Source organism: Micromys minutus, assembly GCF_963924665.1.
Source record: "Micromys minutus genome assembly, chromosome: 30".
Lineage (NCBI taxonomy): Eukaryota > Metazoa > Chordata > Mammalia > Rodentia > Muridae > Micromys > Micromys minutus.
Window position 1 is genome coordinate 28,198,683 of NC_137965.1, and position 54,468 is coordinate 28,253,150.

General features: G+C 35.4%; 1 protein-coding gene across 1 annotated transcript; it reads left to right on the forward strand.

Moving 5' to 3' along the window:
- Window positions 1-10,752: 10,752 nt before the first annotated feature.
- Window positions 10,753-39,828, forward strand: LOC308439598 (vomeronasal type-2 receptor 116-like; the record flags this gene model as incomplete). The annotated part of the gene is given in 7 exon segments (XM_080941476.1): window positions 10,753-10,970; window positions 29,520-29,814; window positions 30,146-30,937; window positions 31,637-31,852; window positions 35,109-35,232; window positions 38,896-39,806; window positions 39,808-39,828. Coding segments are annotated over 7 exon segments (2,577 nt in total).
- Window positions 39,829-54,468: the final 14,640 nt, after the last annotated feature.

Sequence of the window (54,468 nt, forward strand, 5' to 3'; positions counted from 1 at the left end):
ACTGTCTTCTAAAAGAATTTGGCAGAGCATTACAAATACAAAGGTGGATGCTCACAGTCAACCATTAAAATGAGAATGGGGTCCTTAAAGGAGGAGTTAGAGAAAGAATTGAAGGATTTGAATGGGTTTATCACTCCATAAGAACAATAATCCCAACAAATCAGAGCTCCCTGGGATGAAACCACTATCCAAAGAGTACAGATGGACGAACCCATGGTTCCAGCTGCTCATGTAGCAGAGGATGGCCTTGTTGGGCATCAATGGAAAAGAAGCCTTTGGTACTTCCAAGGCCAGATGCTCCGGTGTATGGGGATGTCAGGACTGGGTGATAGGAGTGGGTGGGTGTGTGATTGAACACACTAATAGAAGCAGGGGGAGGGTAGATAGGATTGGATGTATAGAAAGGAAACTGGGAAAGGGGTTTTAACATTTGAAATGTAAATAAAATATATTCAATAAAAGAAGAAAAAAAAAGTAAATAGTTTCCAAATTTTAATTTATTATAAAGTGGATGTTATTCTATTGAATAATCCCAATACTAATACATTAAAAAAAATACTAAGTGAAGTAAAGTAACTTGGTTCCTGAAAAAAATACATAGAGGAAATTTACATAACTATTTAGGATGTAAGATAGGTCTCAAAAATTCAGTAATATAAAGTAAAGATTAGACAAGATCATTTATAAACTGTTAATTATTTTAGAAATTTAAAGGGAGATAATAATTGGCTTTGGTTCCTCATTGTATTAAATTCAGTAGTGTTATTGATGGCTCTCATGAGGATATCTTTACACATTAAAGCTGATAATGCATTTAAATTCTTGGGTTCTTTGTATACATTGGATATTAGACCTCTATCAAATGTGGGCTTGGTTAAGACCTTTTCCCACTCTGTTGGCTGCGGTTTGGTTTTCTTGACAGTGTCCATAGCCTTACAGAAACTTTGTAATCTCATTAAGTCCCATTTCTCAAGACACCATTGAATCAAGCAATTCTATTAGAAAATGGGGTACAAAGCTAAAGAAAAATTTCTCAATTGAGGAATATCGAATGGCCAAGAAGCATCTAAGGAAGTGCTCTACATCCCTAGTCATCAGGAAAATATAAATCAAACAAACCTGAGATTCCACCTCATACCAGTCAGAATGGCTAAAACCAAAAACTCAGATGTCAGCAGATGTTGGCAAGGATGTAGAGAAAGAGGAGCACTCCTCTGTCGCTACTGTCTCCAACCAGCAGAAAAGAAGCAATGATACAGTGTTCTTTTCAAAGCGGTTTATTCAGAAACTTTACAGCATGCCAGTGAAAATCTTTCTGTCCCTTGTCTGTCTCTCTTTCTCTCTCTCTTCTAGTTTCTCTCTCAGTTTCTCTTTCTCTCTCTCTTTCTCCTCTCCCCACCCCCAAGCACGGTCCTATTATCCTCCCTCATCTCCACCTCTTCAGTCCATGTTGCGTGGCTGCATTTCATAGGTCTGCGTCATCTGGCCTGATCTCGCATCATGGGTGCACCTGCAAAGCTCACACGGTGGGAGTGACTAATCTCAGGTGGCAGGACGAAGTCAGGTGCTAGTCACTAGACTAGGCTGGAGTTCCAAGCATCATCTTGGGACTGCTGCCACACCCACTCTCTACACTCCTCCACTGTTGGTGGGCCTGTAACCTGGTACAACCACTGTGGAAATCAGTCTAGTGGTTCCTCAGAAAATTTGACATAGTCCTACCTGAAGACCCAGCTATTCCACTTCTGGGCATATACCCCAGATATGCTCCAGCATACAATAAAGGGACATGTGTCACAATGTTCATAGAAGCCCTATTTATAATAACTAGAAGCTGGAAAGAATCCAGATGTTTTTCAGTAGATGAATGGGTACAAAAATTGTGGTATAATTACCCAATGGAGTACTACTCAGCTTTCAGAAACAATGACTTTATGAAATTCCTAAGAAAATGAATGCATCTAGATTATATCATCCTGAGTACGGCAACCCAGTCACAAAAGAACAGGCATAATATGCAGTCACTGATAATTGGATACTAACCCCAGAAAGCTCTGAACACCCCAGAAACAACTCACAGGCCATATGAAACTCAAGAAAACAAAGGCCAAAAAGGAAAGCCTCAGTTCTTCTTAGGAAAAAAAAAGTATAGCACCCTCTCAGAGTGTGGTACACCTGGACCCTAAATCATTAGTAATCCAAGAGTTAAGAATATAGCCTGTGGCAATGTTTGGTATTCAAAGATGCTTAATCTATACAGACCATGAAAACTGACTGTTTTCATGTTACATTCTGTCCAACATGTACTTTATGTTTATAGTAACTAGTGGGATTTCAATGCTTGCTATCAAAACTCTAAAAGAATTAAGTACTGTCAAAATTTATTCACATAGTGTTATGCCAAAATGCTTTTAGAAATCTGTATATGTATCCCTCTTTTAAAAAAATATAAACTTGTAAGAGAGAAAAAAGCTGATAACGCTCTGGCTTATGTATACAATAAAATGAAACAATTTTCATGTGCTATAACACAAACCATACTCAGGATATTCTGTACAATCCTACTGATCAAAAAATTTGAGAAAATCTAATTGTACTTTGAACACGATAATAAGACCGAAGAGGAATATGATAGCTCCTTGAGATGGACTACATAATGTTTTATTAAATTTAACATTATGAATGTCAGTAAGTCAGTCTAAGAAATCTTTACTCCTGACATCAAAAATACAAAGGAGGACATTTAGAAAACAGTAAACAGATAAAGATGTGAAAGTTGATCCCCTCAAATGGGAATGGCTCAAAAGAAAGAGAGGTGAAAAACCTCTGAATGCAAAAACCTCATCCTGGTTATAATAAATATACATGGGAAATGAACAGTTTTTTTTTTTCATGAATATCTGCAATGACCAGAGGGATGAGTGTAGGGGATATAGATGTCTCAACAGTACTTAATGGATTGTTCTTGCAACCCTGGTTTTCTTGAGTTATTGTTACATGTTATCCATTCATATGGCATAATTGGGACTATGACTTAGTATTACAGTTTCTTTATGCAGTCTAAAAGGGCTTATAGAGATGGATTGAAGACACTCAGCTACTCATGCATTGAGCAGAGCCAACATTAGCTGCTTGGTACACAACACACATTTTATACTATCATATATTATATTATTGTATATATGTATTAATATGTATTAATACAAAAATGTCCCCAGAATGCTACTTTTAAAAATTTGTGCATTTTCAGAGCAAAAACCACCAGAAACCAACCAATAAAGTTAGTATCATGCTGACAAGATTCACCTTGAAGATGGTAAGATCAACATCTCTTCCAGATTCTTTCCCAGTACAGTTGTTTCCTCAAAATCTATCCAGACAGGTTCAAAGAAGCTACCCCTATGTGTTTAGCCTCACAGACTGTATTAGGTAGACCTGCAGTCTCCTACTCACAGTTACTCACAAAGAGCCTCTATGGTGAAAGGAGGATCCAGATCTCCCAAGGTAAGCTCAACATCCCAATTGTCACTGTGTTTTTACACATGTTGTTTCTGCTACTCAAAAGGAAGCTTAGTATAGAGAACAGTTCTCACTCTCCTTAGTTGCTCTAGATGGTTGCTATTGTCATCCAGAGACTGCTTTATCTGGGGATCTATACCATATGCATTCAACAAACTCAATTCCTATTGCTGATGCAAAAAATTACTTACTGACAAGAGCTTGATATGGATGTTTCCTCAGAGGCTCTGCCAAAGCCATACTGAAACAGATGAGGATGCTTACAGCTAACCATAACACTAATCATTGGGACCCGAATGAAGAAGCTAGATAAAAATTGAAGGAGGTGAAAGGGTTTGCAATTCTATGGGAAAACAATATCAACCAACAAAATCCCCCAAGCTCCCAGGGAATAAAACATAACTAATGAGTTCACGTGGAGAGATCCATGCATGGCTTTAGTGCATGTGTAGGAGAGAATGGCATTGTTTCGCTTCAGTAGGAAGAGAGGCCTTTGTTCCAGTAGAGGCTCATTTCTATTGTGTAGGGGTATGACAGGGCGATAAAGTGGGAGTAGGTGGTTGGGAGAGGGAGCATCTTCATGGAAGCAAGAGGATAAGGGAGGAGATATGAGAGAAGGAGGAAGTGAGAAAGTAGATAACATTTGAAATGTAAATACTTAAAATATCCAATAAATAAAAAAGACAAAATGATTGAGAAACTGAGAAGTCTGCAATATCTTAGATTGGTAAAGATTCTTAGAAGATGAATTAAAATGTATTGTTATAAAGAACTAATTAGATTAACATTAACTATTTAATATGTATGTCTAGCTAAGTATTCCTTTGCTAACTGCTCATTAACAAGCTGTTAAATGATTAAGTCACAACATATGTTTGGTAGTCCCCCAAGAAATTCCATTCACAAGGTCAGTGATTTAAATGAAAGCCTCAATCTATATGAATGTTGAAGATGGTACCTGCTTGTTAAAATGGGAATAATTATCTTTATCTTTATGAAGAGGAACTCATGTCCCTTCTATTAATATAGAATTGGTATGTATATTCATGTGAGGATTAATGCTGCCGACTAGGATTTCTCCATGGTTTTCTTCTATTATTTTCTTTGTTCAACCCCATAGGAAAAACAACAGTAGAAACTAACCAGAACCTCCAGAGCTTCCAGGAAACACGTGCAGTGAGCCAGAGCTCCATCTGCAATTGGAGCAGAGGACAGCTTTATTTGGCATCAACTGGAGGAAAGTGCTGGGAAGGCTCAATACCTCAATGTTGGAAAATGCCAGAGTGGGAAGGCAGGAGGGAGTGGCTGGGTGGTTTGTGGAATACCCTAATAGAGGCAAGGTGCATGGGTTTGTGTAATTCTGGAGGGGAAACAGGAAAACAGGATAACATGTGAAATCCGAACCCAAAAAAATATCCAGTAAAGAGGGAAAAAAATCTTTATTTTAAATTTCTATACATACAAAAGCTAGAGTTGCCAAATATTAGTTAGAAATAATTGAGAACTTCATGATAAAAATCAATAATTATGTAAATGATAAAATCACTCAATGCACTTGGACCGAAAATTTTAGTTAGGCTCAGAAAGAAACAAGGCCCTTCATTGCATGAATAAGTCTATGTTTGCTGTATTTGTGATGCAGCTTAATCTTAGAACAATTAAGTAGAAATAAGCATCGTTTTTGTATGTAGATATACTTTTGATAGATAGGTAGTTCTCTCATACTTCAAAGATTTTCAGAATGAACATTTAAGACACTAATAAAAATCTTTTTCTGATACAGAGATATATCAAGTCAAGGCAGTACCCTGAATCTCCTCCAAAGATGATAATGGGCAAAAATAAGTCACCACTTTGAGTTTGCTAAAAATGTGTCAAAATAGGCAAGTAGGCTACAAAGTGCCCCTTACCTTGACTGAGAACAGTACTGAGTCCAAATTTTGACAGGCAAAAGTCCGAGTAGTCAAATGGCTTAAGTTTATAAACAAGGTAAGACATTCCTCTAGACTCTCTTCTTCCAATTTGGGGCTTTCAGAAATATTTCTCCTGGCTGCTAAAGAGAGATGTCCCCAATGCTATAGATAAACTTTGGCTGACTCTTCTTTTTCTTTTTCATTTTTTAAACTTTATTTGAAAAAAACAAAGATACATGTACAAATTTTTAAGCATTTTTGCATAAAAGTATACAAATACATTTTTAAGGTTGTAATTAAGTATTTGAGGTACATATACATACACATATGTATGTATGTAAAATAATATAGGAAAAGAGGTTATTTGAGTGGATAGGAGAGAAACTGGGAGGGGCTGTAGGAAGGAAAGGGGGATGTGATACAGTTCTATTTTAATTAAAAAAATATATTTTTTTTCTTGAACTTCACACAGTCTGTGAGTTGTTTCTGGGGTGTTCCGAGCTTTCAGGGATTAGTATCCAATTATCAGTGACTGCATATTATGTCTGTTCTTTAGTGACTGGGTTATCTCATTCAGGATGATATTCTCTAGATGCATTCATTTTCTTAAGAATTTCATTAATTCATTGTTTCTGGTGGCTGAGTAGTATTCCATTGTGTAAATGTACCACAATTTTTGTATCCATTCATCTACTGAAGGACATCTGGGTTCTTTCCAGCTTCTGGCTATTATAAATAGAGCTGCAATGATCATTGTGGTGCATGTATCTTTGTTGTATATTGGAATGTCTCTGGGGTATATGACAAGAAGTGGAATAGCTGGATATTCAGGTAGTACTATGTCCATTTTTCTGAGGAACCACCAGACTGATTTCCAGAGTATCAGTTTACAACCCCACCAACAGTGGAGAAATGTTCCTCTTTCTCCACATCCTCTCCAGCATCTGTTGTCATCTGAGTTTTGGATCTTGGCCAATCTGACTGGTGTGAAGTAGAATCTCAGGTTTATTTTGATTTGCATTTCCCTGGTGGCTAAGGATGTTGAATACTTCCTTAGATGTTTCTCAGCCATTCGATATTCTTCGATTGAGAACTTTTTTGTTTAAGTCAGTACCCCATTTTTAAAAGGGTTGTTTGATTCTCTGGTATCCCTCTTTTTGAGTTCTTTGTATACCTTGGATATTAGGCCTCTATCTGAAGTGGAGTTGGTAAAGATCTTTTCCCACTCTGTTTGCTGCCATTTGTTTTCATGATAGTGTCTTTAGCCTTACAGAAACTTTGCAATCACATTAAGTCCCATTTGTCAATCTATGACATTAGAGCTTGAGCTATTGGTGTTCTGTTTAGGAAATTTTCTTCTGTTCCTATGAGTTCTAATGTTTTCCCTACTATCTCATCTAATAGTTTTAGTGTACCCTGTATAATGAGGCTATCTTTGATCCACTTTCACTTGAGCTTTGTACAAGGAGATAAGAAAGGGTCTACTTTTATTCTTCTGCGTGCTGAGTGCCAGTTGGACCAACACCATTTGTTGAATAGGCTGTCATTTTTTCATTGAATGTTTACAGCTCCTTTGTTAAAAATCAGGTGACTATATATGTGAGGGCTCATTTCTGGATCTTCTATTCTATTCCATTGATCCGCGAGCCTAACCCTGTACCAGTACCATGCAGTTTTTGCACAATTGTCTAATAATATAGCTTGAGGTCAGGGATAGTGATTTCTGCTAATGTTTTCTTGTTTTTGAGGATGTATTTCCCTATCCTAGGTCTTTTGTTATTCAAAATGAAATTGCACATTGCTCTTTCTAACTCAGTGAAGAACTGGGTTGGAATTTTGATGGGGATTGCATTGAATCTGTATATTGCATTTGGCAAGATGGCCATTTTCAAAATGTTGATCCTTCCAATCCATGATCATGGGAGATCTTTCCATATTCTGAGTTCTTCCTCTATTTTTTTCTTTAGAGGTTTGAAGTTCTTGTCATACAGGTCCTTCACTTGCTTAGTTAGAGTCACACCAATGTATTTCATAGTTTTTGTGACTATTGTGGAGAGTATATTTTCCCTGATTTCTTTCTCCACATGTTTGTCCTTTGAATATAGGAATGCTACTGATTTGTTTGAGTTAATTTTATATCCAGCCACTTTGCTGAACTTGTTTATCAGCTGTAGGAGTTCTCTTGTGGAATTTGTGGGGTCATTTAAGTACACTAACATGTCATCTCCATAGAGTGATATTTTTACTTCTTTCTTTCTGATTTGTATCCCTTTGATTTTCTTCTGTTGTCTAATTGCTCCAGCCAAGACTTCTAATACTGTTGAATAGGTAGGGGGAGCGTGGGCAGCCTTGTTGAGTCCCTGATTTTACTGGGATTGCTTCAAGTTTCCCACCATTAAGTTTGATGTTGGCTGTTGGTTTGCTGTATATTGCTTTTGTTATGTTTAGGTATGTACTTTGGATTCCTGTTTTTTTCAAGACTTTTAACATAAAAGGGTTTTGAATTTTGGCAAATGCTTTCTCAGCCTCTAGTGAGATGACCATGTGATTTTGTTCTTTGAGTTTGTTTATATGGTGGATTACATTGATGGATTTCCTTATGTTAAACTATCCCTGCATGCCAGGGATGAAGCCTACTTTATCATTGTGAATGATCATTTTGATGTGTTCTTGGATTCGGTTTGCAAAGATTTTGTTGCGTATTTATGCATCAATGTTTATAAGTGAGATTGGTCTGAGGTTCTCTTTCCTTGTAGGGTCTCTGTGTGGTTTAGGAACGAGGGTTATTGTAGCCTCAAAAAATGAGTTAGGTAGTATGATTCCTGATTCTACTTTGTGGAATAGTTCGGAGAGTATTGGGATTATGTCGTCAATAAATACTGATAAAATTCCACATAAACTCTTCTGGACCTGGGCTTTATTTGGTTGGGAGGCTTTTGATGACTGCCTCTATTTATTTAGGTTTTATAGGATTATTTAGAAGGTTTACCTGTTCCTGATTTAACTTTAGTATCTTGTATCTGTCTAGGAATTCATCCATTTCCTTCAGATTTTCCAGCTTTGTTGAATATAGGCTTTTGTAGTATGATCTGAGGATTTCTTGAATTCCTTAGTCTCAGTTGTTATTTCTCCACTTTTCTTTCTGATTTTGTTAATTTGGATACTCTCTTTTACCTCTAGTTAGTCTGGCTAACAGTTTATCAATCTTGTTGATTTTCTCAAAGAACCAGCCCTTGGTTTTTCTTGATTCTTTCAATGATGTTTTTTTTTTCTATTTCTCTATTTCTTCCCAAGTTTAATTATTTCTTGCCATCTACTCCTCTTTGGTGTATATGCTTTCTTTTTTCTAGAGCTTTCAGCTGTGCTGTCAAGTTGCTGATATATGCTCTCTCTAGTTTCTTTTTGCAAGCACTCAGAACTATGAGTTTTCCTCTCAGTACTACTTTCATTGCATCCCATAGGTTTGGGTATGTTTTGTTTTTGTTATCATTGAATTCTAGAAAATTCTTAATTTTTTTCTTCATTTCTTCTTTGACCCTACAGCAACCACTATTCCTTGATATCTGTTAACATAAATGGATTCAATTCCCCAATAAAAATACGTAGTCTATCAGACTGGATACATAAACAAAACCCAGCAATTTGTTTCCTACAGGAAACTCATCTCAGAGACAAAGACAGACACTATCTCAGAGTAAAAGGGTAGGAAAATAACCTTCCAAGCAAATGTCCCCAAGAAGCATGCTGGAGTGGCCATTCTAACATCGAGTAAAGTAGATTTTCAACCAAAAGTTATCAAAAAAGATAAGTAAGGACACTTTTTCCTCATTAAAGGGGAAACTTGTCAGTAGGAACTCTCAATACTTAACATATATTACCAGATGCAAAACCACCAATATTTATAAACAAAATCCTACTAAAGCTCAAAAAATACACGGCACCCCGTACAATAATAGTGGGAGATGACAATACCCTCTCTCACCAATGAACAGAACAGGGAAACAAAAACTGAACAAGGACACTGGAAAACTACCAGAGGTTATAACCAATTGTAATTAATAGATATCTATAGAACATATTATCCTAAAATACAGAATACACCTTCTTCTCAGCAGCTCATGGCACCTTCTCAAAAATACACCTTCTCAGCACCAAATCGGTCACAGAATGCGCACCAATAGATATAGATTGAAATACTCCCATGCATCCTCTCAGATCACTATGGTCTAAGGCTCGTTTTTAACAACAAACACAACAAAAAGCCCACATACACATGGAAACTAAACAATGCTCTTTTGTCTGACTCGTCAAGTAACCAGTAAATCTCTGTCCTTTTATTTATCACAGAAGCTCTTGGTCTTTAGATCTTGCTACTCAGTTTAAATTGATCTCTCTCAAGTCTTTTATGGGTTTGAAAACTACACTAATGAAAGACTTTAAAAATCCAAAGCTTAATATTAATCAGTGAAGTTCTGATAATTTAGACATAGTTTCAGGGCCTAAAACTAAAATTTTCATTGGTTGCTTCCTAACTATAAACTTTACATGCACTTTTCATTGAGTTCATTTGACACAAATCCTCTACAGAATTATGGAATAAACAAGATAGGATAGATTATTGAAGTACTTTGTTGAGATTTATTAAATACAAATTAAGTGGACTTTGTAATTATAATTCTTACCCTGAGAGTTCTCATAATAATTTATATTCTATAAAGTTTATAGATTTTAGAGATAAAGCCCATTTCTTGAACTATAGTTATGAAACACTGGGATAACCTACACTATTGCATATTGTGTAAATTGCTTTGGAAGTTGTTTTACATAACTCACAATTGTTAGTTGTCACCAAACCTCTGCACTGTATTAATTTGTGTGGTTATACCTGCAATATTTTCTTTTTAGCATTTTTTTACATAGTTGGACTCTTCTGATGTTACTTGTGGGGTTCAGCCTAAATTGTTCTTCATATTAAAAGTTTTTTACTTCATATGTTTAGCCAGATCGTCCCAGAAGAACAGCCCTGAGCTCTTACTGTTTGTAGTGTTTGCTGAAGTCACAGTGCCTTGGGCTAGTGAAGAATATGAACAAACATATTTCCCAACTTGTTTTTCACTTGAATCAAAGGCCTAAGCAGCCAAGTCTAAGGGAATAAATAGTTTCAAAATTCCCAAATGGCATTTCCAATCACTTGGAATGACTAGTGTGACAGACTGAGTCATCAACAAAATCAAAACATACATGGTCAAAAAACATGAATGGAACATATATATACTAGACACTTTATGCTCTACATTAAGAAAATCCAAGTACTAATAGGATGTTCTCTTGGATTCTTATCTTCTGGATCTTGCAGATTCCCAAATTTGTCTCTGCTACTGTCTTTAATATTAGTCAATGTTATTACATAATCCATGAAGAATTTCACCATGAAGGAGATGTTTTGATTGGTGCATTTTTCCCTCTTCATACCTTCTACACTGAGAAAAAAATACCACATCCAAATGTAGCATATCAATATTTGGACAATTACATACAGTAAGTACAATTGATTATTTTTCTAGTTCAGAATTTTTATGACAAATGGTGCAGTCATTAAAAATTACTTGTTATTTATAATTAATTTTGAAAAATTCACTCTTGAATATTTTAAAACTTTTCATCAATTTTATTTTTCTTTTAGATTATTTTCATCACTCAGGATGAAATGATTTGGTAACTTTGACTGTATTCTTTGTAGTTTCCTCATTTGAGTGCTAATCATAATCTCTTATTGCCATTCTTGTTATGCCACAATGTCTGAATCGTTTTCAGTGTTAGGATTTCGAGGATGATGTATTATAAACCTGACCTTGTTGGTGTTAGCGTTATAGAAATACTGCTTGTGCCTGTGATATTAGATGGTGGCACTAAATGCAATCAGTCCTCAATGTTGTGATGCTTGAGTAAAGAGGCAATGTGTGTTACAGCAGCTGATTCCAGATTTGAGAAGGTCATAGTTAGAAGTTGTGAACACTTCTGTGCTCCACAGATGCTTCATCTATCACCTTTATTATTGTAAGTGATAGTTTGATAATTAATTTTTATTCTCAGAAAACTTTTCTATATTTACCCGTTTATTCCATTGGTCAGCATTATTTATTCTTGTTTTTATCTATGTGTGTACCAAGCTATAGTGATTGTTAGAGTTTCATTATGGTGCTGATTCTTAGCTTTAGTTAAATAATGTATGTTAATGGATAGTGTCAGACCAGCATTGCTGACTTGGATAGAAATATTCATGTATGGTTTTAAATAAAGTATGCAAGAAAGGTTTATCCCAACCAGATGTTTGTTTCCCTCAAGGCTTTTTGATGTCTTTTTAATAGATAAATACAACAATAATACCTTTTATTCCATTTGAGTACATGAAAATGTGTTTGAAATTAACAAGTAGAAAATAAAAAGGAATTCATGAAAGACTTTAGAATCTTTATAAGTGAATTTGTCAAAATAATATTTTAACAAAGTGTTAAAGAAGGTATGAAAGTGAATTATGATGTAAGAGACAATACTCTGGATTTGGTAAAATCTTTTGAGGTACTAAGGCATTTAAACAAAGAATGAGCAGGAGGAAAATATTTATATATAAATGAAAACTAAATAGTTTTTTTCTTTGACAAATTTATTTTGAATATTTAATATATATCAAATATTGGTATATAAATTGGTTATTTTGCTAAGATATTTCTTGGTACTTTTAATTTTTTAGAAGGTCATATTTTCACTCCAAGTAAATAATATTTTCCCATATTCATAGTATATGGGGTAACTGGTTGTTGTATGGTGCCTCTTCTATTTCATTACAATTAATGTTTCTTAAAAATTCACTTTCTGGTATCTTTTTATTAGTTCAGGTACCAATGTGTTTGTATAATTGTTTCTCTTTATTTTGTGGAACAGCAAACCATTCACTTTATTTCCAGATATGTGAGCAATGTATGTCTGCTTTAATCATTATAAATAATAGAACTTATTCCTGTGAAAAATATTGAACTTGCATAATATCAGAAAAACATAAGCTAAATTAATGGCAAAATGCAGTCCCTAGTCTTACTAGTTACCTTGAGCATAATGTAAAACAAAATGTTACATTGAAATAGTCAAAATTTTCTTGATGTGTAAAGATTAAACATGATTTTTAAACACCAATAATTACCAAAGCTATATTCTTAGCTCTTGAAGTGTTAATGACTTAAGATCTAAGTGTACAACACTCTGAGAGGGTGCTACTTTTTGTTTTCTCTCTCTCTCTCTCTCTCTCTCTCTCTCTCTCTCTCTCTCTCTCTCTCTCTTTCTAACTCTCTTTCTTTCCTTTTATTTTGAGCTTCATGTGGATATTGACTTGGTTTTTGAGAATTCAGATATTTTTTGGGGCTAGATTACATTTATCAGTGACTGCATATTATATCTTTTATTTTGTGACTGGTTTACCTCACTTAGCATGATATTTTCTAGATCTACCCATTGTCTTAGGAATTTCAGAAATTCATTGTTTCTAATAGCTGAGTAGTATTCCACTGTGTAAATATACCACATTTTCTTTATCTATTTGTCTACTGAAAGACATGTGGGTTTTTTCAACTTCTGGCTATTATAAATAAGGAGACTATAAACATGGTAAAGCATGTGTCCTGATTTTATGTTGGAGAATCTTTGGGATATATGCACAGAAGTGGAATACCTGGGTCTTAGGTAGTACTATGTCCAATTATCTGAGGACGTTCCAAAATGATTTTAAGGCTGGTGTACCAGCTTACAACCCCACCAAAAGCAGAGGAGTCTTTCCTATTTTCTGCATCCATGCCAACATATGCTGTACATCTGAGTTTTTGGTCTCAGCCGTTCTGTCTAGTTTGAGATGGAATCTCAGGGTTGTATGATTTGTATTTCCCTGATGACTAGGGATGTCAAGCATTGCCTTAGGTGCTTCTCAGCAATTCTGTATTCCTCAATTGAGAATTTTTTGTATAGATCTGCACCCAATTTTTAAATAGATTGTTTGATTCTCTGGAGTCTAACTTCTTGGTTTTTTTTAATTCATTGAATATTAGACCTCTATCAGTTTGTGGGATCAGTAAGGATCCTTTCCCAATCCGTTGGATGCCATTTTGTTTTCTTGACAGTGTCTTTAGCCTTACAGAAACTTTGCAATCTCATTAAGTCCCATTTATCAATTCCTGATCTCAGAGAAGAAGCCATTGATCCACTTGAACTTGGGTTTTTTTCAATGAGATAAGAAAAGATTGATTTTCATTCTTCTGCAAGCTAACTTCCAGTTGATCCAAACCATTTGTTGAAGAGGCTGTAGTTTTTTTCTGTTGAATATTTTCAGCTCCTTTATCAAAAATCAAGTGACCATATGTGTGCAAGTTTTTCTGGATCTCCTGTTCTGTTCCATTGATCTACTGGCCTATCTCTGTACCAGTACCATGCAATTTTTAACACAGTTGCTTTGTAATATAGATTTATATCAGGGATGGTTATTCCTGCAGAAGTTTTCTTGTTGTTGAGAATATATTTCAATATACTAGGTTTTTTGTTATTTCAAAAAAATTTACAAGTTACTCTTTCCAACTCTTTTAAGAAATGAGTTAGAATTTTGATGGAGATTGCATTGAATCCGTAGATTGCTTTTGGTAAGATGTCCAATTTTACAATATTGATTCTTCCAATCCATGTGTTTGGGAGATCTTTCAATATTCTGAGATCTTCTTCAATTTTTTTCTTCATAGATTTTAAGATCTTGTCATAAGGTCCTTCATTTGCTTAGTTATGGTCACAACAAGGTGTTTCATAGTGTTTGTGACTATTGTGAAGGGTATTTTTTCCCTAATTTCTTTCTCATCATGTTGTCTTTGAGTAGAGGAAGGCTACTGATTCCTTTGACTTAATTTTATATCCAGCCACATTTCTAAAGTTATTTATCAGTTGTCAAAGTTCTCTGGTTGAATTTTGGGGGCCACTTAAATATACTATCATGTCATTTGCAAGTAGTGATATTTTGATTTCTTACTTTCTAATTTGTGTCCCTTTGATTTCTTTTTGCCATCTAACTGCTCCGGCCAGGAATTCAAGTACTGTATTGAATAGGTACAGGGAGAGTAGTTATCCCTGTGTAGTTTCTGATTTTAGTTGGATTGCTTCAAGTTTCTCATGATTAACTTTGATGTTAGCCATTTGTTTGCTGTATATATTTTTATTATGTTTAGATACAGGATTTGGATTCTTGCTCTTATAAGATTTCTAACATGATGGGGTGTTGAATTATGTCAAATGCTTTCTCAGCATCTAGTGAAATTATAATGTAGTTTTTTCTTTGAGTTTGTTTATATGGTAAATTATGTTGATTGATTTCCATATATTAAACCAGCTCTGCCTCTCAGGAATGACACCTTTTTTTTAAACAACTTTATTTTACAAAACAAAGATAAATGTACAGATTTTAAACATTTTTGCTTAAAATTATACATTTTTGACAGTACTTTTTTCATATTTTAACATAATTTTTACATAAAACTATATGAATATATTTTTTAGTCAGTACTTGATTTTTTTCAAGATTTGATAGTATGCCTTGAAAACTTAATAGTTACAATGAGCATAAAGTACATGTAAAACAAAATGTAACATGGAAATAGTTAAAGTTTTCTTTTTTTGTAAATATTTTTTTGTTTTGTTTAGTTTTCTTAATTTCTTGGACTTCATACAGTCTGTGATTTGTTTCTGGGGGAGTGCAAGCCTCTGAGGTTAGCATCCGACTATCAGTGAGTGCATATTATATCTGCTCTTTTGTGACTGGGTTATCTCACTCAGGATGATATTCTCTAGATGCAGCCATTTTCTTAAGAATTTGGTTAAGTCATTGTTTCTGGTGGCTGAGTAGTATTCCATTGTGTATATGTACCACAATTTTTATATCCATTCATCTTCTGAAAGACATCTGGGTTACTTCCAGCTTCTGGCTATTATAATAAGAGCTGATATGAACATTGTGGTGCATATATCTTTGTTGTGTATTAAAGTGTCTCTGAGATATATGCCCAGAAGTGGAATAGCTGGGTCTTCAGGTAGTACTATATCCAATTTTCAGAGGTATCGCCAGACAGATTTCCAGAGAGGTTGTATTAGCTTGCAACCCCACCAACAGTGATGAAGTGTTCCTCTTTCTCCACAGCCTCGCAAGCATCTGCTGTCATCTGAGTTTTGGATCTTGGCCAATCTGACTGGTGTGAAGTGGAATCTCTGGGTTGTTTTGATTTGCATTTCCCTGATGGCTAAGCATGTGGAACACTTCCTCAGATGTTTCTCGGCCATTCGGTGTTCCTCAACTGAAAACATTTTGTTTAGCTCTGTACCCCATTTTTTAATAGGGTTATTTGATTTACTGGTGTCTAGCTTTTTGAGTTCCTTGTATACATTGGATATTAGGACTCTAACAGATGTGGTGTTGGTAAAGATCTTTTCCCATTCTGTTGGTTGCCGTTTTGTTTTCTTGACGATGTCCTTACCCTTACAGAAACTTTGCAATCTCATTAAGTCCCATTTGTTAATCTTTGACCTTAGAGCTTGAGCCATTGGTGTTTTGTTCAGGAAATTTTCTCCTGTACCTATGTGTTCTAAGGTTTTCCCTACTTTCTCATCTAATAGTTTCAGTGTATCTGGTTTAATGTGGAGATCTTTGATCCACTTACACTTGAGCTTTGTACAAGGAGATAAGAAAAGGTCTATTTTCATTCTTTTGCATGCTGAGTGCCAGTTGGACCAGCACCATTTGTTGAATAGGCTGTCCTTTTTCCATTGAATGTTTACTGCTCCTTTGTCAAAAATCAGGTGACATTATACATGAGGGCTCATTTCTGGATCTTCAATTCTATTCCATTGATCCACATGCCTATTGGTGTACCAGTACCATGCAGTTTTTCAGCACAATTGCCTTGTAACATAGCTTAAGGTCAGGGATAGTGATTCCCGAAGATGTTTTTTTTTTTTTTTTTTTTTTTTTTTTTTTTGTTGTTGTTGTTGTTGAGGATGGATTTCGCTATTCTAGGTCTTTTGTTATTCCATATGTAACTGCACATTGATCTTTCCAATTCCATGAAGAACTGGGTTTGAATTTTGATGGGGATTGCATTGAATCTGTAGATTGCTTTTGGTAGGATGGCCATTTTTAAGATGTTGATTTTTCCAATCCATGAGCATGGGAGATCTTTCCATTTTCTGAGATCCTCCTCAATTTCTTTCTTTAGAGGTTTAAGTTCTTGTCATACAGGTCCTTCACTTGCTTAGTTAGAGTCACACCAAGGTATTTCATAGGTTTTGTGACGATTGTGAAGGGTACCTTTTTCCTAATTTCTTTATCCACATGTTTGTCCTTTGAGTATAGGAAGGCTACTGATTTGTTTGAGTTAATTTTGTATTCAGCCACTTTGCTGAACTTGTTTATCAGCAGTAGGAGTTCTCTGGTGGAATTTCGGGTAACTCAAGTACACTATCATGTCATCGGCAAAGAATGATGTTTTTATCTCATCCTTTCCGATTTGTATCCCCTTGATCTCCTTTTGCTGTCTAATTGCTCCAGCCAGGACTTCCAGTACTATGTTGAATAGGTAGGGGGAGAGTGGGCAGCTTTGTCGAGTCCCTGATTTTAGTGGGATTGCTTCAAGTTTCTCACCATTAAGTTTGATGTTGGCTGTTGGTTTGCTGTATATTGCTTTTATTATGTTTAAGTATGGACCTTGGATTCCTGTTCTTTCCAGGGCTTTTAACATGAAGGGGTGTTGAATTTTGTCGAATGCTTTCTCATTGTCTAGTGAGATGACCATGTGATTTTGATCTTTGAGTTTGTTTATATGGTCGATTACGTTGATGGATTTTCTTATGTTAAACCATCCCTGCATCCCAGTGATGAAGCCTACTTGGTCATGATGAATGATCGTTTTGATGTGTTCTTGGATTCTGTTTGCAAGGATTTTGTTGAATATTTTTGCACCAATATTCATAAGTGAGATTGGTCTGAAGTTCTCTTTCCTTGTAGGGTCTTTGTTTGGTTTAGGTACGAGGGTTATTGTAGCCTCAAAAATTGAGTTGGGTAATATTCCATCTGATTCTATCTTTTGGAATAGTTTGGAGAGTACTGATGTTATATCCCCAATAAATGTCTGATAAAATTCTGCACTGAACCTGTCTGGACCTCGGCTTTTTTTGGTTGGGAGGCATTAGATGACTTCTTCTATTTCTTTAGGTGTTATAGGGTTATTTAGATGGTTTACTTGGTCCTGGTTTAACTTTGGGATCTTGTATCTGTCTAGGAATTCGTCCATTTTTTTCAGATTATCCAATTTTGTGGAGTATAAGTTTTTGTAGTAGGATTTGATAATTTCTTGAATTTCCTCAGTTTCAGTTGTTATGTCGCCACTTTCCTTTCTGATTTTGTTAATTTGGATACTCTCTCTTTGCCCTCTAGTTAGTCTGGCTAGGGGTTTATCAACCTTGTTGATTTTCTCAAAGATCCAACTCTTTGTTTTCTTGATTTTCTCAATGGTTCTTTTTGTTTCTATTTGGTCTATTTCTGCCCTAATTTTGATTATTTCTTGCCATCTACTCTTTTTGGGTATATCTGCTTCTTTTTGTTCTAGGGCTTATAGCTGTGCTGTCAGGTTTCTGATGTGAGCTCTCTCCAGTTTCTTTTTGGAAGCACGTAGGGCTATGAGTTTTCCTCTCAATACTGCTTTCATTGCATCCCATAGGTTTGGGTATGTTGTGTTTTCGTTTGTGTTGAATTCTAGAAAACCTTAATTTCTTTCTTTATTTCTTCTTTGACCCTGCTATCGTTTAAGAGAGCGTTGTTTAGTTTCCATGTGTATGTGGGCTTTTTGTTGTCTTTGTTGTTGTTAAAGTCCAGCAGTAGACCATGGTGATCTGAGAGGATGCATGGGAGTATTTCAATCTTCTTATATCGATAGAGGCTCGTTCTGTGTCCAATTATGTGGTCAATTTTTGAGAAGGTGCCATGCGGTGCTAAGAAGAAGGTGTATTCTTTTACTTTATTATAATATGTTCTGTATATATCTATTAATTCTAGTTGGTTCAAAGTCTCTGCTAGTTTTGCAGTTTGTTCAGTTTCTATTTCTATGATCTGTCCTTTGGTGAGAGTGGGGTATTAAAGTCTCCCACTATTATTATGTGGGGTGAAATATATTTTTTGAGCTTTAATGGGGTTTCTTTTATAAATGTGGGTGCTTTTTATTTGGAGCATATATGTTAAGGACTGAGAGTTCCTCCTACAAATTTCTCCGGTAATGAGTAAAAAGTGTCCTTCCTTATCTTTTTTGATAACTTTTGGTTGGAAACTTACTTTATTCGATATTAGAATAGCCACTCCAGCTTCCTTCTTGGAGCAGTTTGCTTTGAAGTTTTTTTCCCACCCTTTTACTCTGAGATAGTGTCTGTCTCTGTCTCTGAGATGAGTTTCCTGTATGCAGCAAAAGGCTGGATTTTGTTTATGTTTCCAGTCTGATAATCTATGTCTCTTTATTGGGGAGTTGAGTCCATTTATGTCAATTGATATCAAGGAATTGTTGTTTCTGTTTCCTGCCATTATTGCTTTTGTGGGTTGAGTTGTGTCTGTGTTTTTTTCTTCTTTTAGTTTTCTTGTTTAGGAGTTTTCTTGTTTTTACTAGGTTGTGTTTTCGCTCATTGTATTGGGTTTTCCACCTATAATTCGTTGTAGAACTGGGTTTGTGGTCAGATATTGTGTAAATTTTGATTTGTCCTGAAATATCTTCATCTCTCCATCGATGGTGATTGATAACTTTGCTGGGTATAGCAGCTTGGGCTGGCACTTGTGCTCTCTTAGGGTGTGCATGATGTCCGTCCAGGCTCTTCTAGCTTTCATAGTCTCAGTTGTTCAGCCTTTACGAGCTGCAGTTCTAGGTGGCAGATTGGCCGGGCTCCGCTCTGCGTACTGAAGTCGCCGCCGGGTTGAATCAGAGGTTCTAAATTTCTGTTCCTGTTCGCTGGATCAGGCAAGGCATGGCATGGAAAGGCAGGGGGTGCACTTTACGTGTGTACTCCGCAGAGATCTCTCTGCTCCCTGGCAGCCCAGGTCTCCCACCCACCAGTTTCTCAGCCTCTATGAGCCGCTCTTCTGAGTGGCAGATGGGCCAGGCTCCGTCTCGACACCTTCTTGATCATGGTGAATGATCGCTTTGATGTGTTTTAGGATACGTTTGCAAAAATTTTATTGAGTATTTTTGCATCAATTTCCACAAGGGAGATTTTTCTGAAGTTTTTTTTCATTGTAAGGTCTTCTCATTGTGTCCTGGATCTCTTGCAAAAACTGGGTTAAAAGGTTTTTGGTTTTTGCATCTTCTCTCTTTCATCTGTGTTTTCTATGTTGTCTTCTGCCCCTAATATTCTCTCTTCCATCTTCTGTAGTCTCTTGGTGATGTTCTATTTGTGACTCCTAATTTCTTTTTTAGGTTTTCTATCTCCAGTGTTGTCTCTTTTTGTGTTTCCTTTATTGTTTCTACTTCTGCTTTTGTTACAATGAGCATAAAGGAGCTTGTATAAAGAATACTATCTGTTCTCTGAGAACTCCTGGCAAGACCTCACCAGGCTTGTGCCCCAGGCTCTCTGCTGGTTCAGGTGGAAAAGAGAATATGTGGTATGTCTGAAAGCCCAGCCTTTTGGGCCAGATCCCAGTTCCTAAAGGCAGATACCCAGTCCTCACTGTGGGCCAGAAAGGACCCTTTTCCAGAGATCAGTTGACACATCATGAATTGTTCCAAAACAAGGAGTATTCTATAGGTATTTAGAAGAGTAAATTAGTTTTCTTCACATCAAGTAAATACAGGTTTGAATGTGTATATTAAAATTAACTTAATCAAATATATATTTACCTTTATTCTTCATAGCTTTATAAAACTGATCTATTACAATAATTTAATTCTAGGCAATTTTGTTTTTATTACTTTATTATTTTACTGTAGTTATGCACCATTGTTTTCAATTTTACCTTTTAAAAGATAAGCCAATTTTCTGAAATATTTCTCATGTATATGATGCCATTCTGGATTCTTTCTACTATGTCATCCCTCATGTGTATTAGCAATGAATGCAGCTCCTCTCCTAAATCTATTGTGATTCTGAATTGACTTTATAATTGATCTCACTAATTCTCTGTATGTCAGAAATGCAGTTTTCTGTAAAAACATTGATTGCCTCTTGAATGCAAATGCAATTCCTTCATGACTTTATTTTATATTTTTATTAACAGCAAAAGTTCTTTCATGGTGTCTACTCTGTTGTAACTACTGGCCTTTTGTTGCCCCATTTGTACTTTTCATTGGAAGTTAGGTCTGGTTTTTGAGCTCTCTTTTCTGCTGTGTGTATTCTAATGAAGACATTATTTGCAGAAGTATATTTACTCAAATTTAAAAATACAAACAAAAGCAGCCCATAGCATATACTGCAGGCTCTGTGGTATAAGTCCTGTTTGAAAGTTTCATTGTGGTAGGGATTGATGACCCTTTTCTTCAGCAGTTTAAAGATTATTTTATACCATTCATCTTATAGAGGAAAATGTGTACATCCAGCTAAAACATTCACACTTGATAACTATATAAGACCGATGTAGATGTATTTTATATAAAATTTATTTTGGGGAAGATTTTAATCTTTCCTGTTGAAAGAAATTTTGCCTGAGCTAAACTGTTTCACACCATCCATAGTTACCTGCAATCTCTCTCTCTCTCTCTTTCTCTTTCTCTCTCTCTCTCTCTCTCTCTCTCTCTCACTCTCTCTGTCTCTCTGTCTCTCTGTCTCTCTCTCTCTCTCTCTCTCTCTCTCTCCATGTGTGTGTGTGTGTTTGTGTGTGTGTGTGTGCGTGTGTGTAATGTGTAAGTTTAAATCCTCCCAGGCAATTAATGACAGATGAGTCCTTGAAATTAAAATGAGAAAGAAATTGTATAAGGCTTTTGATAGGGAGAATGGAAGGGGAGAAATGATGCCGTCATTTTATAATCCCAAAGAAACAAATAATAAAACTATTTTTTATTTTCAAACTATATTTTTATAAAGCATATGTTTTAAAAATTAGATGTGCAAAAGAGAATAAAAAATCTGTTTAATTAAAGTTGTTTCTGATCATTGTTCTGTGACTATAGTTTTTAGTTTCTCTGCTCTTTTAGTACTGATTATTACTTAATTACTCACATGTATGGAATTCTTGAAAATCATATGTATCCTTAAATTTGTTCATGTATTTATTTGAATCTATAATATTTGTACATGATAAATTGTCATTGATTTTATTTCTCAAATTAAACATTTATATGACAATACTCTGATAGGCCAGCCCTAGGAATAAAGTATTTTAGGAATAATTCTTGCTGTTAGTAAGCTTTCCCTGTTACTATTAAACATATATTACAATTAGTAGGTATTTGCCTACCTCTTTGAACAGATCTCTGCAGATCCAAGAAGACATACTATCTTGTAGTGATGCTATACAAGCAAGTAGATGACTGCTTAATTCCTTTTTAAATTATATTATTGGATATTATCTATATTTACATTACAAATGTTATCCAAATTCATAATAATGATCCTATTAGAACTCGTAAAATTTTATTGGTGTTTATTAAGCTAATTTTTTTAAATAGTGGGACTCCTATTATGTTCTGCTGGCAGTTCAGGATTGAACTTGTACAAAAATATTTACTTATGACTCCTCCTAAAATGGTTACCTTAATTATTAAGATTTCAAAATGATTTATTTCACACAAGAAACCTTTCATGGCTAGCCCACCACCATCAGAAATCACAGCCTGCCCACAGTTTGTTGAGAATCCAGAAGAGTCTCAAGAGCATTTTTTCTCCTGAGACCATGGATGACTCCCCACATTCTCTCCACAGACTATGTAAGAAAAGATCATCAGAAGTTGTTGGGGACACAGGTATTGTAGTGCTGCTTTGGAATGGACTATTTTTGCTTACATCTGTGCTCAGAGGAAGAGCAGTCTCTTCCCCATGACTATTCTTGCCTTCGGAGAGCTGAATTCTCAGGAGCAATAGCCATCCTGAGCCCATGGGCCCACAGGCTTATAGGAGAGAAAAGTTTCAGTTACAGACAACAAGACCAACTAGTATCACAGATAACAAAAAGGCAAGAGGCAAGAACTAAATCTTAAGCAACAGAAACCAAGGCAACCTGGCAACATAGGAAGCCAGTTCTCTTGCCACATCAAATAGTAGATATCTCAACATACCAGAAAAACAAGATTTGGACTTAAAATTATACCTCATGTTTATAATGGAGGACCTACAGGGGTGCATGTATAACTCCCTAAAATAAATGCAGGAGAAACAGAAGAACACAGATAAATAAGTAGAAACCTTCAACTAGAACACACCAAAATCACTTAAAGAGCTACAGAAAAACAAAACAAAATAGGTGAAAAAATTAAACAATACCATCCATGATCTAAAAGTAAAAACAGAAACAATAAATAAATCACAAAAGAAGACAATTCGGAGATAGGAAACTTAGAGAAAAGATTAGGAGTCATAGACACAAGCATCACAAAAAGAATACAATAGATGGACAAGAGAATCTCAAGGGCAGAAGACACCATAGAACATATTGACACAAAAGTCAGACAAAATGTAAAAACTAAAAAGCTCTTAACCCAAATTATCCAGAAAATACAGGATACAATAAAACGACAAAACCTAAGGATATTAGGTTAAAAAGAGAAAGAAATCTCTCAACTAAAAGGCACAGTAAATATTTTCAACTAAATTATAAAAGAAAGTTTCCACAACCTAAAAGAAGAGAAGACAATGAACCTACAAGAAGCCTACAGAAGTCAAAATAGATCACAACAGAAAAGAAATTCTTCCTGATACATACATAATAGTGAAAAAAGAAATGAATGTTCAAGACAAAAAAAAAAAGAATACTAGAAGCAGTAGGGCAAAAAGGACAAGAAACATATATAAGCGTACCCCTCAGAATTATACCAGCAGTCTGCAGAGAGACGAAGAAATCTAGACAATTCTGGAAAGACTTCATAACAATCCTAAGAGAACAGAAATGCCTGACCAGGTTGCTATATCCAGAAAATCTGTCAATTACCATGAATGTGGAAAAGAAGATATTCCATGAAAAACCAAATATGTACAATATCTATTCACAAATCCAGGCCTACAAAGGATAAGAGATGAAAAACTTCAACACAAGAAGGAAAACTACACCCTAGAAAAACAAAAAAAAAAAAAATCTTGAAAGAAGAACACATAAACATAATTCTACCACTTACAACAAAAATAACAGGAAGCAATAATCACTATTTTTAATATCTCTTAACATAAATTAACTTAATTACCCCAATAAAAAGACACAGACTATCAGACAGGATATATAAAGAGGATCAGGGATTTTTCGCCATACAGGAAACTCGTGTCAGAGACAAAGACAGACACTATCACAGAGTAAAAGCCTAGGGAAAATCTTTCCAAGCAAATGGTTCCAAGAAATAAGTTAGAGTAACCATTCTAATATACAATAAAATAGATTTTCAACCAAATGTTATCAAAAAAGATAAAGAAGGACGCTTTTTACTCATCAAAAAAATCTATCAAGATGAATTTTCAATCCTGAATATCTGTGCTTCAAATACAAGGACAATCACATTCATAAAAGAAGTTATTCCAAATCTCAAGGCATATATTGCACCACAAACAATAATAGGGAGAGACTTTACCATCTCCTCTCATCAAAGCATAGATCATGGAAGTAGATGCTGAACAGAGAAACAGTGAAACTAAAGAAGTATGAAACAAATGGATTTAACAAACAACTATAGAATATTTCACCCTATAACAAAAGAATGTACCTACTTCTCAACAACTCAAGACACATTTGACCACATAGTTGGTCACAAAACTGGCCTCAACAGATATAATAAGACTAAAATCCTCTCCTGAACCCTATTGGATCAGTATGTATTAAGGCTGGTCTTCAATAACAACAATGCCATCAAATACCCCAGGAACACATGTAGTCTGAAGAATGCTCTACTCAATGTAAACTTTATGAAGTAAAAAATAAAAATATTAAAGACTTTATAATTTAACAAAACTGAAGGCACATCATATACAAACATAATTAATACAATTAAGATAGTTCTAAGATGTGGGAAGCCACTGTATTCGCCATTACAAGATGGCGCCCAGCCCGAAGGGAGAATGGCCAGTTTTGAGATAAACAACCTAAGTGCACATGCACGCCTGCCTGTTTTTGCTGAATCATGGTGACTCTGAGTATGCTAATTAGGGTGCTCAGAATGCACCAATCAGGTGGCAGCACAGTCCTCCTAAGGATATATAAGGAGGGCTGGTTTCTGGGCTCGGGGTCTTTCGCTACTGCAATCAAGCCCACAATAAACGCCTGTAGAAGGATCCTGTCGTGGCGTGTCTTCCTTGCAGGCGAGATAGGCGATCGCTACACTAAGAGGAATACTCATATCTCCTAAGTGCCTTCAAAAGAAACTGAAAAGAACATACACTAGCAGCTGGATAGCATACCCAAAAGCTCTAGAACAAAAAAAAAAAAAAAAAAAAAAAAAAAAAAAAAAAAAGCAGATACACCCAAGAAGAGTAGACTGCAGGGAATAATTAGACCCTGAGCTGAAGTAAAGTAAGTAGAAACAAAAAGAACTACAAAAAAACAATAAATCCGGAGTTTGTTCTTTGAGAAAACCAATCGATTTATAAACACTTAGACAGGTATCCTAGAGGGTATTGATAATTAAACATATTTTTCATTCTCTTTTGCACATCTAATTTTTAAAACACATGCTTTATAATTCCAGTCAGAATGGCTAAGAACAAATACTCAGGTGAAAGAAAGTGCTGGAAAAATGTGGAGAAAGAGGTATATATACTCTTTCATTGCTGGTGGTATTGCAAGCTGGTACAACCACTTTTGAAATCAGTCTGGCTGTCCCTCAGAAAATTGGGCATAGTTCTATCTGTAGACCTAGCTATACCACTCCAAAAGGTGATCCAACATCAGCATTGAGGAACTGTGACACTTCTTCCTGAAGTAATCAAATAATATTTTTTGTGCTTTTTTATATAAATGGACCCCATAGAATGATTTCTGTGAATGTCTGGCCCACACTGAGTGGCCTTGAGAGAATTAGTGTGTTCCTTTGCAGGGGGTGGGGTTTAGAATGGTGTGAAGGTCTATTTTCCCAGTGTCTTCACTTCTGCTGCTTGTGGATAAAAATGTAGGTCTCTCAGTCCCCTGTCTAAGGCCATTTCTACCTGAATAAGGAAATGCTTCCAATCATTCTGAAATGGACAAGATCACTGATATTATTAGTCAGGTTCAGCTAAATATTTATTTCATAATACTTGTTATGGCCACTGGGTGTCATCACATCCATCAAACATAAGGAAGACAGAAGCTGATACCAGAGATTGGGTTATCATTGTGATAGGCAATGCTTTTAAATTTTTGACGAATATTGTCTTTGCAACTATAATAGTGAAACCCTTTAAGTGTCCATTAAGGAGCCAACCAAGAAAGAATGAAGTGTTGCGGAGCATGACTTGACCTCTGTGTTCTCAGCTCCAGTGTACACAGATGAGATGAACATTACAATATTTCATAAAAATAGCTTGTTAGATAACTTGGAAAAGAATGATGCTGTATTTTGATCTATTGCAAAAAGTGTGCCTGAAGCTAAAGTGAAGATATAGATTCAGTGCGATGCCAATGGACATCTCAAAACAGCCAAGTATTGACATCAGCAATTGGTTAATAGTGTTTAAGCATATAAAGACATATAAAGACATAATAAAAATGTACAAAGCTGAGAAAGAAAAATACAAAACTTAAAGATTGAGGAGAAAAGAATAAGACCTGGAATTCATCTAATCCCTATGCATAATAAGCCAAGTTTGAAGGAATGCTTGATGCTAAATGGAAGAAAGGGAGTGAAAATCTCTGGGGAAAATTTAAGTCAACTATGCTTCTAATATATGAAAAGGAAATTATGTCCAGCCTCAACTATAGAATGAGTTTCAGGATATTTAAAATTAGAAAGCAAATGAAAGCAAATTATTTATGGCATCTTTTTGTATGACTAAGGACATCTGTTAAGGTCAGGACTATATCAGGAATGCCTGTGCAAAGATATTAGAGGACACATTATCCCAAACTTCAAAAGATTGTCAAGAAGACTTCATGATGTTGAAATAGAGCCATGGAATATCTGCTCAGGAACACTGTTAACATGGAATCGAAAAAGCCCAAGAGGGAGAATTGTTTTGCATAGGACATTGATGAAAATAGTGGAAATATGGTGAACATTTTTAAATCAGGTACTGAGTTACAGAGTTTGTAGATTGATCAGCTTGCTTTGGATCTGCATTAGGCTTACTATTGTATTACTGTGTTCTTTGTTTTCTAAATTGTAAATGGTATTGAAAATTCTGAATCTCTTTTGTGAAATAGTTTGGAGAGTATTGGTGTTAGGTCGTCAATAAATGTTTGATAAAATTCTGCACTGAACCTATCTGGACCGGGGCTTTTTTTGGTTGGGAGGCTTTTGATGACTTATTCTATTTTTTAGTTGTTATGGGATTATTTAGATGGTTTACCTGGTCCTGGTTTAACTTTAGTATCTGGTATCGGTCTAGGAATTCATCCATTTCCTCCAGATTTTCCAGCCTTGTTTAGTATAGGCTTTTATAGTAGGATCTAATGATTTCTTGAATTTCCTCAGTTTCAGTAATTATGTCTCCTCTTTCATTTCTGATTTTGTTAATTTACATACTCTCTCTTTGCCCTCTAGTTAGTCTGGCTAATTCTGTGCTATTATGCATGAGAATATTTGACCTACTTTTTTGGTTTTATTTTCCAGGAGATTACAATGGAAGGTTGAGATAAATTTCAAAATGACTTTGAACTTTGGTCATCTAACAAACTTGAGGCTGTTCTGGAGTATGGGAAATTAAATTAGACTATATGTATTTTGCATTATTTTATGGCTACAACTCCACCAGAGACAAGGATGTATAATCATGTGTCCATAACCTATTTTGTTTATATTTTTGACCATACTGAGTGGCACTATTAGGATTCATGGCCTCATTTGAGTAGGCATGGACTTGTTGAAGGATGTATATTATTTTGACGGTGGTGTTACCTAAGTAGAACCAGTCTAACTAGTGTGTTCCCTTTGAACTTTTGCTGATGCTGCTTTGAGATGCTCAGATAAATTTTGAAGAGTATTTATTATTGCCTGTATACTATCATGGCTTCATCTCTAAAAATAATAGACTAAAATACAAACATTATAAGCTAACCTCATTTAATGTTTTTCTTAATGAAAATGGCCATGCTCCTTGTGTCTCTTCACAGCAATAAAATGCTTCTTAAGAAGAGTTGCTTCTTTAGATAGGGGTTGGACTTCATGCTGACATCCATTTTCCTTGCTGGTGTTTTGATTCACTTGAACATTCACACATCATTGTATGTTGTTATGTTGTATGTAAGATCATAAATATAACTTACCTATTGTCTTGAGCATTTATTGTTTCCTTGAGGTTATTTATATGGTTCATTGTCCCCCTCTATTTCTTTTGAGCTAAGTTTTTAAGCATAGGGGAAGAAGAATATATTTACAATGAAACCTTAATAAAGTTTTGTTTTGTGATCAACTCACTTTAACAGAGAGATTAAGTGATACTCTTTTGTCAGTGTGTTTATGAGACATTTCAGAATAAAATGTATTTTCTAACAAAACTATTAAACAGCTGAGAAGCTTTTTCAGAGAGTAGAACACCCAAATATGATGAAGTAACTGAGTTCATACCTCCCCCAAATAATATGAGTACATGTCTATAATCAACTGATCATATGGAGGGTAGCAGAGAGTAACAAGATTATTTGTACATCCTTTCTCTGTAGAAATCTAGACATATTTGGTCATAAAATGAAGAAATCCAGCAAGACTTTATTTCCAGTAGTCTACAGAAAGGAACAGATAGGTATTTTAGAGTTCAAGATGAGCCTGACATAGACAGCAACTAACAGTCATTTAATAGATATGATGTTATTAAGTAAACAAGCAAAGAAGTGAGCATTAAGTTATTAAAAATATAAATGTATAATTGCATAAATACATAAACTAATAGGATAAACTCTTCATAAGTAAATATATTGTTAGGAATCAACCCGGGATTCTGTTAAATTCATAGTTCCTGAATGCCATTCAACTGTACATACAAGAGACACACATGCACACAGTCACACACACAACACCATAAATACACATAATGATAAAAATAAAAGAAAACTGTGCTGCATTCTTATTAATCTCATCTATTCAGTTACTGAAGCAAGCTTTTCTATGCCCATTCTCTGACACTAATAATTGTACGCTGCCATACTCAAAAATTATGTCAGAAAAATAGCTACATTGGCCACATATAAAATAAAAGTAGCTTGGATATATTATATAATTAAGATGTTGTTCTTGAAATGTGTTTGGGTTGATAATAAAATAATGGGTTTTCATAATTGAAGACACCAGAAGGGGAAGATCTAGATTCTAATAGATATTCTCTTGAGGTAACATGATTTCTTATTTGTAAACAGTGTGTAAGGAATCAAACAATAAAATCGAAATAGTATATGGTTTGAGGAACTATACTTAATGAGTTGTGATGGCAAAAGATCTTACCTAATCCTAACACATTTTTCTAATCTAGTTCATCTATTTATATTAAAGAAATTAAATTTCATATTTTATTGAATCAGAATTGAAGTATAAAATTTACTGTACTAAATATGTGAATGTGTGTGATATATGTACACACACACACATATATATATACATTGTATAATATATATATACTATAATATAACATAATAAATACATATGATGCATTATATATAATATATACTGTATATTATATATTATATATAGAAATACCCTCCTGTGTGTTTTTATGCCATTAACCCAGATATAACTTTAAGAACTACCAGTATATTCTGGCTCTGCTGTTTGCCATTGAGGAGATAAATGGGAACCCCAACCTTTTACCCAACATATCCCTTGGATTTGATTTCTACAATGTCAGATTTATTGAGAAAGAAACACTTATTAATGCTGGTATTTGGCTCACAGCTCATGTGCATGGAGCAATGTTACCTAATTACAATTGTAGAAAGAGAAATTTAACTGCTGCACTGACAGGGATATCGTGGATAACATCTGCACAAATTGGGACTTTATTTCAACTCTTTAAATTTCCACAGGTGAGAAAATTTAGATTGTGGGAACTGAAAGGCTGTTAGTTTTTTTCATATTATAGTTGTCTTTAAACTGAAATAATGCTTAATCAATTATCCATACATCATTGCAGTTCCCTAAAAAATGGAGTTCCATTCAAAATTTTCTTTCATGGAAGAGAAAGGTTGGTGAAGTAAATAAAACAATGTACTCCCTTGATACTTACAAGCTTAATAGAAACTTTTATACAATGTAGTGGATAGAATGTTCCTTTAAATATTCTCTTGTTTTTATCTCTTGCTTCAGGGATAAAAATTTTTTTATGTTAATATTCCTCTTCTTTCTAATTTTCTTCAGATTACTTTTGGACCTTATAATCCTCTGTTGAGTGACCATAGTCAGTATTCTTCTCTATACCAGATGGCCCCCAAAGACACATCGCTTTCACTTGCCATGGTTTCTTTGATGGTTCATTTTAGGTGGACATGGGTTGGTCTCATCCTCCCTGATGACCACCGAGGAAATAAAATTCTATCAGACTTTAGAGAGGAGATGGAGAAAAAAGGTATTTGCATAGCTTTTGTAAAAATGATCCCAGCCACATGGACTTCATATTTTACCAAATTCTGGGAAAATATGGATGACACAAATGTAATAATTATTTATGGTGACATTGATTCTCTAGAAGGTGTAATGAGAAATATTGGGCAAAGGTTACTGACGTGGAATGTCTGGGTCATGAACTTTGAACAACATGTTACAGATATTGCTGATTATTTCCTGTTAGACTCATTCCATGGAAGCCTAATTTTTAAGCACAATTATAGAGAAAATTTTGAATTTACAAAATTCATTCAAACAGTAAATCCAAATAAATACCCAGAAGACATTTATCTTCCTAAGATGTGGAATTTTTTCTTCAAGTGCTCTTTTTCTAATCTTAATTGTCAAGTTTTGGAAAACTGTCAAACCAATGCCTCTTTGGATGTATTACCTAGTCACATATTTGATGTGTCCATGAGTGAAGAGAGCATTAGTATTTACAATGCTGTGTATGCTGTGGCTCACAGCCTCCATCAGATGAGAGTTCAACAACTTCAAATGCAGAATTATGAAAATGGAGAAGGGATGGATTTCTTTCCATGGCAGGTAATAAATGTTCTACTTTTATTTATTCTCAGCACTATGACATATTAGATTTGCAATTACAGTAAATTAGATATTGTAAAAATCAGTTTATCTTGTTCATAATCACAAAATTTTTGTGTTTCTTTTCTTACCTAAAAGTTAAGGTAGTTTCAAGTGTATGGTGTTGTAAAATGATGTGCATGATACATGGTTTAAAGATGTTTAGTCAACCTCAAGTTTATGTCTTCAATATCTTGTGGAAAAATCTTCTCATGTTAATAGTGGAAATTAAAAAATGCTTCATATATTTGTTACAAGAGAAGATAAAATGGGAACAATTAATAAAACAATTATGGTTGGTTTATATACAAATGATGCCTTTTAATGAATTTCTAAACATCACCATCACATCCTCCTTTGAGACTCTGTGCCTCTAAAAATATTCCAAAATGAATGGCTCTAGCTAGGTTTAAAAAAATGTTAATCTTTTCATAGATCAGTCGTCATTGATTGTTGGCTTGAGCTTGGTTCATAGTTTGCATTTAATGAAAAACAATAATTAAGAAGCAGAATAATATTCTAAATGCTCATGTTTTCACTTACTTATCATTAATGGAATTTTCAGTAATCAGAAATTAGGGATAATAATACACATTTCAAAACCAATGTATTTTTCTGCACCCATTGGCACAGTGTAATAAAAATATTTTTCTCTTTCAGCTAAACACTTTTCTGAAGGACATTGTGGTTAGAAACAACAGGAATTTAGATTGGAGACAGACAGTCGGTGCAGAATATGATATTATTAACCTTTGGAATTTACCAAAGGGTCTTGGACTAAAAGTAAAAATAGGATCCTTTTCTGCAAATGCTCCAAAGAACCAACAGTTGTCTTTGTCTGAGCAGATGATTCAATGGCCAGAAATATTTTCAGAGGTGGGTTATGTATTATTTAATGCTTTGTTCTTATATTATGAACACAATTATTTTTTTCTGAAATAATGGTGCTGGAGTTAAGATTCATTACACTTTTAAGATCAGTATACAATATCATAAAGTAATACTAATATAGTTTCTATTCAATTTCCTCGATTCAGGTCAATGGAAGTATATAGTGTTCAATAAGTTTCCAAGTATTAACTCATATGTTGATTTGGTTTACTCAATTTGTCTCAGACCCACTTTTATCTCCAATTTTTCTATTGTTGGGGTAGGGGGACAACCTTACCTTCTTACCAGACTCCACTACTTAGTTACATTTTTAGAGGTGTACCTCACACCTTTTGGTAGTGCCAACATGTCCTGTCGCTTTATTGTGAAGAAATTGTCTAGTTATGTTGGGAGCCTCTATTTTCTTTGCTCCTCCAATTTGCCTGAACCCAAGCTTGCCAGGAACCCCTCTACTCCTCCTAGCCTGTCAACCTACTAACACAAACATGTTTTCTTTACTAGCTTCTCAGGTAGAACCCCGAGTCTGGGATGACCAGAACCCCTCTGTTGCTTAACATTATTCTGCTGATGTCAGCCAATTTCTAGACCATACCAGGGCTCTTTTAAGGGGATTCTTGAGACAACTACAGCTTTTTTCCACATACAAGATTAATGGGATCCCAGGTGGAAGACAGATATTGTTGTTAAGCTCTATGCAAAAACCAACAAGGGTACCCAAAAAATACAATCAAAATTCAGACAAAATATATCTCAATTGATGTCACTTAACCTCAATGCTTTAAAGACTGATAGCTATGTGTAACCCTGAAATGAACTCACAATTGCCGCTTACAACCTGCCTTGTGATGTTGCCTAATAATCTTACCTCACCCTTTATCAGCCACCCTGACTGTGATGTTATCATGACTCCATACCTTTCCACTATCCTTCTTCATGGCATGGCAAACTGTCTTAAAACATCTGGGAAGCATTTTGTAGGAATTTGCTCCAAACCTTATCAATCTTGTTTCTATAGTCCTTCAACAACAGATAAAAAAATTTTAACCAAACTGTTAATCAGTTCCTGTTACAGGATTACAAGCCATTGTCCATAGAGGAGCCTGATGTAAACATTTGCTAGATGGACCCCGATAGCTAAAGTGAGCTCCACCCTCTAAAATGCCCCAAGACAGCAGAAAGTAGCTAATGAGACTCTCAGTGCCCCTTTCACCATAGGCTCCCCTCTTCTTTTCCTTCTTTTTATGATAAAAAGGGGGATGAATGGCATCACTAGGACAGCTGCTGCAAATTTTTTCTTTCTACCAAATGTACTTAATCTCTACCTATAATGTATACATATGTGTATTCCAGCATCTTGTCAAGTCCAGGTGCTCATTACTTCTAGAACCGCACCAGAGAAGCAACCTACAGATGCTTCAGCCTTCTCTTGCAGGCAATGATGCTTCTTTTGGACCTGTTCTTTCTGACCTATCCTCAGATGGTTCCACAGACCTTGGACAACAAGAAAACAGCCAATTCTAAGACTGGACAAACATCCCCATTCCCACTTTTCTAGACTCCTGAGAAATGTCATCCCAAAACAAGCATGATGCTGTTCCTGGTTCACCAAACACTGATTTTTCTTTTTTAATTAAACCAAAACAAGGGAATATTGTAATTCTGTAAACCCCACTCTTGAGTTACCTACAAACAGCCAGATATATCCTACCCCTCAGTTACCTAGCAATAGCCAGGTATGGTCCACCCGGGTATCCTGACATTATAAAAAGGGCTGCAAGCCACTTCCTCTTGGACTTATGCACCATAGTTCTCTCTCTTTCTCTCCCCCCTTGTCCTCCTCTTCCCCTTCCTTTCCACCTTCTCTCTCCACGTGCTCTTGGCCGTCCTCTACCCCTCTATTCCTCTCATCTCTCACTCTCTCTGTATTTCCACTACCCTCTTAACTACCCCATGATTTGAATAAACTCTATTCTGTAATATATATGTATATATTCTCTCTCTCTCTCTCTCTCTCTCTCTCTCTCTCTCTCTCTCTCTCTCTCTGTGTGTGTGTGTGTGTGTGTGTGTGTGTGTGTGTGTGTGTGTGTGTGTGCGTGCATTTGCTTCCATGACAATTATAAATCTTTTCAAACTGACCGTCAGGTTTCACAATAATGGGAGAAGTTAAGATGCTCAACCCAAATATCAGAAAGTAAAGTGTTCGTCTATATGGACAAAATAATCTATATCATGTTCCTAATCCCCAATGTTTTACAAATTTGTTCTTAACTCATTAAAATTCCAAAATTTTAATTCTGTAATTATTCCTGGACTAAAATTTAAACACATTTGCCTATTCGTGGCATTTCCTTTATTTTTAAAAATTTATTTCTTTAAAACTTTTATTGATTATTTTATTTACATTTCAAATGTTATTCCCCTTCCTGGTTTCCCCTCTGCAACAACCTTGTGGCATCTTCTCCCCCTGCATTTTTGAAAGTGTTTCAACCACACCCTCCACTTCTGCCTCTCTTCCCTAGAATTCCTGGAGGGACACCAATTCTTCATAAAGTCAAGGGGCTCCATCCTATTGATTCCAGTTAAGGCCATCCTCTCCTATATATGCAGTTGGAAAGATAGGTGGCTCCATGTGTACTCTTTAGTTTTTGGTTTACTCCATGGGATCTCAGGAATGTATGGTTGGTTGATTTTTTTTGTTTTTTCTATGGGGTTGCAATCCCATTCAGATCCTGCAGTCATTTTCCTAACTTCTCCATTGAGATCTTCATGGTTAATCAGATGGTTAGCTGCAACCATCTGCATCCATAACTGTATTGGTAAGGCTTTGGCAGACACTCTCAGGAGAAAGTTATATCAGGCTCCTGTCAGTGAGCACTCCTTGGCACCAGTAATAATGTCTGCATTTGATTGCTGCATATGGGATGGATCCTTGGGTGGGGTAGATTCTGGATGCCTTTTACTTCAGTGTCTGCTCCATTTTTTGTTGCTGTATTTTCCTTAGACAGGAGCAATTCTGGGTTAATACTTTTAAAATGGGTGGGTGGCCCCATCCTTCACCTGGGAACCCTGCCTAAATTCTGGATAAGGTTTCTTCAAATTCTTGAACCCTTGTTGTGGGTATTTCAGCTAATAGTACCCATGTTGGGTCCTGGGATTCTATTGCATAACATTAAAGAACTGTTTTTATGATTTTTTTCAAAAAAGCCTAAGCATTATATGCCATTCTTTTCATTCTTCTCAGATCCCTCAGTCTGTGTGCAGTGAAAGTTGTGGGCCTGGATTCAGGAAAGTAACCTTGGAGGGTAAAGCCATCTGCTGCTACAAGTGCACTCCTTGTGCAGACAATGAGATTTCTAATGGGACAGGTAAATGCTGGTTTATGGATAACTCTATTTCTACACTGGATAGCTCAATATGTTCACAAATTAAAAAGATCACATTATAAGTCAGATATAAATTTTTGATTACTTTTCTAAAGAATTTAAGTATCATGATTCAACATCATCCCCTGAAATAGGTCACCACAGGCATTACAAATCATACTTTATATACATCTTTAATACTATGCCAATATTGGTATTGGAAGACACAAATATTTTTCTTTGTATTTTTCAATGTTTTTTTCATTTCACTCTGCCATTTTGAATATATTAATAAATTATTAAATATTGTTTTTAAAATGTATATTTCAATGATTTTAAGAACCATATAAGGGTCCGACCTGTTGATTTTTCCTTGGGATTATTAACAATTCATTTATCATTTTCAGTTGTTTCATAATTTTATATATTGTGTTTTCATTGCATTCACCACATGCACACTACTCCCAGATTTTTTTCCCTATGCTTGCTGCCAAATTTGGTAATTTAACTGTCTAATACAGTTATTGATACTCATTTATATTTACTTGTATGCTTAAAGGTTGTTAACCAATCTTGTGCTGCACGCTGAAAAGTAATGCTGATTTTTCTTTCAGTAGCTAACAACCGCAAATAACCTTATTTTATGGGGGTGGATGGGTAACTTCATGGCTACCTCTAATATCTATGCTGAAATTGGTCTGGCATAAGCTTCCATGAATCTAACACATTTTCTCATTTGTTTTGAAAGTATGGCAACAATTTCTCTGTGTTTTGGAAACAATGCTATTTGTAGTCTTCTATAAACTGAAGGCTTGCTAACTTTCTCTTACAGAACCCTGTATTGTGTTACTGGAAACATTAGAAAAGATTAGGTGTTCTAGTCTTTTAGGGGGAGGTTTAACTCTAAGGGCTGACTTTAGGTTTTCAAATTCCATGTGACATCTGGTCTTCTCTCTCTCTCTCTCTCTCTCTCTCTCTCTCTCTCTCTCTCTCTCTCTCTGTCTGTCTCTCTGTCTCTGTCTCTCTGTCTCTGTCTCTCTCTGTCTCTCTGTCTCTGTCTCTGTCTCTGTCTCTCTCTCTCTTTCTCTTCTGCTGCTTTATCAAATCAGGATTAAAGCATTTGACTTTTTCTGTTCCAGTGTGATCTATGCCATGTGCTTCTATGCTTCCTGTTATTATGAAAATGTACAAATATTCTAAATCTATATGCCAACACCATAATTAATGAGTGTATATATTTATTTACAATTCAGTCATGTTCCTCACACTGAGACCACCCTACCATAGTTCTTTATCCTATTTTTTTTACCCCATCCTCATTTTCAAGAGGATGCTTCCCCAAGACCAGCACCCCCACTTTATGGAGCCTCTTGAGAATGAGAATTAGGAACATCACTCACTGAAGACAGACCACGCAGTCCTCTGCTATATATGTGTCTGGGTGCCTCTATCACTGGTGCTTTTCAAATGGAGTCACCTTTATCTTCTCCTTCTTCCATCCTTTACCTAATTCACTTGTAGGGGTTCCCAACAAAATTATAGTGTCTGGGTTTAAGTAGCTGCATCTGTCTCAGCCACCTATTGAATGGGCCTCTCAGAGGTTATCCATACCTGTGTCCTGTATGAAAGAACATCATAGTATCAATAATAAAGTTGGGCCTTGGTGTTGCTCTATGAGCTGGGTCTCCAGTTGGGTATTCCACTGGAATGCTTTTCCTTGGAGTTTTCTCCACTTTTATCAAAGCAGTTCTTCTATACAGGAATAAGTCTGTGTCATGTGGCTAAAATTTATTTGAGTTAACTTATTATTCACCCACTTAAGTTAGTTATTAGCTATAGAAGAACTCTGGTAGATTGCATGGTGATACTCACATAAACTTCATAAGATATCATTTACAAATGGTAATATTTTGATTATTTCTTGTCAAATCTGTTTACCCTGATATACTGTTGTTGCCTTATTGTTATATCTAGAACTTCAAGGATTATATTTAGTAGATAATCAGAGTGGGCATCCTTTTCTTGTTGCTTTATTAGTAGGATTGCTTCAATTATCTCTCCATGTAATTTGATGTTGGATGAAGGTTTGCTGTATGTTACTTTTAATGTGTAAGTGCCTTAAATTCCTGATCTCTAATACTTTTACCATGAAGGGATGTTTATTTTGTTAAATGCTTTTCAATCTTTCCACATTTCAAATCACCCTCAGTAACAAAAGCTTCTATATTCCTAAAAGGATCATGCATTAAGTTCCACTTAAAGCATTCTGATGCTTTCCAAATTAAAAATCTCAAAATCCACATTTTCCAACCGAAGACATCATCATCCGTATGATAGTTGAATCCTACTTTTGGTCCTAACTTATGTCTTAGTTATGGTTTTACTGCCTTGAACAAATACTTTAACAAAGTCAACTTTTATAAGAAAAAACTTTTCTTTGGGATTGGCTTACACATTCAGAGGTTCAGTAAAATATTTTCAAAGAAGGAATATGACAGACAGGCATGGTACAGGAGGAGGTGAGAGATCTACATTTTTACATATAACATTCTAAAAAAGATTGACTTCCAGTCTCCTAGAAGGAGGGTCATAAAGCCCAGAACAATAGTGACATAATTGCTTCAACAAGTGGATACTTTCAAATAGTGTCACTCTATGGGCCATGCCTAATTAAACTACCATACCTAAATATTGTAACTAATATAACTTGGAGCAAATATTAAAAGTTAATCGTAATACTTACAAAATTTTAAGGAAGTTTTAGAGCAGATTATTATAACTGTTTAAAAATTTCTCACATTTTTAAAAAATATTTTATCTATGCTTGGTGTAAATGCCATAAAATTGTATTATTGGGTGATTTTTGAGCACTATCCAATGTAATAGGTTCTACTCAATAAACTCAGCAGAGAATGAAAGTAATTTGTGAACACAAAGAATTTTAAAGAAAAAATAATGATTCACATATAAGAAAATTTTATATGTTTTGCAAAATTTCTTGCTCTAATCCAGATTTTCCATGTTTAAATTAAGAAATATATGTCAATTATGATTATTATCAGGGCCATCATAAGTTTTTGCAGTGTAATTTAGTATTCTAGTTATATTCAAAAGAGGTACAGCATTGTCATTAAATGCAGAGAAATATTGTAGGAAATGAGAAGAAGATATTTAGCTAGCACAATTTAAGTCACAATTAAGATTCTTAAGGATTTACTGAATGTTGATAGGTACCTGAAAAAATACAAAAATATTCTGTACACAGGTAGAACTTGAAAGTTGACACATTTTTCCACTAAATACATTCCCAGTTGTATATAAACTGGTTCAGCTGAATAGACTGAGTGGTTATTAAAATGAGAAATGTAAAGAACAGAGAATATTGAGTTCTGTATAAAAACTGAGGAAAGGGAAGGAGTGTAGTAATTAAAGAAGGATTGAATCAAATCCTATTATATATGAACATGAACAGAGAATGAAATATGTAAAGAACAAGGTGCAGTTTATAAATATAGAATTGTATGAACCACATTACTAATTACTTTTACCCTGAGAAAATAAAGTATCGTAATTTTGTGACAGTCTCTTTAATTAGAAATGTCTCAGAATGAAATAAATCACCTTAGTCTATATTTTTATTTTATGATAACCTACATTTCTGATAAGATGCAGAACAGTGTGAGAAGTGTCCAGAGAGTCATTATGCAAATAAGGAAAAAAACAACTGCTACCAAAAATCTGTGAGCTTTCTGGCCTATGAAGAACCCTTGGGGATGGCATTAGCCAGCACAGCTTTGTGTTTATCTGCACTCACAGCCTTCGTGATTGGCATCTTTGTGAAGCACAGAGACACTCCTATTGTCAAGGCCAATAACCGAGCTCTCAGCTACATTTTGCTCATCACACTCAAATTCTGTTTTCTATGTTCTTTGAACTTCATTGGTCAGCCGAACACAGCCACTTGCATCCTTCAGCAGACCACCTTTGGGGTTGCTTTCACTATGGCTCTATCCACTGTGTTAGCCAAAGCTATTACTGTGGTGCTTGCCTTTAAGGTCAGTTTCCCAGGGAGAATGGTAAGGTGGTTAATGATATCAAGGGGTCCAAACTACATCATTCCTATCTGCACCCTTATCCAACTTCTTCTTTGTGGAATATGGATGGCAACATCCCCACCATTCATTGACCAAGATGCTCAGACTGAACATGGACACATCATCATTTTGTGCAACAAGGGCTCAGCGCTGGCCTTCCACTGTGTCCTTGGATACCTCTGTTTCTTAGCCCTTGGGAGTTATACTATGGCTTTTTTGTCGAGAAATTTGCCTGATACTTTCAATGAATCCAAATTTCTGTCTTTCAGTATGCTGGTGTTCTTCTGTGTCTGGGTCACCTTTCTTCCTGTCTACCACAGCACTAAAGGAAAGGTCATGGTGGCTATGGAAGTATTTTCTATCTTGGCTTCAAGCACAGCACTCCTTGCCTTTATATTTGGTCCCAAGTGTTACATTATCATGTTGAGACCAGACAAGAATTCACTTAATCATATCAGGAAAAAGTCACATTCTAATAAGAAGAATTCCTTTAAAATATAGTTGAAAAAAGTTCAGGTTTTATGTTAACAGTTTCATGAAAAGGATCATTCATATATCAATATAAAACATGTTATGCAATTACAGTATGAATGAAAGTATATCAGGTTTTTTTTCATTACCCAAATTTATTATAGTGATATAGTATGAAACACATTTATTTTCCATGTTTGAAAACCACATCCCCCAGAAACAACTCACAGACTGTAGGAAGTCCAAGAAATAAAGAAAACAAAACAAAACAAAACAAAACAAAAAAATCTTTACACAACAAGAAAACTTTGACTATTTTCATGTTACATTTTGTTTTGCATGTACTTTGTGCTCATTGTAACTATTGGGTTTTCGATGCATACTGTCAAACCTTTTAAAAGATCAAGTACTGACTATTCATATAGATTTATGTAAAAATTATTTTAAAATCTGAAAAAAAAGTACTGACAAAAATGTATTGTATAATTTTATGCAAAAAATGCTTGAAATCTGTATATTTATCTTTGTTTTGTAAAATAAAAGTGTTAATAATAAAAAAAGAAAACCACATTCACTCTGCTTATCTTTTTATATAATCGTATTGTATTTAAATAAGTTGTTATAATCTGTGTCTAAAGTGTATATATAATGTGTAATATAATGTTTCAAGGTAGAACTTTCTGAGTCATGAAGAACATCTCTGCCACATGAATATGTTTTAGTATCAAATGTTGTGCCTAGTCTATATCTAATCTCCTCTGTGTTCTGTAAATGTTACTTATATTTTTGAAACTACAGTGTCTGTCCTCCCAAGGAGTTAATACTCTGTTCTGGAACATGAGTTCCTGAAAGAATGTACATCTATTAAAATATAAAATTCAAGAAGGTAAAAATTCTGTTGGCAATATATTTACAGATATAAAAATGTTTTTAGGTTATTTGTTTCAATCACCATTTGAAACTCTTTAGCTAGTTGTACAGACCAACCAGACAGCCACATGAAGAGGCTAAGTTACTTCCTGTTTTCTCTTATGTTGCATTCTCTTTAAAAAAAAACAGTTTATTGACTTGTTTTAAATTTAAAATCAGGTACCTTACTTCCACCCATCTTCCTATCCATTTTTACCATCAATTCTTGATGAAAAAAAAAAAAACAAAAAACAACAACAACCACAAAACATCTCTTTGTGGAATGAATAGTCCATCAGTATGCTCTAGTGCATACCATATTGTCCACATTTCTTTATTTATACATGTTTATTGTATTGATTTATTTATTTAGTCTGAGTTCTATGTCTTGTAGTACAATCTCCATATGGAATATTTACCAAGACTGATCAGCAATTCCATGCTCTTGCCCTGCCTTTTTAACTGACATCTGAAAGTTTAAATTCGTAGGTCTGGAATTTTCATGTATTCCAACTGATCATAAAGTAAATGTGTGAGATGTTCACAACAAACCTCAGGATATACCAATTACTGGGTAGATGATGAGCTTTATCCATAACTAAAAGAGAGTTCCTCATCTATATTGTGGCTACATTACCCAATGCTACAACCAGCAAAGGGCAGAGATAACACTCTGATTCTCATATCCTAATGGCTATTCAATCCATAATATGCAAATTCATGGCCAATTCTACTGGACATGGTCTTCAAATTGTTTTACCCAGGGAGAGATAGAGCTCTCCACCATTGACCATGCCCAGCATGGAAGGATCAAATGGTGGATTCATATTTTTTTACTGTTCTCTCTTTGTGACTTTTGAATACTCCCACAGTTTTATGTGGATATTCACATGTAACTAATTTTATGTGTGACTCAGGTGGAGCTATTTTGCCATGACTTCAATCACTGTGCCTAAAAAATAACCTAAAGTCTGTCCTATACTTGTCATAGAAGTCATGTATCTTGTATATTTTCTACTTGTCTTACCTACAGTTCTGACAACTATTTCATAGTAGCTCTGCATACATCTCACCTGGACATGAGCTTCATGTGCCAAGCCAACACCATTTTCCCCAATGATTTCTACAGTCTACTCTAAGTCTCACTTAAAATCTTTATTGTCTCCTGCCCATGATTTCAGTGCTTTTCTACCTTCAATTATGTTTAGAATTTTAAAATTTCAAAAAATCATGAATCTTGATCTGAGATATTCTGTGGTCTTTCCTATCTTAAATACTTCTTCAGTAATATTTCTATTTTCTGGAATACATCTTCTAAAGAGTCCATGTGGCTCATAGCAACAAATAGAAATTCTTGGATTCTCCTTGAATGTCCCTTTCAAGCCAAGTCTTCCCAAGTAATTACTAGCTGATTACAAACATTTACTTATGCTCTCTAAGCCAGGTCTGATATATTCTTATGATATATAGGTTCTACACTTCTGAGAACTTGTTCCTCCACTTCAAAGCCAAAATTTCACACTTCTTAAAGTTGTATTTGTGAACACCAGAAAATTCCAAATTGCCCAATTTCAGTGAGAGATTCTTTCTCAAAACTCTCATAAACAGTTACGATTTCCACTTGTTTTTAAGAAATCAAAAACACAACTTGGTGACAATACTCTCTGCTCAAGATCACTAACAAACTATTCACCTTCCTGCAGAATGAAATACCTGTGTATCTTTCACTTAGTGCATGGATAAATTTAAATAAGAGTAGAGGAATTCACTCCAAGTCTGAAACATTAAAATTTGCATAAGAAAAGATGGGAAATATACTTGAAATTTCAGATATAAACTCTCTGAAAAAGATTTACCTATTAATTAATGATCTTTAAAACTCCACCAAATGAGACTTCATAAAATTAGTTTATACACAGCAAAGAAAACTGTTCCCATAATGACTAAGAATCCTACAAAATGAGAGAAAATAATTTCAAAGTGTATGTTTCAGAGTGTTTCATATTTGGAATATAAAATGACATAAACTTGTTCATCAATAAGTACTATAATTAACTAGATTGACCATTCTAAAATGAAGAAACATAAGGCCAATAAGTATTTTTTGCATTATTAAACATCATTAACTAGCAGAGAAAACTAAATAAATACTAAATATTCCATTTTATCACAGTAGAAATGTCTACTTTAAAGACATGACTGAGAACCCATTGAAAGGAACCTGTTGGTATATCAGGATACTCATCCAGCTCTGATAGACTTAATGACTATACAGTTACTATGGAAACGTTAGTGACAGTTCATAATAATATTACAAAAGTATCAGGAGAGTTATCATTTCTTGGAGCACAGCCAAAGTATTCTTCATTTAACATAGGGATATTTACTTATCTCTGGTTTTGTAAAATATTTCTAGTCACAAAGCTAGGAATCAGTGCCCACGCTTGTATTAATAAAAAGTAAATACACAAGAAATCTGTATTATATATAAACAATGAAAATTTTGTTAAACTTTTAAAAATCAAGTTTTATTACCTGTTGTCAGGACTCAGTATTTTACCCCATATATCACAATGTTTGTTTGAGACCATCCCAGCTGCACAACAGATCCAATTAATGGCTTTGTTATATTTCATAATACCCATTAAAGTACAGACAATACGACAAAACTCTATCCTGTATCCTGGGCCCCATATTCTGTCTCATTCACTTTTAGGATGAACTCTGCATTCCAGAAGGCCACATTAAATTTAAGGATTTCCTAGGAACCACTGGCAACTAAAATTCCAGAGGAAATTTAGGCCAAAACAAATATATTGGAGACACCCAACTGGACCTGAAGATTCACTGTTTGCCCAAACCGTGTGCTATGAAGGCAAGAGAACAAGCAAAGAAATAAAAAGCAAATAATAATAATAATAATAATAATAATAATAATAATAATAATAAAAGATAGACATTACTAAAGAAAAATGGAAGCAACTTAGATATTCTTCAACTTAAGAATGGGCATAGGAGGAAGGACTGAAAGAGTCAAGGGGATTTTCCACCCCATGGGAGGAGTAACACTGTCAGCCAACCGGATCCCCAGGAGATACGAGGGACTGAGCCACCAACCATGGATTACACATGGAGCATCCTATGGTTCCAGCAGCATGTGTAGCAGAGAATGGCCTTGTCCAGCATAGGCAGGAGGAGGGTAAATTGGCCCTATGGAAAATCCATAACCCACTTTGAGGAAATGCCAGGTTGGGGAGATGGGAAGAGGTGGGTTGGTAGGGAAGTACTCTCATGGAAGCAGGGGAAGAAGAACTGGATAGGGGAAAAACAGGAAAAGATAAAAATTTAAATGTAAGTAAAGAGAATATCCAATAAAAAAAGATAAAGAAAGTGTAATTTATTATCACAATGGAAAACTATTCAGGTATTAAAAACAAACACATCAATAAATTTTCAGCCAAATCAGTGGAACTTGTTCATATCATCCTAGTGAAGAAACTCAGATCAAAAATGACATGCATGGTACATACCAAATGTTCAAAACAAAGGAAAAAATGCTAAAGGCAGTAAGGAAAAAAGGACAAATAACATATAAAGACAGTTCAATCAGAATTACACCATAATTCTGAGTAGAATATATGAAAGCTAGAAGATCCTGTACAAACATCATACAAACTCTAGGAGAACAGAAATGCCAGCCCATGTTACTATATTCAGCATAACTCTGAATTACCATACATAGAAAGACCAAGTAATTCTAGGACAAAACCAAATTTACACAATACCTGTTCAGAAATTCAGCACTAAAAAGTATAAAAATGAAAAACCCAAGACAAGGAGGGAAACTACACCTTAGGAAAGCAAATAATAATAATAATAATAATAATAGTAATAGTAATAATAATAATAATAATAATAATAATAATAATAATAATAATGCAAGAAAACCAAAAGAAGAAAGATAGACATACACAATTCTACTTCTAACAACAAAAATAAGAGGAAACAACAATCTCTATTCTTAATCATGGTTAATACCAGTGCACTCAATTCCCCAATAAAGAGATATAGACTATTAGACTGGATACATAGACAGGATCCAGCATTTTGCTTCATACAGGAAACTTATCTCAGCAACCAAGACAAGCACTACCTCAAAATAAAAGGCTGGAATAAAACTTCCAAGCAAATGATTCCAAGAAACAAGCTGGGGTAGCCATTTTAATATCAAATAATATAGATTTTCAATCAAAAGTTATAAAAAAGATAAGAAAGGACACTTTTCACTCATCACAGGAAAAATCTATCGAGATGAATTCTCAATCCTAAACTTCTATGCTCCAATACAAGAGCAACCCCATTCATAAAGGAAACCCTACTAAAGATCAAAGCATATATTGTACCACACACAATAATAGTGGAAGACTTCAACACCCCTCTGCCAACAATAGACAGTCCAGAGGAGCAGAAAATGAACAGAGACACAGTGGAACTATCAGACATTATGAAGCAATTGGAATGAACTGACATCTACAGAATATTTCATTCTAAAACAAAAGAATATACCTTCTTCTCAGCAACGCATGATACCTTCTCCAAAATAGAGCATATAAACTGGTCATTAAAAAAGCCTCAACAGATATAAGAAGATTGCAATACTCCTATGGACCCTATCAGATCTCCATGTACTAAGATAGTCTTTAATTATAACAAAGACAACAAAAGTCCCACATATGCACGGAGGCTGAACAACGATCTACTCAGTGTAAACTCAGAGCAAAAATCAACCAAGTTAAAAAAAAAAAAGAACTATACAAAGAATCAACCAAAGAAGAAGCCTTTTTTTTTTTTTTTTTTTTTTTTTTTTTTTTTTTTTTTTGGAGCAAATCAACAAGATTGATAACCCTTAGTCAGATTAGGTGTGGACACAGAGACAATATCCAAATTATCAATATCTGAAATAAAGAGGGAGACAAAACAACAGAAACTGAGGAAATTCAAAAAACATCAGGACCTACTAAAAAAGCCTATACTCAAAAAAATAGAAAATCTGGAGAAAGTGGACAAATTTTTAGAGAGATACCAGATACCGAAGTTATATTAGAATCAGCAAACCATATAAAGAGACATATAATGCCTAAAGAAATATAAGCAGTTGTCAAAAGCCTCCCAAGCAAAGAAACCCAGGACAAGTGGCTGGATATAAAATTAACTCAAACAAATCAGTAGACTTCCTCTACTCAAAGAATAATCATACTGACAAAGAAATTAAGGAGAAGATACCCTTCGCAATAGTCACAAGCAATATCAAATACTATGGAGTGACCATAAGTTTACAAGTGTAAAATCTTTATGACGTGAGTTCAAATCTTTGAAGAAGGAAATTGAAAATCTCAGAAGATGGAAAGATCTCCCATGCTTATGAATTAAAAGGATCAATATTGTAGAAATGGCCATATAGGCAGAGCAGAGCCCAGCCCATCTGCCACCCGGAAGGGCAGCTCATAAAGGCTGAACAACTGGTGAGTGGGAGACCTAGGCTGCAGGGGAGCAGAGGGATCTCTGCGGAGTGCACACGGAAAGTGCACCCCCTGCCATGCCCTACCCTGCCTTGCCTGATCCAGTGAACAGGAACAGAAATTTAGAACTTCTGTTTCCACCCGGCAGTGACTTCAGGACGCAGAGCTGAGCCTGACCCATCTGCCACTCGGAACGGCGGCTCGTAGAGGCTGAGCAACTGGTGGGTGGGAGACCTGGGCTGCCGGGGAGCAGAGAGATCTCTGCAGAGTGCACACGGAAAGTGCACCCCCTGCCTTGCCCTGCCCTGCCCTGCCTGAGCCAGCGACCAGGAACTTCTGTTCCCACCTGACGATTGTGAGGCATAGAAGAGGGCTCAGCCCATCTGCCACCTGGACCAGTGGAGATCCAGGGACACAGACCAGATACAAAGGAAAGGCAAGAACATATCACTGAAAACAAAATGGCAAGAGGAAAGCGAAAGAGTATATTTCAAGGAAACCAAGACAATCTAGCAACACCAGAACCCAGCTCTCCCATAACAGCAAACATGGGAATTCCAAACACTCCAGAAAAAGAAGACACAGACCTGAAATCATACCTCAAGATGCTGATAGAGATACTTAAACAAGAACAGGAGGAAAGGCAAAAAGACTTAGAAGCTTTTAAATAAGAAACAAGAAAAACACTCAAAGAACTCAAAGAACTAGAGGAAAACAGAACAAAGAAATAAAGGAATGGAAGAGGGAAAATTAAAACAGAAATTGACACAATAAAGAAAACGCTAAAAGAGATAACCCTAGAGGCAGAACACCAAAAAAGAAATCAGGAGTCACAGAGGCAAGCATTTCCAAAAGATTACAAGAGATCAAAGAGAGAATCTCGGGGGCAGAAGACAACATTGCAAACATAGACAAAACAGCCAGAGAAGATGCAAAAAACAAAAAGCTCCTAACACAAAATGTCCAGGAAATCGAAGACACAATGAGAAGAACAAACCTAAGGATAATAGGAATAGAAGAGGGAGAAGAGTATCAACTAAGAGGCACAGTAAATATCTTCAACAAAATCGTAGAAGAAAACTTTCCTACCCTCAAGAATGAGATGACCACGAGCAAAAAAGAAGCCTTCAGAACTCCAAATAGGTTGGACCAGAAAAGAAATACCTCCCGACACATAATAGTAAAAACATCAAGTGCCCAAAGCAAAGAAAGAATACTAAAAGCAGTAAGGGAAAACAGGTCAGGTAACATATAAAGGCAGTCCAATCAAACTCACACCGATTTCTCAACAGAAACTAGGAAAGGTAGAAGAGCCTGGACAGACATCATGCAAACCCTAAGAGAGCACAAGTGCCAGCCCAAGCTGCTATACCCAGCAAAGCTATCAATCACCATCGATGGAGAGATGAAGATATTTCAATACAAATCAAAATTTACACAAAATCTGACCACAAACCCAGCACTACAACGAATTATAGGTTGAAAACCCTATAAAATGAGGGAAAATACAGCATAGTAAAAACAAGAAAACTCCTAAACAAGAAAACTAAAAGAAAAAAAAAAAACGCAGACACAACTCAACCCACAAAAGCAATAATGGCAGGAAACAGAAACAACTACTCCTTGATATCTATTAACATAAATGGACTCAACTCCCCAATAAAGAGACATAGACTATCAGACTGGATACATAAACAAAATCCAGCATTTTGCTGCATAAAGGAAACTAATCTCAGAGACAGAGACAGACACTATCTCAGAGTAAAAGGGTGGGAAAAAAAAACTTCCAAGCAAACAGCTCCAAGAAGGAAGCTGGAGTGGCTATTCTAATATCGAATAAAGTAAATTTCCAACCAAAAGTTATCAAAAAAAGATAAGGAAGGACACTTTTTACTCATTACCGGGGAAATCTGTCAGGAGGAAATATCAATCCTTAACATATATGCTCCAAATAAAAAAGCACCCACATTCATAAAAGAAACCCTACTAAAGCTCAAAAAATACATTTCACCCCACACAATAATAGTGGGAGACTTTAATACCCCATTCTCACCAATGGACAGATCATGGAAACAGAAACTGAACAAGGACACTGCAAAACTACCATAGACTTTGAACCAACTAGAATTAATAGATATATACAGAACATACTATCCCAAAGTAAAAGAATACACCTTCTTCTCACCACCCCATGGCACCTTCTCGAAAATTGACCACATAATTGGACACAGAACGAGCCTCCATCGATATAAGAAGATTGAATTTCTCCCATGCATCCTCTCAGATCACCATGGTCTACTGCTGGTCTTTAACAACAACACAGACAACAAAAAGCCCACATACATATGGAAACTTAACAATGCTCTGTTAAAGGATAGCAGGGTGAAAGAAGAAATAAAGAAAGAAATTAAGGATTTTCTAGAATTCAACAAAAATGAAAACACAACATACCCAAATTTATGGGATGCAATGAAAGCAGTATTGAGAGGAAAACTCATAGCCCTAAGTGCTTCCACAAAGAAACTGGATAGAGCTTACATCAGTAACCTGACAGCACAGCTAAAAGCCCTAGAACGAAAGGAAGTAGATATACCCAAGAAGAGTAGATGGCAAGAAATAATCAAAATTAGGGCGAAAATAGACCAAATAGAAACAAAAAGAACCATTGAAAAAATCAACAAAACAAAGAGTTAGTTCTTTCCGAAAATCAACAAGATTGATAAAACCCTAGCCAGAAAAACTTGAGGGCAAAGAGAGATTATCCAAATTAAGAAAATCAGAAAGGAAAGTGGCGACATAACAACTAAAACTGAGGAAATTCAAGAAATCATCAGATCCTACTACAAAAACTTATACTCCACAAAATTGGAAAATCTGGAGGAAATGGACAAATTCTTAGACAGATACAAGATCCCAAATTTAAACCAGGACAAAGTAAACCATCTAAATAACCCTTTTACACCTAAAGAAATAGAAGAAGTCATCAAATGCCTCCCAACCCAAAAAACCCCAGGTCCAGATGGGTTCAGTGCAGAATTTTATCAGATATTTATTGGGAATATAACACCAATACTCTCCAAAATATTCCAAAAGATAGAATCAGATAGAATATTACCCAACTCATTTTTTGAGGCTACAATAACCCTCGTACCTAAACCACACAAAGACCCTACAAGGAAAGAGAACTTCAGACCAATCTCACTTATGAACATTGATGCAAAAATACTCAACAAAATCCTCGCAAACCAAATCCAAGAACACATCAAAACAATCATTCATCATGACCAAGTAGGCTTCATCCCTGGGATGCAGGGATGGTTTAACATGAGGAAATCCATCAATGTAATCCACCATATAAACAAACTCAAAGATCAAAATCACATGGTCATCTCACTAGAGGCTGAGAAAGCATTCGAAAAAATCCAACACCCCTTCATGTTAAAAGTCCTGGAAAGAACAGGAATCCAAGATTCATACTTAAACAAAATAAAAGCAATATACAGCAAACCAACAGTCAACATCAAACTTAATGGCAAAACCTTGAAGCAATCCCACTAAAATCAGGGATTCGACAAGGCTGCCCACTCTCTCCCTACCTATTCAACAAGTAATGGAAGTCCTGCCTGGAGCAATTAGACAGCAACAGGAGATCAAGGGGATACAAATCAGAAAGGAAGAGATAAAAACATCACTCTTTGCCGATGACATGATAGTGTACTTGAGTGAACCCAAAAATTCCACCAGAGAACTCCTACAGTTGATAAACAAGTTCAGCAAAGTGGCTGGATACAAAATTAGCTCAAACAAATCAGTAGCCTTCTTATACTCAAAGGACAAACATGTGGAGAAAGAAATTAAGGAAAAGGTACCCTTCACAATCGTCACAAAATCTATGAAATACCTTGGTGTGACTCTAACTAAGCAAGTGCAGGACCTGTATGACAAAAACTTCAAACCTCTAAAGAAAGAAATTAAGGAGGATCTCAGAAAATGGAAAGATCTCCCATGTTCATGGATTGGAAAAATCAACATCTTAAAAATGGCCATCCTACCAAAGCAATCTACAGATTCAATGCAATCCCCATCAAAATTCCAAAACAGTTCTTCATGGAATTGGAATGATCAATGTGCAATTTCATATGGAATAACAAAAGACCTAGAATAGCGAAATCCATCCTCAACAACAAAAAAACATCTGCAGGAATCACTATTTCTTACATCAAACTATATTACAAGGCAATTGTGCTGAAAACTGCATGGTACTGGTACAGAAATAGGCATGTGGAACAATGGAATAGAATAGAATATCCAGAAATGAGCCCTCATGTATATGGTCACCTGATTTGTGATAAAGGAGCTGTAAACATTCAATGGAAAAAGGACAGCCTATTCAACAAATGGTGCTGGTCCAACTGGCACTCAGCATGCAAAAGAATGAAAATATACCCTTTCTTGTCTCCTTGTACCAAGCTCAAGTGTAAGTGGATCAAAGATCTCCACATTAAACCAGATACACTGAAACTATTAGATGAGAAAGTAGGGAAAACCTTAGAACACATAGGCACAGGAGAAAATTTCCTGAACAAAACACCAATGGCTCAAGCTCTAAGGTCAAAGATTAACAAATGGGACTTAATGAGATTGCAAAGTTTCTGTAAGGGTAAGGACATCATCAAGAAAACAAAACGACAACCCACAGAATGGGAAAAGATCTTTACCAACACCACATAAGATAGAGGCCTAATATTCAAGGTGTAAAAAGGAACTCAAAAAGCTAGACACAAGAAAATCAAATAACCCTATTAAAAGTGGGGTACAGAGCTAAACTAAACCTTTTCAGTTGAGGAACACAGAATGGCTGAGAAACATCTGAGGAAGTGCTCCACATCTTTAACCATCAGGGAAATGCCAATCAAAACAACCCTGAGATTCCACTTCACACCAATCAGATTTGCCAAGATCCAAAACTCAGATGATAGTAGATGCTGGAGAGGCTGTGGAGAAAAAGGAACACTTCTCCACTGTTGGTGTGGTTGCAAGCTAATACAACCACTCTGGAAATCTGTCTGGCGATACCTCAGAAAATTGGGTATAGTACTACCTGAAGACCCAGCTATTCCACTTCTGGGCATATACCCCAGAGACACTTTAATACACAACAAAGATACATGAACCACAATGTTCATAGCGGCTCTATTTATAATAGCCAGAAGCAGGAAGGAACCCAGATGTCCTTCAGTAGATGAATGGATACAAAAATTGTGGTACATATACACAATGGGATACTACTCGGCCACCAGAAACAATGACTTAACCAAATTCTTAAGAAAATGGCTGCATCTAGAGAATATCATCCTGAGTGAGATAACCCAGTCACAAAAGAACAGACATAATATGCAGTCACTGATAGTGGGATGCTAACCACAGAGGCTTTCACTCCCCCAGAAACAACTCACAGACTGTATGAAGTCCAGGAAATAAAGAAAACAAAAACTATACATATGTTCACAAAACAAGAAGACTTTGACTATTTCCATGTTGCGTTTTGTTTTACATGTACTTTACGCTTATTGTAACTATTAGGTTTTCAATGCATACTGTCAAGCCCTTGAAAAAAATCAAGTACTGACTAAAAAATATATTCACATGGTTTTATGTAAAATTTATTTTAATGTCTGAAAAAATAGTACTGACAAAAATGTATAATTTTAAGCAAAAAAAATTACCCGTTATATATTAAGATGCATAATTGGAGAGATTAACATTTGGAAAATCAAAAATACAAAAGAAGTCTCCTATGCCTTTTGTTCCCTTTGAACTGCCAATAAACTAACATTATAATCTTAAAATAATAATAATAATAATATTTCCTACCTTGGAAACATTTTTTATAGAATGAGAAAATTGCTTTGCAAGTGAGGACTGTTTCTTAATTTCTACATTAAGGATTAAAGAATAAGGATAAATAAATTCTTTTAAAACTTCTAAAAAAATGTAAGATGTCTTGGTATAACTCTAAACAAGCAAGTGATAGACATGTATGAAAAATAGTTTAAGTGTCTGAAGAAAGAAACAGAAGAAGTTATCAGAAGTTGTAAAATTTAAAATGCTCATTGCTTGGTAGATTAACATTGTAAAACTGGACATTTACCAAAGGCAATTTGGAGATTCAATGGAAATCCAACCAAAATTCTAACGTTATCCTTTAGAGTCCTAAAAAGAACAATTCTCAACTTCATTATGGAAAAAAAACCCAGGGTACTAAAACAATCCTGTACAAAAAGGAATTTCTAGATGCATAACAAACACTGATTTCAAGTTGTACTATGGGCTAGTGCTAATAAAATTATGCAGTAATGTCATGAAATTTGACAGTTTAATCAATGGAATCAAACTGAAGTTTCAAAAAATAAAAAACTATACACATTTGATTTCTGACAAAGAAGACAAAACTACAGTGTAAAGAAAGGTAAGTGCCTTCAATAAATGTTGCTGGACTAACTGGGTATCTCCATGTAGAAGAATGAAAATAGATCAATATTCATTTCCTTGCACAAAAATTAAGTCCACTTGTATCAAAGACTGCATCTTGAACACTGCCACACGAAAGAAAGTGGGGAACTGCCTTAAACACTTTGCCACAGAAAGCTACTTTCTAAACAGAAGTACAATAGCATGCAATAAACAAACAGTTTCTTCTGCAGATAACCTTTATTGTACAGCACTTTGAGCAGGGGGCTTCTTGAGCAGGAAACTTCTCTCTGAGCCGGGAACTCCCTACCAAGTTCTACTGTCTAGGTGACCTCTTACGCGCAGTCCCCCACGAGTGAACTCTCTGTCCAGTCTCTGTCCACACGGGACCTCCCGCAATCTCTTTTACCGAGTCTCTCTCCACGTGGTACCTCTCCGCCATCCCTCCACGTGGGGTCTCTCGCAATCTCTCCACTGTCTTCCTCTTCTCCTCATGTGGGGGAGAAAATGCACTGCTATATATGCCTAGGAGACTCGTGTTGCTACCTGATTGGTGCATCCTCCTGTAGCTCAATCACGTGCCCCAAGGGTGGGCTGTGACTTATGTGGTGCATGCACATTAAGTCTCTTGGCTGGGCAACAGTTCTGTTTGCTGAGTTCTCGGCGGGAAGCCGGCGCCATGTTTGGGTGCAGCACAAATGGCTCCCTACACAGAGTGGTTGTACCAGCTTAAAATCTTAACCAACAGTGGAAAAATGTTGCTCTTTCAACACATCTTCACCAGCATCTGCTGTCATTTGAGTTTTTGACCTTAGCCATTTTGACAGGTGGGAAATAGAATCTAAGGGTTGTTTTGATTTTCATTTTCCTGATGACTGGGGGTGGTGAGCATTTCTTTGGATGCTTCTTATCCACTTTGTATTCCTCAGTTGAGAATTTGTTTAGCTCTGTACCTCATTTTAATAGTATTGCTTGATTCTCTGATGTCTAATTTTTTGAGTTCTTTGTATATGTTGGATATTAGCCCCCTATGAGATGTAGGATTGGTAAAGATCTTTTCCCAATCTGTTTGTTGACTTTTTTTCTTGAGAGTGTCCTTACTCCTACAGAAGTTTGGCAGTTTTATGAGGTCCTATTTGTTGATTCATGTTCTTAGAACATAAGCCATTGGTATTCTGTTCAGAAAATTTCCACCTGTGACTATGTGTTTTAAACTTTTCCCCACTTTCTGTTCTATTAGTTTCAATGTACCTGGTTTTATGTGGAGGTCTTTGATACACTCAGATATGAACTTTGTAGAAGAAGAAAAGAATGGATTGATTTGCATACTTCTTCATACTGACTGCCTATTGAAACAACACCATATGTTGAACAGGCTGTACTTTTTCTACTGAATGTTTTTAGCTCCCTTTTCAAGATCAAGTGACAATAGGTGTGTAGATTCATATCTGGGACCTAAATTCTGTTCCATTGATCTATATGCCTGTCTCTGTACATACCATGCAGTTTTATCATGATCAATTTGTAATAAAGCTTCAGGTCAGGGATGGTGATTTCCCAGGAAGTTTTTTTTTTTTTTTTTTTTTTTTTTTTTTTTTATTGTTGAGAATATTTTTCACTATCCTAGGTTTTTGTTATTGCAAAAGATTTTGAGAATTGCTCTTTTTAACTATAAGAAGAATTAAGTTGGAATTTTAATGGGGATTGCATTGAATCTGTAGATTGCTTTAGAAAAAAATGGAAGTTTTTACAGTGCTGATCCTTCAAACCAATGA